Source organism: Dryas octopetala, chromosome 1 (assembly GCF_963921425.1).
Source record: "Dryas octopetala chromosome 1, drDryOcto1.1, whole genome shotgun sequence".
NCBI lineage: Eukaryota > Viridiplantae > Streptophyta > Magnoliopsida > Rosales > Rosaceae > Dryas > Dryas octopetala.
In genome coordinates this window covers 33,060,970-33,133,058 of record NC_141366.1, presented here as the reverse complement: position 1 = coordinate 33,133,058, position 72,089 = coordinate 33,060,970, and the positions used below count along the sequence as shown (strand labels likewise).

The 72,089-nt window shown below is 34.5% G+C and overlaps 2 protein-coding genes and 1 pseudogene across 2 annotated transcripts; all 3 read left to right on the top strand.

The window, feature by feature from the left end:
- Positions 1-6,071: 6,071 nt before the first annotated feature.
- On the top strand, positions 6,072-8,739 carry LOC147299918 (uncharacterized; annotated as a pseudogene).
- Positions 8,740-25,725: 16,986 nt separating this feature from the next.
- On the top strand, positions 25,726-33,990 carry LOC147299917 (uncharacterized). Its single transcript, XM_086249237.1, has 5 exons — positions 25,726-26,253; positions 31,709-31,821; positions 31,895-32,263; positions 32,443-33,196; positions 33,369-33,990. The coding sequence occupies exons 1-5, from the start codon at positions 26,016-26,018 to the stop codon at positions 33,437-33,439; spliced, it is 1,545 nt and encodes a 514-aa protein (XP_086105363.1). The 5' UTR covers positions 25,726-26,015; the 3' UTR covers positions 33,440-33,990.
- Positions 33,991-58,187: 24,197 nt separating this feature from the next.
- On the top strand, positions 58,188-69,880 carry DPE2 (disproportionating enzyme 2). Its single transcript, XM_086243022.1, has 23 exons — positions 58,188-58,368; positions 58,481-58,877; positions 59,638-59,755; positions 59,863-59,918; positions 60,025-60,156; positions 60,295-60,417; positions 60,551-60,747; positions 61,762-61,840; positions 61,988-62,026; positions 65,498-65,617; positions 65,794-65,895; positions 66,056-66,139; positions 66,237-66,479; positions 66,605-66,730; positions 66,867-66,941; positions 67,111-67,182; positions 67,337-67,456; positions 67,578-67,675; positions 67,921-68,080; positions 68,222-68,320; positions 68,760-68,957; positions 69,193-69,286; positions 69,437-69,880. Exons 2-23 carry the CDS (start codon positions 58,524-58,526, stop codon positions 69,646-69,648), a joined length of 2,901 nt encoding a protein of 966 aa, XP_086099148.1. The 5' UTR covers positions 58,188-58,368; positions 58,481-58,523; the 3' UTR covers positions 69,649-69,880.
- Positions 69,881-72,089: the final 2,209 nt, after the last annotated feature.

Genomic DNA, 72,089 nt, shown 5'->3' with positions numbered 1-72,089 from the left:
AGCAATTGTGACTGAGCTCCATAATTATGCCTAAATTACACTACTATTAATGCCTAAATTTATTATTAGAAGCTGTGACTGAACTCCAAAATTACAGAATAATAACTCTAATGCAGAAACCATAATAATAGAACAATAACATACATAACAAGAAATAGTAATCAAATCAAATACATAAGGGAAAACAGAGCCAAGCCTAAAGTCCAAAATTAAACAATATACAAAACTTGAAAAAACTCAAAAGTTACACAAAGATAACAAAAATCACAACTCAAACCCTAGGAAAAATAATAGCACAAATTCAGAAGAAACATAATCCAGACAAATAATTCATTGTAAGTTTCATCATATACTCAGATTTTGAAGAAAAAACATAGTTCAAACTCACAATGAAGATCACAAATTCTAAACAATCAATGAAAAACCCTAAATTACATGCGAAATCAAAACCTACAATAAACTTCAACATTGACACAGCATCAATTCACAAAATCGCACAACCAAACGAGCAAAAAGAAACGAAGAAAAACAGAGAGCGATCACATACCTTTACAATCAAGCGAGCTCACCAAACTCACATCAAAATCTCCAGAAATTGCACGAAAAAATGCAGAGAATATTTGCGTGAGAGAGACGATCACAAACGAAAACAGAAAAAAAAAAAGAAGCGGCCAAACGACCCAATTTAAAAGAGTCATATTTTAATGACGATCACAACATAACTATTTTAACGAACTTCAAGTTCCGTCAGATATGGGCCAAAGGGCAAATCCGTCAATAATAAAGCCCAATAGAAACTGGTTGTTAGTTTGTGACCTATTCTGAAAATTAACTCCATAAATTAGTAGCCCAACCAAAAAATTATATGGTCTTACTGGTTTTCTAAAACATTATTGGGATTAGGTATTTAACCCAAATTTTCTAAAAATATTTCAATATTACATAATAATTAATGTGGATTTTTTTTTAGTGCCGCTATTTGCACACTTTTTTCTGTTTTCTTTTTGCACACTTTTTTCTTCTATTTTAGTGAATTACAATTCTAACCTAACATAAAATGACCATAAAGGACAACCACACAAACCCAGCCACCCCAAGTCCCAACCCCCAGCCGCCATTGTTGCCGGTGGTTCATCCCGCTGGCCTCCCTTTCTCTCTCTTTTTCCGTCTGACTCTTTCCCTCTCTCTATCCTCACCCCGACTCCAAAAAAGACTTTATAGATCTAAGACATCAAAACAATCCCAATCCCTTCAACCCCCACATAAATTCTTTGAGATAATTTGAAAAGCAAAGCAATTTGAAGAAGCAGATTGCAGAAAAGCAATTCCCAAAACTAAAATGGTTGAGATTGCACAAGAAAAGTAATCTTTAAACTGCAAAAAAGCAAGTCCATGAAGCAGAAAATTTGGAGCACCTCTAATTTATAATAAAAATGTGAGATTTCTTATCACCCAGAACACAAAAAAAAAAAAAAAAGAATTGTTTATAACATAAAATTGAAACATGTTATTAGATCCTCTGCATCAAACAAGAAAAAAGAATGAAAAGGGGGGAAGACCGAAAAGAGGGGGACAGAGGAGAGCACAGAGAGAGGGAAAGAGAGAAAGGGAGGTCGGTAGCCAACTCGCCGGCGGCGAAAGGACTGAGTGGTCGGAGGACTGGGTGGCTGGGTTTTGGGTTTTGATTTTTGATTTTTTTGATAATGAGGGTATTTTAATAAAATTAAGGGTGTGTAATGAGAAATTTAATGAATTGAAAAGAAAAATAGGTGTGAAATAAAAAAATGTGTGTAAAAAGAAAAAAAAGGTGTGCAAAAAGAAAAAAAAAGGTGTGCAAATAGCAGCACTCTTTTCTTTTCCCATAAAGGTGGTTTTGATTTAGTTATTAAGTCTCAATCCACTTGTTGATATCACGTATTTTGGTGCATTAGAATATACCAATTTACCCATTCTATTTTTGTATTAATTACTTAGAGGTGTAAAATTACGGCGTTGTTCTTGATTTGATTAAGGTATAGAAATGAGGTTTAGGGTTTATGAATAGAGTTTATGGTTTAGATTAAGGTTCTGAAGCTTCTGGAGCTTATGGCTTAAGGTTTAAGTCTAGAGTTTTGGGCTCGAAGCTAAACCCTAAGTCGTGTTGCTGCATAGCAATCAAATACAAACAAACCTAATACAAATCTAAATCTGCGTAGTATTGTATGTTTATTGATTTATTGTAATTTATTTTTTCATTTTAGTCAATAGTGACTAAAATGAAATTGTGGAAAAGTGTTGATGAATTTGGTAATTTATTATCGGTGTCGAGACATTAGGAGAAAATCATGGGTGACAGTAAATGGTTCACTGAACGTGACCAATTGAATGAGTACCTGTTATGGAGTATTAATCACCCGTCAACAGGAATTCATTAAGTCTTGATAACACAATTGGTCCCTAAACTACGTCACAGTTGTCATGTGCGCTCGATCACTATGTTTTAATTGTATTACCATGTTATGCTCCTTGAGTTTAGTTAAAGGTACAGATTAGACATGGTTACTAACATATGAGGACATGTATGTGTTCAATAGAAGATTTGTCACTCTTGGTAATAAGAGAGATGTTCCTAGAGGCAACAAATGTTTAGTTTCAGGAATCTCTAGCTAGATTACTAGATCATAGAACAAACTTATTTGATTGAATGGAATCTACACTTAAGTGTTAGACCTCAAGGATCATGTTAGGGTTGATGAAATTTCATACCCGACCATATTTCTAAACATAGAATTATAGAGAGACTTTATTGTGTTGCAATCAAGACTGAATAGGTTCTTCTCCATTCTGATTAATCTGATAGCAATGACATGCTACTGGGTGTCAATCAGGGCTTGTGGAGACATAAGAGTAAAATGATAATTTTACTTGAATTAGGTTAATTTAGGAAAGTGTCCTAAAACTATTGTAGGATTTAATTGGAACCTTTGATGTCACACGCCAATAGGTTTAGGGTGGTATTAGAAATGGGCGTAAACAAGAATTAATTAATTAGTTAATTAATTGGGCCTGAATGGAATGAAATAGAATGATGAGCTTATTAATTAATTAATTAAATGTTAATTACCTAGTCAAATGAATAACCACTTAGCCTATAAGACTAGGATGGCTGGCCCACCTTTAGTGGGAAATGGTTTTCCACTCAAGTCTATAAAAGATAGCCTAAGTCATTAAGTGAGTACATGAGAAGCCCTAGAAAAGATCATTCTACGTTCTTTTTATTTTCTCTACAGGCTAACTTGTGAAAAGAGAGCTAGCACTCTTATTCTCCAACAAGTTCATCCATCCATCTCCTCCTAGCGTGGACTCATTAGAGATTAGACATTTGTGTGACTAGAACCAATTGGTGGAGAGCATTTGGATTCGCACCTTGATCATCTTCCAATCAAGAGAACAAGGTATGAATCCTCCATGGTTAATCATATTTTATTGCATCATATATCAATCTGAAGCATGATCATATGAAATTTAAATTTCGCTGCGTTTATATGATCAATTTCCAACAATTGTTCATTTAAGTATTTGATCATCAGGTAAGATATGAACTTTGGTACCCATAATGTTTTGCGAAAAATTACATGCTCATATTGAAAGATTGTGAATTTCAACTATCATTATTAATCGATGCTGGTTTTTGTGATGAATTTTTCAAACTGTTTTTCTCACTGGTTTTATATATAGTAAATATTTTAAATTATTATTTTCAAACTTAGCCAGGGTTTCATGAGGGGAAACTATGAACGTATGTGATGTTTACTTTTTACATTGCTCTGTTGTAGATATTCTTAAAGTGGACGATCAAAATTGATCTGTTAGGCTTGACACTCGCATCTCTGCATCCGCAGGTCCTAGATCCTAGTCTTTTTCTATTTATTTTGGTCATTATATGTCATGTTTGTCCTATCTTTTGTCGGGTTGTAAGATATATCGAACATCTTTTGCATTTTGGTTGGTTTTTTTATTTGTAAAATATTTCTTAAACATGATATTTAAATGCATCATATTTATTATGATTATTTTGTAAACTCATCACCAAAACAGGTTCGCTTTTATGTAAAATATTTTGAAGTATGCTTATATTAGATTATGTGAGTAAGTTTACTCTGATCCAACCCCTATTTGATCAAACAAAAGGGCTTAACTCATTTTAAGGAAACTTTTAGAGTATAATGCTTGGAGTATGGGTATTGTATTTTTGGGAATCCTTAAGATAACTACTGATGTGGTGCTCCCAGATTGAGACGTCACAAAAAGGTTTCCAAGCAAAGGATTAGCCTAAGGATGGGGGTATGACCAACATATATAAAAGGCTTTGGCTTGAATTTTTGACTCCAAGTCTCCCTCCTTGATTTGAGGGATTCGATTATCCCTTGTTTCTTGATTTTGGTTTATCGGTTTATTTATATCCCTAAAATCATTTCATTATTCATTTATTATTATTTAATTAATTTGATAATATTGTATTATTAGTTAATTAAATATTTGGGTTGTTTTATTTTTGGAAATTTAGATAATAATGTTATTTGGATATTTGAGTGTAATACATGATTCTTAGGCTTTGCTTTTTGTTGTCCTTGTTGGTTTTGTTTCAATGTGTATGTGTGTGTGTGTGTGGAACTATATGTGCTTCTTTGTAATTGATATGTTTATAAATTCACATTCTTTTATATTACTCTTACTTAATTTTTGTGAGTTCATTTGATTAAAAGCTTTAAATTTCATTTAGTTTTGTGTTTTTGACTTCCGAGCAATAAAATGAGAAATTGTACTATTTATTCTCCTTAATATACTTTGACATGAATTCAATTGGAGATGGAAGCTAACACCTTGAAGTTATTCCAAGTTAAATTTCGTGACATTTGAAGACTTCTAAGGTGTTCATTTTGAATTTCAAAGTCAGCCCACAACTGCACCCGAGGAGAACTGAGTCAGCTACATTGTATGAGGCATAACTTTTTTGTCCGAGATTGGATTGAGGCATATGATATATGGTTAGAAAGAACACATTCAAAGCTTTAATTTGATGTATTAAATGCAATTTTCTGAGTTGTTTGGGCACTCAAATCGCATTGCAAAGTCAGCTAAAAAATTCTGGCGCAAGAAAACAAAAAGTTCAAAAAGCATATTTTCCATTTTGGGAAGATGTTTCACATGTGTTTCTACCCTCCTCTTTGCTTGCTCATTTCTATGAAAAACTGAATTCAATATGGTCAAAGCTACAAATAAGGTAATTTGGGCATCCATCTATCTCCACAACCCTCAAGGATAATCCAAAGAGAGATAAGATGGAATATTCTCATTTTTTAACTCACCAAACCTTATCACTTCATTTCCTCTCATCCTAGCCACACATCACACTCATCACCATACATCACATGCATATTCATTCTCTCTCTCAAATTTCGAGCTCCTCTCTCCATCATCTCTAATTTCACTAATTTCATCATCTATTTCATCATCTCATCTCAAAAACACACATTTCATTTTCCATCTTCTAAAACCTTAGCCTCTTCTCATCTCTCTCCATCATTTCTTTCTTCATCTACCCTCCATCAACTCTTCTTCTCCAAAAAGCCAAAGATCATCACAACAGTCATCTACCATATTCATTACTATTCTTGCAAGGGAACTTGGAGGCACTTAGGACAAGAAACTATTTTGGGCATCCTTGGAGGAGTAACACCCCTTGGGAGCTTGGCTTCAACATCTATGACATGTTTACTAATCCGTAATCAGAATTAAAATAGGGAGTTGGATTTCGATTACGGGCTACTCATGTGTTTACTAACTATATGGGAATAAAAACACAAGTAGGGCCCACATGATATCAAGAATTCAACTCCTTATATTGGAGGAATTAGATTCTTGTGTGGGGGGAGGTATTCTGATTCCTGGAGAAACAACCCATCAAGACTCCAACTTTTTTTCCTATGATACCCTGACATTATTTCTATAATTCCAAGTTTGCCCATTCACTTTTTTTTGACCACTAACCTACAGACGTTCTAAAAAACTGGTTCCTACACCTACTCACACAAACCCCTCTCAAACTGCCGTTGCGCCTCCTTGCTTCTCTTCTGCTCTCAGCTGCGCCTCTTGCTCCTCAAGAATTCTAAAGCAATTAAGAACAACAAATACAACAACTTGCTCCTCAAGAATTCTGAGGTTAGATTTCTTGCTCACAAGTTGTTGTATTTGTTGTTCTTAATTGCTTCATTTTCTCAATTTTTTTGTCTTTTTTCTTCCTCATTATTTGTTTTCCTTTTTGTTATTATTTTTCTTTCTTCTTACTCATTTTTCTGGTAGTGTACTCATTTTGTTTTTGTATTTTGGATGCTTTCGTCTGGTTCTGTTTGTATTTTTCATGATTGTGTATTTTTCATGTTTGTATTTTTCATGGTTGTGTTTGTATTTGCTGGGTGCTTTTATTTGAACTTAGCAGAAAATAGACATGATGAATACTCTTTGGACATGGATCCTTTATGGATACCCATGATATGCAAGAGAAAATATGTTTTAATTGATACCCATAATATTTATGAGTTTTAATTAGATGAAAATTTCTTCTAAGCATGAGGAAAATTAGATGAATTTCTTAATTATATTGTTCTTATGTTCAAATGGTTATCTATGGATGTTCATTAATTCGGGTCACAGGAAAGGTGTCATTTTGGGTATTTGGTATGTGGCCCAGTCTTTAAAATTTGGGACACAAGATGGTCATCAATTTCTTAATAATTGTGCATATTTGGTATGTGTTTTGTGGCCCAGTCTTAAAATCCAGCTAAACGAGTTTTTTACATGCTAACATCTTCTCTCTCTTGTTTAGTATCTGCACTAGCATCTTATCTCTCTTGTTAAGCATCTGCACTAATATCTTTTTTCTCTTATTTAGTATCTGCACTAACATCTTCCATTTTGATACTCGTTTAGCTTAAATTTTAAAGACTCTTTAACTTCTCACTTCTTTACTTTTTAGGCACTAAAACTGCTACAACATTTTCTCTACTACTCTTATTGCAGCCATGTGACTCCTATCTACTTAAAAATAGGCAGGCTAGGGGCAACTGTTAGTCTCCCTAATTGATTTAAAAAGCACATCTTTATAGGGATTGAGAAGCTGAATTGTGTCACATTAAATTACCCATTTGAGTATGACTAGTTTTCTAGTCTTAAAACAAACTTCAATTTGTGGCCTAGTCTTATAATTTGATTTAGTTTGTTGAATTTTTTTTTAACGATTTCTTCATTTACTTGGTAATTGATGCCCTCCATGACATTTTTTATTTACTTTTGTTATGTCATATAGATAAATGGCTCATCTAAGTTTATTTACTTTTGTTATGTCATGTTTTTGTTATTGAAAAACTACAAAGTATCCTACTTATGTCTTTATTTCTTATATTTTTTCTTCAGTTGTCTAGTTCCTTGTACTCTCAAGTCTCTAACATATTGATCCATATGTACATAACATATTTGCAATAGCATGTGGTGAGAACTTTTTAATAGAATTCTCTCTCTTTGTATGAACTTTTTTTTAATTAAGGTTGCTTCTTTTTTTGCATCTTTATAGTGATGTTTTCATAATTTTAGAATGGAGTGTGGTTCAACTTTGAAACGAGAAAGGGGCCAGCATAAACATTATTGGACAACCACTGAGGATTCAGCATTGGTGGAGTCATTGCAGGAATTACGACATCATGACATCAAGTGGCGAGTTGACACTGGTTTCAAGAATGGTTACTTGAGCAAGTTAGAAGGTATGATGGAAGCCAAAATTCTAGGTTGTGGAATAAAGGCGTCTCCTCACATTGAATCACGAGTCAAGACATTGAAGGCAAAATATTTTTCCTTAACTGAGATGTTAACACAAAGTGAATTTGGATGGAATGAAGAGAAAATGATGTTGGTGTGTGAGAAAAAGTGTATATAATGAGTGGGTGAAGGTATGTATATACATATCTTATTTTACATTTTATATACTTTTATATTGATGCTGCTGTGTGTGTGATTTGGTGAGCGCAGGGCCTATTTTACAATATATTTTATGTTTGTATTTTTTTTAGACTAAAAAGGATGCAAGTGGATTGTATGATAAGTTATTTCCACACTACTATGTCTTGAGAGAGATATATGGAAAAGATCGTGCTGTAGGTGCTAATGCTGGTAACGCTGATGATGATGAAGAAGAAGTTAGACTTGAAGATGCAGCCATGAATCACAATATTCAAGGTGAGAATGATGATTTGGTTGAAAATCTGAACATGAATGCTGATTCGAGGTCACCGTTTGAAGGGCTTAGTGATTTTGATGTTTCTTTTACACAACCAAATACCTAACAACAAAGACCTACACAAAGTATATCAAGTGTTTCTAATAACGGTCGCAAGAGGCCAAAAGTTATGGACGATATGGCTAAGCAGTTTTCTTCTATGCCACAAGCTATAGCAGGAGTGAGACCTAAGCTTGATGGTCTAGTCCATGTTCTCTCAACAGACATAAATTTGACTGAATTGCAAGAGAAACTTGATGGTGATCGAGTTGAGCAAAATAGAATTTCTGACTCCCTTGGAATTGTTTAAAGTCACAAACTTTTTAGCCAAAGAACATAACTTGCTAAGGGTGTTTTTCACCATGTCTGATGAAAGGAAAAGAGTATATGTATCTACATTGTTGCAAACTTGGCTACAACATGACATCTAAGAGATGAAGTATGAAGATTGGTTTTGTTGGAGAATGAAGATTGTTTTTGCAGATGAATCTTTTGCTAGGTGTTATACTTTTTTGGGAAGATTGTGACCATTTTCTTGAGTTAATGACTCTTTTGATGATATTATGACACTTTTGCACTAAATATGATTATTTTGTTGAGATTATGACTCTTTTGTTGAGAACTGGAGACCATGATGTTGTTATGAAGATTATGATATTGTATTGACCGACAGGTTTACACATGATGTACTTTGATGTATTTCTAATGAGATGTAAAAGAATTGCATATTGTGCTTGGGAATTTTTTTTTTTTGGTAAGTAAATTAATATATTGAACCAAAATAGGACAGAGCCGAGATACAACCAAAGCCAAAGTCCAGATGAATGATTTTTTTTTTTTTTTTTGTATATACATTGAAACATCTTTTAATAATATTTATTAATTCATTAATTATAGATGTGACTAGATAATTAAAATTCTAAAAAAGTAATTTTTATTATATATTGTAGTGTGTTTATTATTCATAAAAAAAAAACGTTTGAATTTTTTACTATTAACTAGCATATAAAATAATTAATTTAAAACAAGGGCATTTTAGTAATCAAATTGGTTTCAATTCCGATTCCGGTGAATTAGTAAACAACTTATATGGAATTGGTACCATTCCTACTTTGATTCCAGATAATTTAGTAAACAGCTTCAATGAGAATCCAGATTTTGACTCCTCCTCAATCTAATTTTTTCTCAATCAAATTCCTCCTAATCCGATTACGGATTAGTAAACATGCCACTATAGTTTTCTTTTTTCCCTCTTATTTCCATTTAGAGCATGTTTACCAAAAAGGAATGGGAATGATTCTCATTCCTGTGTTTTCTAACATTTGAGAATTATTTTCATTCTCATTCCTGTGTTTACTTAACAGTTGGGAATGAGAATTTCTCATTCCCTTGTTTACTAAACTTGGAGGGAAAAGAGAATGCATGTGGGGCCCACCAAAATCAGGAATGAGATTCCTTGGGGGGGTCCGGAATGAAGGAGGGGGAATGGATTTGAAATTTTCATGTCTAAAATGCCCTCACATTTTTTATGAAAAACAGAAAATATCCTTTATTTTATTATTTAAAATGAATATTTATTATTTAAAAAACTGTGATTAATAAATATAATGGATTAAAAAAATGATAGAAATATAATGGATTAAAAAAAATTGTGAATATTAAATAGTTGATAGAATAAATTGCAAAATGTATTAAAATTGTAAATATAAATAGTTAGCAAATGGATTAATAAATAAAAATATTAAAATTGTGAATATTAACAAATACAAATTTTAAAATTGTGAATATTAATAAATACAAAATTTAAAATTGTGATTAATAAATAGTTGATAGAAATATAAATAGTAGTAAAATGAATATTTATCATTTAAAAAATTGTGATTAATAAATAGCATCTAAAAAATATAATGGATGTTGTATAAGGGCATTTTAGTAATCAAACTCATTTTTATTATGATTCCTACTATTAGTAAACATGTTTATGGAAATCAACTTTATTTTCATGCTCATTCCAAACAGTTAGTAAACACGTTAATGAGAATGACTGATTCTGATTCCTGTTGATTTCGATTCATATTCATTCTGATTTTTTCTCATTCCGATTCATACTGATTCTTTTCATTTTGATTCATGCTCATTCTGATTCATGTTTATTCAGATTCATGTTCATTTCGATTCCTGCTCATTTCGATTCTTGCTCATTTCGATTCTAGTTTAGTAAACATGCACTTATATTTTCAATTTGTGATGTTGTTTGTAACTTTTATGGCTAGTGAGTAGTTTCTTGATTTGGGGCTAGAGATTTAGCCCTAGCCCAACTATGTAATGACTTTGTGATTTGTGAAATAATGCATATTTGGATATATATATGCTCTTATGCTAGTTTAATGATCATGACTTGTATGCATGGACTCATCACTTGTGCATATGAGAAATGTTGTCATGTAGAAATTGGAGATTGATAAACATTAGTTTCTAAAGCATGTTGCATAAGAGTGTAGTAATTTAAAAACACCTTGGTTGGATTGTTTAATTGCTTGGATTTCTCATCCTTATAACTTTATGCACCTAGAGTTTGTTATGACATTAATCTTGGGTAGTTAGCTATCACCTTAGATGAGGTAGTTGATAACATGAAAGAGGATATGCCCTAATTCACCTTGGCCGAGGATTATGAGAGAATCTAATATATCCAATTTGACATAATCACTAATTATATTGTTTGTTACATGGAAAGGTTAGTGTGAACCTCAAAACCCCAAATCTCATATCATCATCAATTTAAACTTGTACTTGAATTTGTTTGCTTTCCATTTAAATTTGTTTGTCTTTAATTTTTTAGTGTCACTTGTCATCAATCAACCAAACAATAACTCAACACTACACATTTGCACATACCATTATGCTTAGTCTTGATTTTGCATAGTACATAGTAGGTTATTTGTTAGTTTTATAACCCTAAAATCAACCTAGCTTGTGGTTGAAGTCCCAATCTAATCTCTTGGGTATGACACCCCTTACTTCCCAATCCATACTAAAACTTGACAACTTTGTACTTGAGGTAGAATAATCAACAAGTTTTTTGCGCCGTTGCCGGGGATTGGAGTTCTAGGACTTTGATCCCAAAATTGGGTTGCCTTTAGGGTTAATTTTATTTAGTATAAAAGAAAAGAAAAAAAATTTCAAATTTCAAATTTTTAGTTTTAAATTTGTTTTTACTTTGTTAGAAAACGTAGTATTTCTTTCTGGATTAAACTGATTTGTTTGGTTGTTATTCTACGAATCTGGTTCGCGAAAGGTTCTTTATTTTTTCGTCTTGAATCCAATTATATAAAGAACGTCAAAATCGGATAAGCGGTTTACAAGTTATAAGCTAAAAATTGAGCATAGGTCATAAAGTAGTTTTCTGTTGCGTTTTAGTTTAATTGCTTCACTTTTTGTGTATTACTTTGTGTACATTTGTTAGTTACCATTTTCTTTTATTGACATTGAATGCTATTTTGAGTTTCTTTCTCTTATCCTTGTGACTTATAGTATACTTGCTCTCTTGATAGGTGTATGAGTGGAAACTCAACCACGTGCACTTCAAGTTCATACAATATTTTGAGAAATGGGAAGGAATTAATAGAGTTTACAAGGGGTAGATCAAGAGAAAGAGGTACAAGGAAGACAAGGGAAAGATCACCTCCAAAGGAAGCAAGGATGAGGGATATGAATCTACCTCCACCACCACTAGAGGAAGAAAGACTATTGAGAGATTTTACACTACCTTTTTTGGCTACTCATCCTAGTTGCATTGTGATTCCACCTTGTGCAAATGCATTTAAGATCATGCCGGGTACATTGCAATTATTACCTAGCTTTCATGCAAATGACAAGTAGTGATCCATACTTGCACATCACCGAATTTTGTGAAATTTGCTCAACCGTACAATTAAATGGAATTAATGAAGACAATTTGAGGCTAAGGCTTTTTTCATTCTAATTGAAAAACAAAACCAAGCAATGGTTATACAAGTTGCCGGCCGTAAGCATCCACACATGGGAGGAAATGCAAAAGAGCTTTCTCCAAAAGTTCTTTCCACCATCAAAGACCAATGCTCTTAGGCAACTCTTAATACATTTTAGGAAATAACCTAATGAGCTATTTCATGAAGCATGAAAGAGATTCAAAGATATGGAAAATGGTTGCCCTAATCATAGTCTCACCAAGTGGATGATTCTCAACTTCTTCTACAATGGATTGACTCAAGAGACAAGAAGAGTGGACTATGCATGTAGAGGAAGCTTTATGGACAAAATCGAAAGAAAGGCCATGGAGGAGCTTGATAATTTGAGTGAGACTTCACAACTTTAGGACAATGTCAATGATAGGTTGCCAATGAAGGATGTGAACTTATCTATGAAAGAGCAACAAAGAAGAAACGTATTTGAGATGGACACCCTTCAAATTAATGTGCAATAAGAGTTGAAGAAAATAGAGGCCACAATGAACAAGAAGCTTGATTTGCTTCTCAATGCTCAACAAGGAAATTCTAGTTGTGCATCATCTTCATCTATGGCAAGTAAGGAAGTTGAGCATAGTTGTATGATATGTGAGAGCTTGCAACATATATGAGACAATGCAATGCCCTTAAGGAGGTTCATTTCCGGAATTTATGGAGTAATGTAACCAACTTGGTTATCAACAAAGACCAATGAATGACCCCTATAGCAACACTTACAATCTGGGGTGAAGAAATAATTCAAACTTTAGATGGAGTGACCAACCACAAGCATCTCAAGTACCATCATATCCTAGTCGTGAGCAAGATTAAGAGTTTCAAAGGCCTAATAATGGCTATTAAGGTGCTAGTAGCTCTTCATTCAACAACCAAGAAGCCATCAATTCATATCAAGCTCCTAGGATACCCTACAAAGCTTCTTCACAACAACAACAAATGCATCAAGAGGTAATCAAAAAACCCTCTATTGAAGATTTGCTAACTAGTTTCATCATAGAGAGCAAAGAAAATCAAGACAAGCAAAATGAAAAGATCAACATTCTAAGCAATGGTTTGAATAAACTTGAGATGCAAATGGGGCAATTGGCTAATGAGGTTAGAGAAAGGAAGCAAGGTATGTTTCCAAGTATGGTTGAGAACAATCCAAAATATAAGCAAGCTAAACTTATCACTACCTTGAGAAGTGGCAAGAAGTACAACAATCAAGTAACATTGGCAAGCTTTGAAGAAAAGGTACAAGAACAACCTATGGAGCACACCAAGGCACAACAAGGAAAGCCACTTGCACCACCCAGATTTGAGAAGCAAGAGAAGAATAAAGGGAAGGTCATGGAATTGGGTAATAGTGAAGTGAATTTGAGGTATAATGATGGTTATTATAATTAAGGCTTTGAAGGACAATCTTAATACCAAGGCCGAGAGTAGCATCAAAGAGAAGCAAGAGCAAGAGCAATCCGAGAGACCATTCAAGAGAGGTATCACATTCAACCTTCCTTTGAATATAGTACAAGATTTTGAGCCACCACTTCCATATCCTCAAGTTCAAAAGAAGCAAGAAGTCAAGGCAAAGAAAGAGAAAGAGAAGAATGAACTTCTTGAGTTGTTCAAGAAAGTGGACATCAACATTCCACTCCTCAATGCCATCAAGACCATTCCTTCCTATTCCAAGTTCTTGAAGGATCTATGTACAAACAAGAGGTGCAAGACACAATTTGAGAATAATGACAATGTAGTACTAAGTGAGCAAGTGAGTACCGTTTTACAAAGGAAGCTTCCACCAAAGTTGAAGGATCTGAGCTCCTTTACCGTCCCTTGCACCATTGGAAACCAACCTTTTAAAAGAACCTTGATGGATTTAGGGGCGAGCATCAATCTTATGCCGTATCATGTGTATGAAACACTAGGTCTTAGAGACATCTCTCCCATTACTATTTCTTTTCAATTGGCAGATAGGAGCTGTTGATGCAAATTTTCGTAAGACAGATGCAACAACTTAGAAATGGTGACTTGGCTGATCAAAAGTCTTGCTGGATGATGACGTGTGATCTTCCTGTATAAAAACAAGATCAAAGGAGATGGACCGGTGTGGTATCAACTAAACACGCTCCGATGATGAAGTCAGTGATGTCTGTTTGATGGTGTTTGAATATAAGTGAGGAAGAACAAAAGGATGAACTTGGGAGAACAGGAAGAACAAGGTAAATGTTCTGGGTTTATTCTCAGCAAGTTGGGTATGTTCTTGGGCGAGTGGAGATTTTAGTGTAAGTTTTTCTGGTGAAGGATTGATAGTTAGCTCCCTGATTTTGTGCATATGATTTGGTATATATAGGCAAAGGAGATTGTGATGAGTAAGTTACCTGCATGTGGTTGGCTGGTTAAGAAAGATCCAAGCGTTCGGTTGTGAACAGTGGCATGCACAGCTACTCACTTCCTTTACATTCAATGCTGCATTAAATGTAAGTATGGAAGGTTCAGGTGAACTGCCTCAATAGTCATGAATGTGAACTGGGAAGTCTCATTTGTCAGAAGATCCTGTCAGGTGCATTTAAGTATGGCGGTTCATCCCAATGTGATCTTCCTTGGAATGGTGGCGGGAAGCTGAGCCGACCCGAACACATGTCCTTATGTGCGCACATGAAGTCCACGTGTGATCGAGTCGGACATGGTCTTTCGAACCGAGCCGATCCAATAGGTGGTGATCCTTCCGAGCCAAAACTGGTTGTGATTAGGGTCCGAAAAGATGTTCCCTCAGCGCCAAGCTGAGCCGAACCAGGATGACCAAGGAAAGATGAACACTCAATCCTCTGGAAGATCCTCGATTCGGGTCGGACTGGTCACGAAGGGCTCGCCATGATGATCCGATCTGAGCTGACAGAGGAAGTGCCGAGCTGTGTGATGGCGTGGAGGTCAAAATTTGACCACTGAGAAGTCAAATACCGAAGTTGGATTTGATCGGCCACGTGTCTAGCCATGATTGGCTGTTAGATCGGTGTGGATTTATCCACAAACAGGAGCATTGTGTATCCAAGAGGAGTGGTGGAGGATGTTCTTGTGAAGATTGATGAGCTCATTATACTGGCGGATTTTATTATTCTTGATATGGATGAGGTACAAACAGATGGAAATGACTTGTCTATCATCTTTGGCCGTGCATTCATGACTTGCCAAAATTGATGTTAAGCAAGGGCTTATGACCATGACCGTTCATGACACTACCATTGCCTTTAGGGTCTTTAATGCATTGAAGAAACTATCACAAACTTATGATTGTTACCGGATTGAAGTGATGGATTGCATTGACAAATTTGTGAAGAATACATTCATTGAGACATCAACAAATGATCCTTTGGAAGCTTGTATCATGCACAATGACATGGATTTCATGAACGATGAGACACTTGAGGTCCTACACACCACACTTGGCTCCCAAGTTTAAGGTAGGTCCTTCTAACCCTACTCCTTTACTCCCATCAAGTGCATGCCCCCTAATCTTGAGCTTAAATCTCTTCCTACACATTTAAAGTATGCTTTTATTGGTGAAAACCCCATGTTGCCCGTAATTGTGTCTTCTTGTTTGAGTGATTTGCATGAAAGTAAGCTTATGAGAGTGCTTAGAGAACACAAATGAGCATTTAGATGGATCATAGCCGATATCAAGGAATTAAGCCCTAGTTTATGCATGCATAAAATTCATCTTGAAGATGATATCAAGCTAACAATGAACGCTCAAAGAAGACTCAACCCTCCTATAAAAGAAGTTGTTAGAGGGGAGATCATGAAGCTACTTGATATGAAAGTGATATATCTAATCTCGGATTCAAAGTGGGTGTCACAGGTTCAAGTTGTGCCCAAGAAAGGTAGAGTGACCGTGGTAGCAAATGAGAAGGGAGAGCTTGTGCCACAAAGACTCCCCACGGGTTGGAGAGTGTGTATTGACTATAGAAAGATCAACAATACCACAAGGAAGGATCATTTCTCATTGCCATTCATTGATCAAATGTTGGAGAGATTGGCGGGTCATTCCTACTATTAATTGCTTCCTTGATGAGTATAGTGGCTACAATTAAATCCTTATAGCACCAGAAGATCAAGAGAAGACCACTTTCACTTATCCATATGACACTTTTGCATATAGAAGGATGTCATTTGATTTATGCAATGCTCTAGCCACCTTTCAAAGATGCATGATATCAATCTTTAGTGACATGGTGGAGCGCTCCATTGAGGTATTGATGGACGATTTTAGTGTTTTTGGCTCTTCCTTTAACGATTGTCTTCACCACTTGGATCTTGTACTACAAAGATGTGAAGAAACCAACCTTGTGCTCAATTGAGAAAAGTGTCATTTCATGGTTCAAGAGGGCATAGTTTTGGAGCATGTTGTTTCTCCAAGAGTGATTGAGGTTGATAAAGCAAAAGTAGAGCTCATTAAGAAGTTGCCGCCACCTACAAGTGTGAGAGCCGTGAGAACCTTAATTGGCCATGTCGATTTTTATAGAAAATTTATTATAGACTTCTCCAAAGTATCAAAGCCTTGAGGTAGACTAATTATTAACTAAACCAGGCCTCAATGGGATTGGCCAGCCAATTAAAAGGCCTCTTGAGAGAAACAAAATATGACAAGCCAGCCTAGAGACCTTTTCCCATGCAAAGAAGGAAAACTGAAGGTTGTGACTCTTTGTTTTCCCTCCAATGACCATAACCTCCACTTTATAAAACCAAACCATTTACATTCAGACAAACTCTTCTCACATTCAATTTCGTTTCAACTAGAAGAAGAGAGAAAGAAAGAGAGAAAGAAAAAAAGAGATAGAGAAAAGGAAGAACTTGAAGGAGTTCAAGAACAACCAAAAATTCAAGATGATCAAAAGAAAAAGGAGTGCAACCACACTGCCTTCGAGAGGAATCCTGGTAAGAAAACCTCCAAACCAATCTTCCAAGTTCTTTAATGTCAAATCTTAGGATTAGAAAGATGTTGGAATGGCTTAAACAAGTTGCATTTCGAAAATCAATAGGTTGTCATGTTTTAAATTCTTGTTTGGCTGATTTTCTACTCACTGACCCCACTGCCATATTTTCGATGCCTATTTTAATTCTTTTGAAATTTGACAAAACTGTTTTAGTGTGAGAAACTAGACATCCTAATCTTCCTTTATAAACAAGAACCACTCAAATCCAACTTGTTATCCAACTTTGTATAGATTTGAAATGGATTTTACAAGTTGCTACACTTTCAGCATGTTTTTAAAGAGAGAAGCCTTAGATTTGTATGCACGAAGTTTGATACACTGAGAATTTTTATTTGAAATTGTTATAGTATCTTTTAAATGTGATTTCAAACATTTTCCCATTAGTTTCACTCGATTGGTTCAGTATACACAAAAATAAGATTTTTGACCAAATGAATAGTGATTATGCAAATTTCAGTTTTCTGGTGTGAACTTTGGCTCATTGAAAACCCCACTTGCACAACTCCAAATACTTTGGAAATTGTTTTTCATGAGTGTTAGTGTGTCTTCTAACTGCTTATGAAAAATCTCGTTCAAATTATTTTTGTAGAGTTTTATAAAAATCACTGAGCAGATATTGCTTTGTTGGACTTTTCAAGAAACCAAGTATGCACTAAACTACCATATTTTTTTTTAATGCTATTTGACCTAAACCTTCAGTTTACACAAGTCATAAATCAACCTTAGGACTTTTCTAGAACCATGACGGAGTCCAATTACTCTTGGATCAAGTTTTGGGTTGTCAAAATCTCATGTTTTTTAATTGAAACCTAGCTCCAACATACCTATTTACTTGTCATAGTTTTTGTAATGTCTTTAAACCTTCATTTATGCTTAAATACATGATTTAGAACTTGTGAAGGGTCAGATTTCAATTGTTTTTTATTTTTAAATCTCGGATGCAACTTAGTTTGTCCATTAAGCCTCTAAAAACCTAGAAAACCCTAGTTTTGGTGAGAGAATGTCATTTTTGATTTTGGTTGTGTTTTTAAACTAGGGAAACAATTTGTTGAACAGTAGTAAGGACAATGACTCATTCTAGGTAAAGGGAGCTGGTTCACTTAATAGCCCTATGCTTTTGTTTATACTATATACCTATATACATATGTGTATATATGCTTGTGTTTGTACTTTTGGTATTGAATGCTTGGATGTGCATTATGTTTGAAATGCTTAAAAATATGTTTGAAAATAATTACTGAGTTACTAAGCTATTTTATCCATTTAATCTGCCTTAATTTCATAATCCCTATTTATATTGTTTCTTAGTTGTTCACTTCAAGTAAGAAAAAAACTAACATGTGTAAGTATGTAAATGAATTCAATTTGTGGCACTATATTGAGGAAGAGACCTGATCGAATTTGATAATCAACTTAGATTGATCAAACTTATGCAATTTGCCTTGTTGATCGAATAACTTACTTAGTGTTTTAAATTAAATCAATATATCCAAGCATGTTGATAACTCCAACCTGTTTTAGAAAGGATTCATAACCTGAATTAGTATTGCTCTCAGCTAGGATACACTTAGGATTGGATTAAATGTGACTCACAACTCTCTATGTGCATAAGCTCAAGACTAGCAATCTAATTTTATTGCCTAAGTGAATAATAGACATCTTACATAATTGAAAGTCAGTACACACTACAAGAAATGTGAGCAAAGCCCACCCTCATTGGTTGTACAAAAAAGGGAGGCAATTGGGAACTTTAGTCCCTATTGCCCAATTGCCACCCAGTTTTGTTAGAATCGAGGCACTTTAGTCCCTATTGCCTAATTGTCACTCATTCCTGTGCAACCAATAAGGGTGAGCTTTGCTCACATTTCTTGTAGTGAGTATTTGAAACAAATTAGTATGATTTAGGAATCTAATTTCATTCCTTTGTTTTAGTCTTGCTTGTCTCTAGGAGTATGAACTAATTAGACTAAAAGTTAGTAATGGAAAATGAAAGGATATATATAAGTATTTTATTTCCTTTGTTTGTTGAGATACAAGCATCTACGTTTGCTTTCTTTGGTTAGTGTAAGTTGCTGGATTTTTAAATTCCTTACTTAAAAGTATGCTTGTATGACTTATCTAACGAACTATACATGCATATAATTGCCAGTACATGCATATAAGTAGGGTTGGAAGGCCCACTAAACTACCGATTCCGACCGGCTTGTCGATGTGACTGATCGTTGGTTAACCGACCATTGTCGGGACGGTAACGGTCGCCGTTTTACCATCTCGAAGGGGGTTGGATCGGTGGTCAATTGATAGATGTTGGTTTGGTTACCGACCTGATTCCACCTCTAGCAGAGTCTAAAGAAAAGTTGATAAACAACCTTCGCCAAAATTCCACGTAACCTTCAAGTGTACCTGTGCACAACAAAACACTAACCACCAACATCAACGATCAACACTCCCATAGCCGTTCCACTTTGGCCAAATATCACCCTACTTGGGTCAAATGTAAAAACTGAACTGATAGTGAGGATAACCAATTCTGATTGTATAACTTGGGCTACCTACCACATACAATCAACCCTAGTACCTCAGTCTACTTGGCCCAATATTTATATTTGGCCCAACTGGCTCACCAACTATATTCTCAAGATACATAATAATCCCAACAATCAATCGGGCAAATCTCAGCCTAATCATCAACCAATAACCTCAACAACAATTTAGATGCCTAGCTAACTAAATATCTCAAACCGGTAATCTCAGGCAATAAAAATAAACCAATTAATCACATAAGATCAAAATCATCCTCAATTCAAACATAAAATTATCAATTCTAGCATACAAGTAAAACAGTTGTAAACAAAACTAACAAACAAAACAAAGTTCTACCCACAATAACAAAAACAACAAGACCAAAACAGGGAATCACCCACCTGGATTCTAGCATACAAGTAAAACAGTTGTAAACAAAACTAACAAACAAAACAAAGTTCTACCCACAATAACAAAAACAACAAGACCAAAACAGGGAATCACCCACCTGGATTCAGAGCAACCTTAGTCAACTTGTACAACACCACCACCACACGAGATCCACGTTGCCGGTATTGGTTTGCCGAACGATGAAGGAAACAAACAGAAGAAACTCTTGGCAGGAGAAAGAACAGAGAGAAAAGAAAAAGAAAGTTACAGTTGAGTGAAAAGAAGCAGAAAATGAGAGAACTTGATGACTATATATATAACCACCACCGAGCACTTGCCAGAGCTGTCGAGCTCTTGATGGTTCCACCGAGCCTTCGGTGGTTGGTTCTATATACTTTTACCGAAATCTCCAACTTTCTCCAAACTTCACCATTCTTCCCCCTCACGCCAGCTGCCCACCCAGCTGGCAGCCTCTCAATCGTTGGATCAAAGTGAATCTAATGGTTGTGATCACACCACATCAACAAAAACCAACTTTCTACAAATTTTCAACTTGAACAACTTGCCAAAAACACACCCGGACTCCGAAAAAGATACTAAAAAATGCTACAAACTCGTAATGAAGAATACTATTTTCCTATTAGCTCTAGACCAACCTTTGAAAATAGAATAACCCGAAAATAGAACACGAAAAATTTTCGGGGTCTCACAGCCGGGCCCCCTTTAGTGGGATAATGGTTCCCACTCAAGTCTATATATATGGGCTTTTAGTCAAGTTGTGTATAAAAAAAAGTGAAACTCCAAAGAAATCACTTTATGCTCTTTCTATCAAAATGCCATTTTTGAGAAAGAGAGCTAGCACTCTCATTCTCCAGAGAGTTCAATCCCTCCATTTCCTCCTAGTGTGGACTAATTAGAGGTCATAGATCTATATATGACTAGAAGGACCAACTGACGGAGAGCTTGTGGATTTGCACCTTGGTAAGCTTCCAATAAAAAGAACAAGGTATGAATCCTATTTTGTAAATCATAGAAAATATTGTATCATATCTCAATCCGAAGCATGATCGTATAAAATTTTATTTCCCGCTGTGTTTATATGATCAATTTCTAACACCTTACCCCTTAAAATGCAAATCCATACATGAAAGAAAAAAAACAACAATAAAACAATAAATAAAGATGCAATGCAAACACAAAACACAACCTATTTAAATTGTGACCTGTATATTAATAGAAAGGAGAAAAATAAAATAATGGGCTGGAGATGGGTGGGCTGTGTATTATATATGTGGGTGGGCTAAAAAACATTCAAACCCAAAATTACATAGTCAAAGTGGAAAATCAGTTGGGCATCATGTTCGGGCTACAACCCAGGCTAGCCAACCAATGGCTCTGTCCCTGTGTAAAATGGTATAGACATCGGTTTTGAAAAAATAAAAATAAAAACGATATTAAAACATTTACCATATCGGTTGCATATTGGTTGCGTTTACAACTGATATTTATGTAGTAGTGGTTTGACATAAAAAATTAAAAGTGCTTTTGAATTATAAAAATGCTTGTAAGTGGTTTTTTGAGAAGAATCTGTTAGCTGCTTCCTTAGAAAGTACTTCTAAGGGTTTTGGCAGGAAGCACTTCAAAGTGCTTTTACAAGAAACAATTTCAAGTGCTTTTGCATGAAGCAATTCCAAGTGCTTTTGCAGGAAGCAATTCCAAGTGCTTTTGCAAAAAGCATTTAGTATTTTTATAAAAATTTGTATGTTGTCACACCCCGAATCCCGAGTATGCAACAGATGCACCTATCTTGAATGTCCTAAAAAATTAATGCCACTAATCAAGCATTAATTCTCCAAGATACCCAAGATAGGTTGAGCATTTTTAATTAATGGGACTGGGTTGAATTAGAGATAATAAGTAGCGGAAAACATGTGAAGTAAAAATAAAACTTCTTTATAAAACTAACCTCGAAGGTTACGGTAGTTCATTGCAACATTAAAGAATTACATAAATTCGAAATACATAGCAAACATAGAATAAATGTTTCAAAACTACGCAAACGTATAAACAAAGTAAATAATTTAAAACCATCTACAAACAATGGAAGTAAAATCATTCAAGACATATTCGAAAACGAGAAAACAATCAAATGACATCACCAAATAAATCTAGATAGTTGACAAGTCACAAAATGTTGCTCTGCTCGACCATCGTCCAAGTTCGTCTCTTTACCATGCTCGTACCTATAAAAACATTCAATAAACAAGGAACACAAAAAGTATGTAGGGAGTAAGCATCTCATAAGATCATAGATTCCCTTAGGAGACCCTGCTAGGTTTGAAGACCACAAAACCTTTCCCAGTAAAAAACATAGTGAAATTTTTTTTTTCCATTGGATTCTTAAATCATTCAAAACAAGTTCTTCAAACATTTCCTTTGAAATCCTTTACAAAACATTTATGACTCGATTGTACAACAATATGACAAACATGCATAAAAATCCATAAATAACAATAATACGGATGGTTGATACACATTAGGTACGACTATGGCTAGCTATTAAAAGAAATAACATCCATAGCGAGAGTGCCCTGGTAATCAAAGATAAGAACTCGCAATTGAAAAATCGTATCAATTGCCACAGGATCAGTTAGGAGCCCTGGCTTCGCACAAGCACATGCCACATGTGATAACATGGCTAAGCACCCTATAACGTAGTGATCAATTCTTCTAAAAGGTTTAGAGATTTAAACCCAAGGTCATCAACGAGGATATCCTTACTCTCAGACCAAACACAATAAACATAATAGCATGTTATAGTAGTTTAAAAACTACACATACACACACAAAGTCCATAGTTAGGAATGTATAATAAATCCCCTTACCTGGAATCCAATGCTCTTCACGTATTTTCTTACAAAGCCTATGCATCCTCATCTGTCTCGAATCCATCGCCTTCTTGTTATGTCACAAAGAAATCATTCAGTAACTGGTGTTCCTAGTGTTTGACAATATGACAACTTAGTCAAAATTTACTTCAACACGATCTCATTATGACTCATCCTTTTAGGTCACACGTCTCTAAAGACTTTAGTTCTAAGTGGACTAAACTCTATTCTTTAGGGTTTCTAAGTTTCAAGTTAATTTTAAAGTCAAACTACTTGAATTGCCTTGGTTTAAAGCAATTCTACAAATTAATTTAGGTTAGAACAAATCAAATCTAAGTATCATCCTAATATTTAATTAATTAGTATTTCTCCAAAATATTTCACTAATTAATCAAGCTTGAATAATAGTTTAAATTCAATTAATCTCTACAAGTTAATAACCTTTAAATAAATTTTCAAATTAAAGTTACAACTAATCATGCTTAATTAACCAAATAAATTAAACAAATAAATTTCCAAAACAAATCTAGGCATGCTTAATTAATAAATAAATCATACTTAATTAATTTAAACATGCAACCTAATATTAAAGTCTAAGAAAAATAAATAAAAGACTTACCCAGTTGTAGACCTCCAAAGCTAGACTCCACTCCCAAGGGCTCCTCCTCTTTGGCAAGCTTTTCAAAAGAAAACGTTTAAACTATGGAAGATTTCTTCCCTTTTGGTATGTCTTTCTTAGAGAGACTCCCAAAGAATCAAGGAGTGAGTATCTCAAACTTCACTTGGTGGTGCAAGTGAAAATGAGGTACAATGATTTCTATTTATAGGTACAAGAAGGTGAAAAGTTTCTCTAATTCTTCAATGTGGGATAAGATGCTCAAAAGCGTCAAAAACAAAGGAAAAACACACAAAAAGTTGAACTTAGTCACAAATAACCCGGCTGGTCTCCCAATTACAGACACAAAACGGGCCGGGTCGCCCGACTATAATGCACGCGGGTCAAAGGGGAGGGCACTGGGCTTGACCAGTTTTTAAAAGGGATGGGCGGCTGTGATTCGCTGGGCTTTAATGAAGCTCAACGGTTGAGATTAGATCGTGGGCGATCCTTCAATGTAAAGCGGCGTATAGATCCTTCAATCTCACCTCAGCTAGACGCCTTGTTAGCGCGCTGTCAGTTCTTTCGTCCAACTGCGTCGCGCCACGTGGACGTTGTCAGCCTAGTCAACGTCCGCGCCAACATTTTCACTTTATTTAATTTCCTATTTTGTTTCTAATTTCTCTAATTTCAGAAATTCACCAAAAATAACTTGGGACTCCAAATAATTCCCCGAAAAATCCTACAAACTCGTAACGATGAATACTAATTTCCTATAGCCTCAAAATAGTCAAATTACTTCCAGAAAATTATGAAAAATCCTCCTCTCATAATTTAATTTTGAAAACTGAAAACAAAAAAATAATCACCAAACTCTTGAATTTCCTTTATCCAAAAATTCACTTTCACACAACTAAACTCGAAAATCACGACTAAAGGTCCAATTAGTTGAAACAAAGTTAAAGAAAACTTTACTTCCTTTAAACAAATCTTAAGAACAAGGTTAAATAGCTTAAGTAACAAAATTAATATAAGCAAAAAATTCAGGGTGTTACATATGTGCTTCTAACAAAATTGCTTCTAACAGAAGTGTTGATGAGGAAAAGCATTTCCTATATAGATAGTGCTAAACAAGCTCTAAATGAATTCTAACAGAGTGACCAATGAGCCTAAGTTGGCTAAATGGATGATCTAATGAGGGAATGAATGAGCCTAAACTAGTTGAATGAAAGAACTCAAACTCATAAAAGAATTATTGACTATTGACCATGGGTTTGATGAATGAACCCAAACTTTTGAAAATTATATTAAATATTGACCATGAGTTCAATGAATGAACTTGAAGTGATTCCTTGCATGAAGAGCAAAAAATCAAAGCAGCAAGAAATAAGAGCCACTTAGGTAGTGGCATAGTGGAGCTTGAACCCCAAAAAAACTAGCTTGAATTCCATGAAAACCATCATTTTGAAGGTTTCCATGGTGAAAAGTACATAATTTTTATTTGACTATAACTACTGAAAATTTGAAGTAGAAATATAATTTGAGCATTGGAGTGCCTTTTACAGGTACATCATTTGAGCATATTGGAGTGCCTTTTACAGGTACATGATACATCCTTTCGCTCTCATTTTTGATCGAAGACGATGTCCTACTTCTCAAGATCAACCAAAGAAGATTACTTATTGGAGGAATTTCCCCGTGCAATTTTATGTTCCAACACTCATTATCTTGCTTAGTTTGGTTTATCTTGTTAACAGCTAGTTTGAGTGGAAGACGCAGCACTTCGGTTGGCCTCTTACCGCTAAGAGCCTAAGATGATGTAAAATGTAAATGCTTTTATGAAGTAGAAATGTAGAATGAATAATGTGGAAAATTCGCCTATCTATCAAAAAATAGAAAAACAAAATTTACATCATCTCCTATATTTTCTAGTGCAGCGGTTTAAATAAATCCGTCCAACCCCCGCTGACCGCTGTACTTTCCCCTTCACTTCCTCTATTTAAAACTTTTTAAAATATTAAAAATAAAAACAGATAAAGCAACACCATCTCAAAAAAGACTGTACTTGTCATTTCTAGCAGAAGTTACTTCTCCAGTCCTCACTTTGAAACCCTAAACTTATTATTCATTTTCCGCAAGAGGAAATTCAAAAAGAGAAAAAGACTCAAACACATCCGCATCCGCATCCACATCCACAATCTCTTTTGTCTCTAAAATTTGTGTAAGTGGTTGTTTGAGTTTCTCATTCTAGGATCCAGAATGGGTGAAACCAACCAAGACCCAGTTGCGCAAACCGGGCATGGATACTGACCCACTTCACCATTTGCATTGTTCTCTATGGGAAAGGCTGAAGAAGACCAGGCTTTGCCTTCCAGTGTGGGCTCTGAGGCCTCAGAGCAAAATGCAGAGCGTCACTGTGCTTGTTGGTATGCTGGGATTCAAAGGCTCATTAGCCTCAGATGCATCTTGGTTCTCTTACTGTCTCTTGCTTTGTTCCTCTCTGCTATGTTTTGGTTGCCTCCATTTCTTCAGTTTGCGGATCACAGTGATTTGGATCTTGATTCAAAGTTCAAAGGTGGGTTGATGAATTTCTGCAATTGGGCTTTGATTTGTTTCTAGTGTTTCTGTACATCAACATTGTGTTACAAGCCTTTGCATCTTGAATTTTCGATTTTTTAGGAATTTTGGCTTTTATGTTTCATTTTATTTATTAGCTTTTTTTGGGGGTTTATGAGATATATGATTTCTGGTTTTTTTGTTGGTTGGTGGCCGTGGGGTGCTTGGTTTGGTTGTTGAGAAAATTAGGGAAACAAAATTATCATTCTGGTATCTTTTAATGTTGATTTGTTTTGAAATTGGGGGGGGGGGGGGGGGGGGGGTTTGGAATTTATTTTCGGTTGTTGGTGTTGGTTGGTCTTTGTTAGTTGGTTGCTGAGAAAATGTAGGACAACAAAAGATCGAGCAATTTTGAGTCTATTGCCTATGTTATTTTCTTTGTTTATTATTATTTTTTTCCTTTTTATTCTGCTTATCTTATTTTGCTTTATTAGAAACGAGAAACTTAACTAAGCTGTGGTGTCCCTAGTATTAAAATATCTTTGGTTCAAGATTAATTTCTCATTTGTTCCCCCTATATTATTCGGAACTAATAGGAGCAGAATATAACTGAAAAAAGAAAAAATAAATTGTAGCTAGACTTGTTGACTTATATGTTTGGTTCTTATTTCAGTTGTTCATTTCTCTTTAAAGTAAGCCATGCAGAATTTTAAGTTTAAGAACCTACATTTTAAGGAAGTGTATTCAGATGCTAAATATGGATATGTTAGTCAGAATGATATGTTTCCTTTTAAGCAGAATTGCTTACTTGAGGTACACAAAAAGCACAAATGTGAGTTGCTATGAGGATCCAACAGTTTGTATATTAATGACCCAGCTGATTTGTTAGTTAGCCACACCACTTGAATTGAATTTCAGCCACCAAACTAATGAAACGCTCACAGGAGCTCTTTCCTTGTCGCTAATGCGAATAATACTCTCCTTTTAAGCAGAATTGCTTACTTGAGATACAAAAAAAGCACAAATGTGAGTTGCTATGAGGATCCAATGGTTTGTATATAAATGACCCAGCTGATTTTTTAGTTAGCCACACCACTTGAATTGAATTACAGTCACTAAACTAATGAAACGCTCGCAGGAGCTCTTTCTTTGTCGCTCATGTGAATAATACTCTCCTTTTAAGTTCCCATATGTTATTTATGTAATAAACTTGTTGTCATTGATCAGAAAATTTAAATTAATTTGATAGCATATAATATATATGAATTAATTCATTCTCTCTTTTTCTTTTTCTTTTTTTTTTTGGGGGGGGGGGGGGTTGAATTAATGTATTCTATGTCCATAGAAACATGTTCTCATTTGGATTAGTGCATGAGGAAAAAGAATTCCAGTTTAAGTCAATGTGCTTTCACCTATGATCTGTAAAATGCTTGATGCTTCTTTGAAGTATTTGGTATGTCAAATACTAGATAACATGATGGTCATGTTCAACACTTGTTTCAATGGTTTTGAATGGAAAACACATTTACTTAATTAGAGGGGAAGCCGTTCCTCTAAAAAAAATAAAAAATAAATAAATAAATGAAGGGAAAGTCTTTAGACTATCATGGTGGTGTACGTCTTTGGCAAGAAAATTACAGGTGGTATATACCTTCATGATTATTTCACCATTATGTTTTTTTTAATATTTTGTACTTAGAAAATTCAAATTGGAGAATAACATATTTGCAAAAATGTACTGCACAGCCACGTTGTCAGGTATTATTTGGGTATTTTCATGTTCAACACACAAGTTTCGTGTTTACAAATAATAGGTTTTTATCAATAATATGGTATGTAACAGCATCCCTGATCTCTCTATTTTAGCTGTTATAATGGGCGTTTGTGTTATCAATTTTGAACTTGCATGTGCTAGAGTTTGATTTCCCTAGGAGTTATTATTGATTATAAGCTTCCTCATAGCCTTGCTGTGGGTTCTAAATTATTGTTTTAGTCTGAGGGTTATAAATTAATTATCAATCCTCAAGGTCTATTGTTCAATGAGGTCGAGCAGAGAGGAGTAGTTCCTGTCCTTCTGGATAATAGAAAAAAATGTAGAAATAGAATACATGCTATGAGTCTTGATCCAACCGTTGGATAAAAATCTTATACTTAACGATCAAACCCGGTCCAAATCCTGATTAAGTATTGTACTTTTTGGAATTAAAGTCAGGAATTAGATTTTGATCTAATGACATGTTTACGTGCTTGGAATGGAAATGATGAGGAATTAGAATGAGGAAGAATCAAAATGAGAAGGAATAAGATGAGACATTCCCATTAAAGTGTGTACTATACTTGGCATGTTTATTAACTCTAAGGAATCGGAATCTACAGTTTTATTTTTTATTTTTTTTTTTACTTTTTTTTCTTGTGGAAGGGGGGTTGTATAGTTGTGCCCTATTTTTTTTCCTTTTTTTTTTTTTTAAATTGTGAATTCTATTTACTGGTTCATCCTTTAGTCCTTGCATCTAGAAGATTTGCAAAATTAAATCACAGCCAAAGCAGGAAATAAGGAAACCACTTTATTATCCAGAATGATTTGCTTATAAGGCTGCTGAAGTTTGATGGGTTATCAAATAGATAACATTTTCATTTTCATGTGTTCTTATCCCATAATTGTTCCATGTTAACCAAGATTAGGTTTTGGAATGTAGGCTTAAATTATCCGTATCAAACTGCCTTTCTTTCTTTGGAAGCTGGAAATGAACGCTTTTTGTTTGTTGGCATATATTATTTTCGAATAATATCAAAGTACCTTTCTTTTTTGTTGATGCTATTTGATTATTCTTTTATAACCATGTAATCATCTCTAAGTATATTTGTTCCCCTGGCATATTGAGGCATGAAGCATGATATGTATAGCTGGAATCAGATAACTGACTCAATTTATTGGTTTAGCTAACTTTAGCAACACTTTTAAAAATTTCATTGACAATATTGGATGCAGTGATGACGATGGATGGCTGCCGAGCCACCTTTTTTGGGACTTTGGACTGGTTGTTAAGTGTTTAATCTGAGTCACTACTGTTGTTCTAGAGTTCATATGACTCAGTTGATGCGTTACTCTAATTTTCACCGAGTTTGGAACCTGGTTACAAGCTTATGTCTTTTATGATTAGTCATGCTTCGCTTGCAATTAGTTTCCAATTGTCTCATGTTTGAGAGTGAGTGAGCGAGTGAGAGACAGAGAGGGGGAGAGAGAGATAGATAGAGAGAGAGTACGGTTCTTTGGTGTTGTTAGGGGATTATGTTCTTTGTCCTTGTGGGCAAGCACAATCTGCTGAAGCAGGCTTTTTCCATTTTCCTTCCTTTTTCTTTTTCATGTTAAGTTTTATGTGTTTGATTTCTTTATTTCTTTTAATGTTCTTTCGTTTGATCTTTAGTCTTCCCAACAAATATTATTTTATGTGCCCAAGATCCATCAGAATGTTGTGCTAATATTTGGGACTTACATGTTGAGCACTAGTCTCACATTGGTTGCGCTAAGTGTTTAATAAATCTATATATAAACCTTTTGGGTCTCTCAACTTTAATAGTTTTATTTCTTGGATTGGATACCATAGGTCACCCCTAATAGGGACTAGATAAGAATTCCTGATCACTCAAAAGAGGGATCACTTGTCCATGTGTATGTCCACCCAAAAAAATGGGTTTTATGTGTGCTTAAGTGTCTAGTAAAGCTATATATATAGGGATTTTCTCTAGAGAGGATGTTCGTATTTTTTAAAATTTGCGGACGCCGATATAGTGCTGACATGGGTAAATAGTGTGTCGACATAGATGATGTGTTGCAACAAGTTTTAGAATTTCGTGTCGACACACTGTCTACCCCATGTCGGCACTGAGTCGGCATCCGCAAATTTTGAAAAATGCGGACATCTTCTCTAGAGGACTATATATATATAGAGACTGTTTCCCTTAAGGGATACCTTAAATAAGCATATTTAAGGGTTCTCTTGTAGGGTCCACTCCACATTATATTTTGATGATTAGAACCGTTTATTTTTTGGTCTACTTTAAAGGATCGTCCTTGCATAAATTTAGGTTAATCGGAAAACATTTAACCGTTGATTAATCGGTCACCATTTCAAGTGTTTATCAAAAATATTATGTTCGTCTATTTATTTGATCAAATTTTGATAGCTTAATGGTTTTCAGTTTGTCTAATTTTTTGCAAGGATGATCTTTAAATATAGACTTAAAAAATAGACCGTTCGGATTGTTGAAATACTATATGGAATGAGCCTCATAAAGGATCCCTTAAATAAAATTATTTGAGGGATCTCTCAATGGAAGGGGCCTAATTTTATTTGAGGGATCTCTCAATGGAAGGGGCCTATCTATATGCTTCCTCCGCCTAGTTTTGAGGGTAAACCTCTATCTTTTCACCCCATCCCCTTCTAGGGTATAAAATGGGCTTGGTGTCTGCCCAAAATTCCAGAGCTAAATTCTAACATGAACGCTGACAAACTAGCGCCGAGCGCTTTGTAGCTGCAAAATTTTGCACTACCGAGTGCTTGGCATCAGGTGCGAACGTTCTCACCTGAATGAGCATATATATATATATATATATCATTGGGTCTCTCCACCTAATAGCATAAGCTTTTTGGATGGATAATCTATATTAAGAGCATTTGCAATAGTGGTGTACTTGCAATTTTATTGCATGAAATTGAACTAATAGATTAAAATTCACTTGCAGTGGTGTAGTTTAGTTCATTGCAATTAATGCAATTGCAATAGAGAGTGCAAGAAATAACACCCTGGTATGAATTGCAATAACACTAGACAAGGGCCCCACATGTCACATGGGGTTGCAGAAGAGAGAGAAACATAAAAGAGAAGACCAATGAGTCGGGTGACATTTAAAAAGATATAGCTATTGATGTGAAGCTATTGAATTATACCATTGCAAGTAAAACTGCAGTTCAATTCAATAGATGCCAAAATAGTTCAAAAAATTGCACTATTGCATTGAACTATTGAACAACCTTTGTGAATGCTCTAAGGTGCATTTTGGAAGACATGACATGCATTTTTCTGTTTTTTTGCTAGAATGGCCTGAATTACTCAGTCTTATGGCTGGTGTTATATCTTTGGATGCTAATTTAGATCACCAACAATGCATAAGGCATGCGATACTTAGTGGGTTTGGGACAATGTAAAAAGTAATTGTGCATGTTAGTCTTGACCATGCGATGCTAGCACTCGATTTCGAGTGTTGTGCTAAGTCTTGTACTCTTGTTACATAAGTAATGCATATTATTCTACTTCCTTTTCTTTCTTACCTTTTTTCTTTTCTATAATCCTTGTAAATCACCTCATAGCTGTTATTATTTTTTTGTATTTTTATGTTGTGAACACAATTTTTCTTTGTGATGACATTAGTTAGTATATCTATACTTTCTGATGGGCAACATTTGTTTATCCAGATCATTATATAGTAGCAAGTTTCAACCTTTTGAAACCAGTTTCCTTCCTGGAGGGAAATATCTTGCAGCTTGAAGATGACATTTTTGACGAGATAGTTGCTCCCTCAACGAAGGTATCTTTGCTCTTCTTTTCTGAGTAGAGTCTCCATCTTTTCTGTATTTGATCTAATTTACTATTTGAACCAGGTGGTAATCTTATCTCTGGAACCCATTGCTGGATCAAACATAACAAGAGTTGTGTTTGGGGTTGATCCGGACCCAAAATCATCAAAGTTATTACCAACTTCTCAAAGTTTGATCAGGGCATCTTTTGAATATCTGGTTACACACCAATCACTCCGCCTGAATACATCTTTTTTTGGGCGCACATTATTTTTTGAGGTGCTAAAATTTCCCGGTGGAATTACTATAATTCCTCCACAGAATGCATTTCTTCTGCAGAAAGTGCAAATCCTTTTTAATTTTACCTTAAACTTTTCTATCTATCAAATACAAGAAAATTTCAATGAACTGAAAAGCCAGCTGAAGTCGGGATTACATCTAGCACCTTATGAGGTTAGTCTATCCTTTTGCTGTCTCCTCCGTACCTACTATTTGCCTATCTTTTCCTGAAGCAGAGCTGTGCTGTAGTGTGGTTGTCTTTTGCATCTATCAATTTATTGTAAGAGTTTGATGATTTGATAACCTTGGGTGCATTTTGCAGATTCTGATTGATTTTATTTTGTTGGATGCAGAACTTGTATGTTAGCTTGTCAAACTCAAAAGGTTCAACTGTAGCAGCCCCCACTACTGTTCAGTCATCTGTTCTACTGACAATTGGTAATACTCCTTCAACGCAGAGATTAAAACAACTGGCCCAAACCATCACACGTTCTCATTCAAGAAACCTGGGCCTGAATAATACTGTATTTGGTAGAGTCAAGCAAGTTCGTCTCTCATCTATCTTGCAGCACTCCCTCAATGGTGGCGATGGCACTGCATGGTCACCTTCTCCTGCTCCACTGCCTCAGCCCCACCACCACCACCACCACCACCACCACCACCATCACCATCACCATCATCACCACCACCACCACAACCCCCATCTAGCTCCTGCAGTTTCACCTGCACCTGCAATTGATATTTCTCCACCTGTAACTCAAAAAGGCGGACCTGCACCTGAGGATGGTTCACCTGATCCGCATAAAACTTTGCCTGCACCTGAGAAAAGTTATGAAGCAAAGCCTCCCAGTTTCCACTTTGGATCTAGGGGGAAGACTGGAAAGCAGTCTCATTTAGCACCTGCTGTTGCACCAAATACTTTCCCACCTGTCTTTGGTCCATCACCACAAAAACAAGTACACCCATCAGCACCCGTCTCCCATTCAGTTCCAGCATCCAGTCCCTTGCCACATGTAGTTTTTGCTCATGTTCAGCCACCATCAAAGAGTGATTCAGATACGAGACATTCTGACACAATGTCATCAGCTGAACCATCGCCATCCACATGTATGTCAACTGATTTTATTATGTTTTTCACTACATGGTTGCTTATGGTATAATTATTGTTAGGTTGGTGAATTTGATGTAGTTTAGCTCTCAACATTTAAGAGATTGAAAGTAGTTTAACTTTAAATCTGAATCCTTCTTCTAGTTACTAACACACTTAGTGTTATTGCAGCTTGTGCAGATCTTCTCCCTTGTGTTCAATGGGCATTTTGGCTGTTCCTAGCTATTGTGTTAGGTTTATAACAACGGAGGATAAACATTCTATTTCCAGTTAAACCGCTTCCCTAGTATTCAAGGAAGGACCCAACAACTGTATCATTCCAAGTCCAACAGGTGAGCTGTGCTGGGAGGAGTTGTGTAATGGTGAGCTACGCAAAGAGCGTAGTCCACATCTGAGTGGATATATATATATATATATATGTCGTTTCTATATATGCGTGTAAATATTTTATTAAAAATCCAGCTGGCAGATGCATATTCAGGTCAAAGTCACAGAGGTGGCAGGCCTTTGATTACATGCATTGCCACTGTTTTGTGTATTCTCTTCCGCAGAAATGTAAGAGGGAAAGAAAAAAACAACCAGCAACTGTATCACACTACTTTTTTGTTTTTTGTTTTTTTCCCTCTCAATCCTTCTGGGTCAATCAGGTATGCCCTTTAAGTTTATTAATTTATTTCCTTATGGCTTTCTGTTTTATATTTTCCTTTTCATTTTGGAAGTTGGACTGACAATTTCCATGTGACTAAAGAAATGGAGAATTTTTCATTGATAGTAATATGACACATTTTCACTATGTTACGGGCATCGGGGCATGGGAAAAAGGGGGAAGAATGACGTACGTCTGTACATGGCTTTGTTTGGTACATTGTACAAGGCACCACATTGTATTAAAGGTCAAAGTTCACTATTGATACCAGTAATTTGGGTCAAGTTCTACTTTAATTCTTATATGTTCAATTGTCCACAAAGTCTAGATGATCTAGATCTTGTCCCTTGATTTGAATCACTCTCAACCTTTGATTCATCTTTTTAATATATTCAAGAGATAATTAGACTTGGTTTTTTTAGAAAAATAGTTTTTAGATAAAGACCGGAAATGTTTTAAAATTTATAAAAAAATTATTTTAATTTATAATAAAATCCTTTAATTTATAAAATTTTTTTTTTAATTCATAATAAAGCCTTTTTAATTTATAAGAAAATTTATTTAATTTATAATAATGTTCTCTCTTGATTTGAAGGGTATTCTTTTTGATTTGAAGGGTATTTTTCCTTCTAGGGTATAGAGTGAGTTTTGTAGGGATTGCATGTTAAGTTTTAACTCTGGTATTTTAGGCGAAGCCCAAAATTCTGGAATTAAAACCTAACATAAAGGCGTCAAAAAAGAAAAATAAAAGGATTAGATTAAAAACTATAAATCACTACTAGTTTTAGTCTAAGAAAAACTCATAAAATAGATTGGATTATAAGTTTCTCTATATTTAATCTTCATAATTCATTTTGCCTTGGTTTCATGATTTACATGTGATAAAGCATCTTTTGTACTTTTAACCTTTTTCATCTTTTTCCCTTTATCATATTTGCATATGTGACCCCATCTCTTTGACAAAATCAAAGATTCCCAATAATGTGCCAAGTGGATTTGATTAGCCATTCATAAATCTCATTTACACTAATCAAGTGATTAATTAATCACCTGAGGTCTAAAGTAGTGGTTAATTTTCTCTATAATTAACCATGATTAATTATTACAATAATAAATCGTCCTTCTATGGTAACTTTGGTCAAAAGCCTTGACCCAAAGTAACTAATCAACAATTAACTGTCATGTTCAATGTTTTCAACACATGTGTGATCCTTTAGGTTTTATTTCAATTTGGCAATTGAATAATCAAATTTCCGTTTGATTTTTCCACAAGAATAATTGTGTACATAAATACGAATATATACATATATATAGGCCTTGAGTCTATTAGGGGTGGGTTCGGTATGGTAACTGTACCGAAACACCCATACCGAATTTCGACCGATATGGGTCGGTAACTGATTGCTTCGGTATCGGTCAGAGAGTGGCAATGCCGACTACAACACCAAATTAAAAAAATCACAAAGAAAGGGGGAGAGATAAGAGGGAGAGAGGGAGAGAGGGAGAGAGGGAGAGAGGGAGGGGGGTGCGACAGAGAAGGAGAAAGGGACAGAGACAGAGAGAAAAGGTGGGGAGGGAGGGTGGTGAGTTGCGCTGGGTTGGGCGGGGTGGGGAGGGGGTGCGACAGAGAGGGAGAAAGAGACAGAGAAGGAGGAAAGGTATTTTGGGGAGAGGGAAATAGATGATAGTGGTGGACCGGTGGTGGTGGTGGTGGTGATTGTTGGGGATGATGAATTGATTGTGGTGGTTGGGGTTGTGGTCGCACGCAGAAAGAAAAAGAAGGGGAAAAGAAGAGAAGAGAAAAGAAGAAAAAAGACACAGGTGGGAGGAGAGAGAAGAAGAAAAAGAAACGAAAGAAAGAAGAAAGGGGGAGGGGGCGGGGGGAGGGCACGTGGGTTAGGGGGAAAGGGAAAAAAAAATTATAAAAATAAAGTTTTATTTTGTATATGAATAAATAAGGTATTTTGGGGTTTAGAGTTTAGGGTATTTTGGGGTTTCAAATTTCAATTGGGGTTTGGAGTTTTTTATTTTTATTACATATGTTCTTTTTTTTATAATTTATAGTATATAGTCAATAACTTAATAGTTTACATGTTTTTTAATTTATATCATCTTCTAAACCTTAGAGTATATGGTATAGGTCATATACCTAATAGGGCCGTTAGGCTAAATGGCTAATATCATATACTAATACAATATATTATACCATATTATACATTTATGATTGAGGTAATTACATAAATCATAAATAGTCCATAACTCTATAGTCCATATTGATATTAATATATTATACCATATTATACCATATTTTACTATATTATATCATATTATACAATATACTAAATTACTAATATTATCATATTATACTATACTATACCATATTATACCATATTATATTACTATACTATATACTATATACTATATACTATATACTATATACCAAACTCTAAGTTACCAACTATGAATCTATAAATTATAAATTTATAGTATTAGACTATTAGGGTATAGAAATTAGTAATTTAGTATGAGATATCATATACATATACTATATAGGGTTTATAATTTAGTATAATATTAGGGTTTAGGGCTAAACCTTAGGGTATATGGTATATGTCATATACCTAATAGGGCCGTTAGGCTAAATGGCTAATACCATATACTACTAATAATATATTATATCATATTATACATTTATGATTGAGATAATTACATAAATCATAAATAGTCCATAACTCCATAGTTCATATTGATATTAATATATTATACCATATTATATCGTATTTTACTATATTATATCATATTATACAATATACTAAATTACTAATATTATATCATATTGTATAAATTATAGAAAATTAGAAATGTATTATATAAAATTATAAATTATATAGAAAGGTAATACTAAGTATTTTAGGGTATACCAATATAGTATAGAAATGTATAAAAATGAATTATTTTAATTATACTTTTTCAATATACCGTCGGTATCGGTATACCGTCGGTACCGGGTTTTGTAAACCAGTACCGTTACCGAATTCATCGGTATTTTCGGTATCGATACGGTATCGGTATTTTTCGATATTTCGGTATTTCTACCCAGCCCTAAGTCTTATAGTGTCCTGATCACAAAATGTATTGAAACATACCTCATAGCTATGTTTCAAGCTCATCCAAATTAAATAGATTACAAAATCTATTCAATTGTAGGTGCAATTCGATACGGTCCATCTATCTTAGTCTTATAGTGTCCTGATCACAGTTATGAGGTATGAAGTATTTTGGTCAAAACCTCTAACGTGATTTTATGAGCAAATATCTTTTTAATTATGAGTCAGTCGAGATATAATTAAAAAAACTCTATTCCAATTATCATCTCACCCACATGCTTTGACTGAAGTCTTTGACTTACATTAAATTAATCATAGAGGACACATTTTCCTTCCTCTTATGGTAAGGAGATAGATTTCTTGTTGACTACTCATATGATTTCTTACCTTTTTCACTATACCCAGCAATGCACACATTATACCTTGGCACATGTGTATTATACCACCAAAGTATAATGACAAGAAGTACAAAAAAGTTCTGGTATCTTAGGTCAAAGGACTAATTTAAATATGCTACAACTTTATAAGATCTTGATTGACTATTGTTTCACTCTATACAAGAATCACATATACTCAGATCAGTTCAGTGAACTTATGCTTCTACAGGCACCTATGCTTTTGCTCTGGCATCCCTCACACGCATAGTTCGAAAATGACTATCTCCTTAAGCGAGTAGGCTAAAAAGCTATTTTGATATATCTTGGATGCACTATTACTTATATAGTGATCCTTTTGATCAGGAACAATTTAGACTTATCAATAGAGATGCTTGGCTGTTGGAATATGTCCTAACATCAATTGTTTTGATAAATGTATTGTTTGTTTTCGTATATGTTTAACATTAAGGGCAAACTTGTCTTTTATGTAACATCCTAAATATGCATTTTATATTTATGTGTATGCATAAAAGAGGTCTATTTTAAGGTGAAAGAATAACAACCTAAAGAAGTTAGGACCGTGAGACTTATATAACTCAATACTTAAAACCTAAATTGTTCATGGTCGTAGGATTGATATCTTGACAATATCAAATCTGGTAAGACCAACATGATCTGTCTCTGCTTAACATTTAGGATAATCAGTGTAGAGACACTAGAAGAAGATCATGGGTGCCAATATATGGTTCACTGAACATGATGAATAGAATGAATACCTATTATGAAGTATTACTCACCCGTCAACATGAATCCATTAATCTTGGTAATACAACTGGTCCCTAGACTTGAAACGCTAAGGTTTTCATGTGCGCCCAGTCACTATGCTTTAACTATATTACAAGGATAGATTCTTAGAGTTTAGTTCAAGGTATAGATTAGTCATAGTCACTGACGTATGAGGATATGTGTGTGTTCAAAGAATCTGTCATTCCTTCTAATAGGAGAGATGTTTCAAAGACAACATATATTTAAATTTAGGAATCTCTAGCCAAAGTACTTGGTCATGGAACAAGCTCCCTTGATCAAATGAAATATATACATAAGAGTTGAACTGCAAGGATCATGTTTAGGTTGACGAAATTTCATACCCGACCATGATTTAGAACATAAAATAATAGAGAGACTGTATGGTGATGCAATCAAGACTGAATAGGTTCTTTTACCTTTTCGGTTAATTTGGGTAGCATGACATGTTGCTAGGTATCAATCATGCCTTGTGGAGACCTAAGGGTAAAATGGTACTTCTACTAGGGTTAGTTTAATTTATGAAAGTGTCCTTAAGTCGCTACCGGATTTAATTGGAACATAAAAGGTCACACGCGAATAAGTGTGAGGTGATATTAGAAATGGACTTGAAAATAATTAATTAAAAGTTAATTAATTGGGTCTAAGAGTAAATTAATAGAAGGAAATAGAATGATGGATTTATTAATTAATTAAGGTATTAATTAATTTAATTAAATGTTAATTACCTAATCAAATGGACTAACCACTTAGCCCGTGAGACTAAGAGGATCGGCCCTCGTTTAGTGGAAAATAGTTTTCCACTCAAGTTTATAAAAAAAGGCCCAAGTCATGAAGTCAAAACAAGTTAAGTCTTAGTAAGTTCATTCTACGTTTTTTTCTATTTTCTCAACAATTGAATTTGAGAGAAGAGAGCTAGCATTCTCATTCTCCAGTAAGTACATCCCTCCACCTCCTCCTAGTGGAGAGCGTTAGACATTTATGTGACTAAAAGAACCAATCGGCAAAGAGCGTTTGGATTCACACCTTATTCGACTTTCAATCAAGAGAACAACGTATGGATCCTCCATGGTTCTTCATGTTTTATTGTATCACTAGCCTCTCTATTGCGAGTGCGAATAGTCTTTTCCAATTGCGCGAACACCAATATATTGGCAAGTGTAAATATAGGGATATTTTGATACACGAGAGTGTGGAGAGAACCCGAGTAATCTAAGTAAATATCCCTATATTTACACATTAAGAATAGCCTATTGGTGTATGCTGAATATATGAATGAAAAACCGTACTCCCCCTGTTCATTTCCTCTTTCCCCCTTTCTCCATATGATGTAACTACAAAACCACCAAGTCTTGCAACTGCTTAAAAGAATGAGAAGACTTGACCATGACTATGAGTAGGGATGAATTTGCATAGCAGACCCATTAGCAAAACATCGGAGAAAGCTTTACGCAATGATTTCACCTTGGTATAAGTCTATCCTTTTGTTTTTTTTTTGTCCATCCAGTTTCATAAAAACATAAGATGTAACATGTTAATATATTGTTGGGTAGCAAGGGAAGCTATCTACTAATTTTGGTATTGTTAAATGATTAAATCGGTTGTAGTCATTTTAGCAACACGTTTGTTTTTTTCTTAAAAAATATAGCAATAGTTTTCAAGTCTTCAAATGTGAAGATTGGTATTCATTAATATATTATTGCATGGCCTAGATATACACAAGGAGTAAAATTTCGAAAATTTCGCCAAAATTTTTATTTATTTATTTTTGTATGGAAATTTTAACACCAAACCAACAAGATTTCGTCAAAATTTCCATAATTTTGCATAAACTTTCGGCTTTGGGGGTGGGGATTTTTTGGGAAGTTTTTGAGTTTTGGGAGATTGAGGGAGAAAGAGAAGGACTAAGTTTTGGGAGGAACTGAGGCCGTGAGGGAGGAAGAGAGGAGGGAGAAGGAGATGAGGGTGAAGGTGGGTTGGTTATGGAGATGCCGAGAGAGAGAGAGAGAGAGAGAGAGAGAGGCATGGGGGCGGAGTCTGTGGAGAAAAATGAGAAGAAGAAAAAAAAAAGAAGAAAGAGGAATGGGAATGGGGGAACAATTTTGACTTTTGGAGGAAAAAAATGAAAAAGATGAGAAAGAGAAGTGAGAAATGACTATTGACTAATGAGAGCAAGACTGGAGAGTCACGGGGGAAAGAAAAGGAAGGAAAGAAAAAAGGAGTAAAAAAAAAAAAAAGGTTTAGGGTTTGGGGTCTTTGGGCAATTGGAAAGAAGAAAAAAAGTTTGGAGTTTTGTTTGGCCGTTTTAGGGTTTCGTTTAATTGTTTTTAAACCCTAAACCAATAAATCCTAATACATTTTTATCCCTTAAAAAGAGGTTTTTATGTAATTGTTAATTAGTAAACCATTTTTATTTAACAGTATTTGCCTCAAACACGCATTATATTCATCTTATTGAATAATTATTTAATTCATGATTTAATATTGTAATATAAATAAATTTGAGGTGTTATTTATATAATTATTAATTAGTGATCCATTTTTTTAACAGTATTTGCCTACAGCGTGCATGATATTCATCTTATATCACATGAAACCTACTATATAATTTGGTTTCTTCAATGTTTTTTTATCAATGTAGTAGATAATATGTTAAATAAACATATGATTAAGTTGCATTCAAAATTTCCGTCGTTTTTGTCTAATTTTTTCGAAACCGAAATTTTACTCCTTGCCACTAAGATAATAGTATTATACAAGGAGGAAAATTTCATTTTTTGGGGAGGGGGAGATTTTATCACCATACCAAGATATTTTTCTCAAGATTTCAGAAATTTCGGTGAAAATATCGGAGGCAGAGATCAAAGGGAGAGAGGGGAGGAAGAGGCAGATCGAGCAGCCCATTGCCGGAGGAAGAGAGGGAGAGGAGGAAGAGAGGGAGATCGGGGAGGGATGAGGGAGTGAGGGACTGGGAGAGTCGGAGAAAGAAAGAGAAGGTGAGAGGGAAGACTGGATCACTGGACAAGTGGACAAGTGGAGAGGTCATGGGGGAAAAGGAAGGAAAAAAAAAAAAAAAAAAAAAGAAAAGAAAGGGAAAGAAAAAAAAAAAATTTTAGGGTTGATTGTGGTTTGGAGCCTTTAGGCAATTAGAAAGAAAAAAAAAAAGGGTTTGGAGTTTTGTTTGGCCGTTTTGGTGTTTCGTTTAGTTGTTTGTAAATCCTAATACATTTCTATATAAAAAATAATTAAAAACACCCTAAAAGGCCTAAACATTAATATCCTATACTATATCCTAAACAATATAGAGTATATAGGCCGAGTTTAGTATATAGATTATAGAGTATAAAGAGTATTAAAATGTATAGAGTATATAGTCTATAGATTATAGAGTATAAAGAATATACTAATTTCATTTATTCATTATACTAATTTTATTTAACAGTATTTATCTCCAGTGCGCATTATATTCACCTTATATCACATGAAACCTACTATATAATTTGGTTTATTCAATGTTTTTTTTATCAATGTAGTAGATAATATGTTAAATAAACATATGGTCAAGTTTCATTCAAAATTTCCGTCATTTTTGTCTAATTTTATCGAAATTGAAGACCTACATGTTTATATAACTAAATTTACTTCTTGGTATTATATAAGCATATATAACTACATTTCGGTAATTGTTTCAGTTTTTCGGTATATATTTCAATTTTTTCGGTAATAATTAATTCGGTTTTTTTAGTAATAATTTTCGGTAATTAGTCGGTTTACCAACTTTTTTTTTTATTTTTTCAGTTTCGGATTTCAATTTTCAAATTGTGAAAATCCGTTTACCAAATCAAAAAATTTCGGTCGGTAGTCTGTCGATTCGGTAAAAACTAAACCAAAGGGTAGCCCTACCAACAGTGGTATCAGAGCCAACTTCGATAAATTGTTATATGTACAATTTATAAATATTAGCTTAATTATTTGATTTTTGCGGCACCTCCATGTTTTTGTATGATTTTTCTAAGTTTTTCATTGTTATATTTGTGTTATTAGATGACTAACATGGTAGTTATAATTGGAACAAAATTAATCATGCAAAGAAAGTGAAAATTGGCAATTTCAGACCTTTATGTGCTAGTTGAATTTTCCAGAAATTTTTGTTGATGTTCATATTTATTTTTCTGCATATTTTGATAGTCAACATGATGTAGAAAATGTACGAATTTTATGACAATTTTCTGGAATTTTTATGGTACTGTAATATGAGCCAAAACATGAAAATGATGTGCGAAAAGGTGTAGAAAGGTGGACAGAACTGGCCAGCCGGTGGGGCTGCAACCTCCACCGTGTGTGGAGGAGCTATGGGGCTGCAAGGAGGCCCTAGGACGTGCTGGTCAGGTGGGGGTTGCTGGGGTTGTTGACTCTTAGTCATCCTACTTGATTTTGAGGGATCTATTATCCATAATCCCTTATATTTTGGATTTGGTTTATCATATTCTTTATTTTATGCTTTTATTCTTCATATAAATTTAATAATAATATATTATTAGTTATTTAAATGTTTGGGCTAAGAACTCTCTATGGTTTTTAACTATTATGTACATATTGACCGTCTATACCTACAAGAATGATAGGTCAAGTCTAACAAAGTCAATGAACTTTTAACTATTATGCGGAGCCCATATGAACTTAGAGGCAATTAAGATTGGTAATATGTGAATGAATAAGAGTTGCTCTCATAACTTTTGCAAGCGCCTTTAACTATTATGTAGGACAACTTTTGGAGTAGTGAGCCTCTAATTCCCACTAGGAGTTCTTGAGACTCTAGAATGTCCACTGAGAGGTTTGGAGTTCCAAAAATTTAATGGGATGTACCATCAGATATTTTCTAGGCATTAATTTTTTATTCATTTTCTGTAGTGAGTAACATGTCTAACCCACTCTCCAAGATATTGGGCAAGAACATTTTGACTGAGAATAATATTCTGGATTTGGAATGACAAAATTGTTTTGGCATGCGACATTGAGGTTATTCTAAGGCTAAATGTTAGTAAAGAGAGATGGGCGAAGGTTTTGACTTGAAGCCCAAGGGCAAGATTCAGAAAAGAATGAGCCTAAAGGAAAATGTTTCCAATAAGACAAAGACAGTCATTGGAATGGGAACTGTACGGAGTATCTTGCATCTCTTTAGAAGGACGAAGCTTAAGAAGATATGTTTGAAACTCTAATCATAAAGTCTATTGAAACTGTTTATTCAGTTTCTGATTCAGTCATAGATTATGTTTGCTAGTTGACACATGTGTAATACCATGTAAAGACTAAAAATCTCTAGCAATATGAACTTTTCTTAAACTAGCACAAAATATTAAAATAACTCATTTTTAAGCATACCTATTAACACTCAAATTCTATTGACATATTAACATAACATATTAAGAAAGACCAAGACAAAATCACCAAACAAACACCCTAGGAGGTGCCAACAACCATCATGAGTTGGTGAGGCTCCTCCATGGCCGGTTCTACATAGTGCACCCTATGTGTGATTTTTCATGCTTGTTGTGTCAAAAATTCAATCTTCAATGTCTAATCACAACTAGTGTGACATTCCCTGAATTTTCAGTTTATAATAATTGTGTTACTTAATTTTTTGGCATAAATTCAATTTAGACACATAATTATATAAGCTATTTCAACGGGGTCCATAAACTTTAAAATATTTCAAATATACACCTGATCTATTATCTAAATTGAAAAATGAATTTCTGTTTATTGATTCGTTGAGAGATCAGTTAAAGAACAGCTTGGCTTTTGCTGATCGAGATTACTTGACGACGTGCCGCTATCTCAGCAAACATTTCTCGCAAAATGAGCGACACAGGCCCACAATTTAATAATAATAGAGAGAGTGAGAGTTTGTGGGCCCATGCTAGGGGTTAGGTGGACCCGTGTCGCTCATTTTCTGCCAAATGAGCGACACATGTCCACCTAACCCCTGACATGGGTCCACAAAGTCATCATCTCTTTCTCGCTTGTTGAACACATGTAAGAGATTTATATTCAAATTTGGGGAAAACGTGATGTTTTTTGGAGACTAAATGGTCGGGAGAGCGTTCGACGAGCGGGAAAGAGGTGATGGGTGTGTGGGCCCGTGTCAAGTGGACATGTGTTGCTCATTTGGCGGGAAATGTATGCTGAGTTGGTGTCACGTCTCCAATTAATCCCCGTTAGCAAAAGCCAAACTGACATTTAACTGATCTCTCAATAAATTGATGGACGAAATTTCATTTTTCAATTTACATAATAAATCAGGTGTATATTTGAAATATTTGAAAGTTCGTGGACCCCGTTGAAATAGCATATATAGTTATGTGTCTAAATTGAATTTATGCCTAAGTTTTTTAATCTTGTTCTTAAGGTTTGTTTAAGGGAATTAAAGATTTCTTTAACTTTTTTCTAACTAACCAAGACCTTTCATTGTGGTTCTAGAGTTTAGTTATGTGTAAGTGAATTTTGGAAAACGAAATTCAAGAGTTTGGTGATGATTAAGTTTATTTTCATTTTTTCATAATTAAATTATGAGAGGAGGATTTTTCATAATTTTTCTGGAAGAGATTTGACTATTTTGAGGTCATAGAAAATTAGTACTCAGTGAGACAAGTTTGTAGGATTTTTCGGAGAATTATTTGGAGTCCCGAGCTATTTTTGGTGAATTTCCGAAGTTTGAAAAAATTAGAAAAATAGGAAAAAGGGGGAAAAAAAAAGGAATTGTTGATTGGGCCGACAACACGACACGTGGCGAGTTGTCATTGGCCTAGAAACGCTGACGCGTAGCCCAGTGGCATTTACACAGTGAGCGCACGGGGGCATGATGTGCTGCGTCACACCAGATCTCCTTCTCTCCTTCTAATCCTGACTGTTTGGCCTCATTTAAGCCAAAATGATCTTAGTCGTTCATCTGTTGAAGCAACCCAGTGCCGCTAGGTGGGTTTTTCTGACCCGCGCGTCGACCCACGTGACTCACCCATCTCTCTAGCCTATTTCACCCATTTTGTCTCACAAAATACCCTTTTTTCGACCCATGGATCTCCACGGTTTGGTTCTACATTCTTGTTAGTGCATTTTTAGGTGTTTTTGTCTCACATTGAAAACTTACAACTTCTTCCCACTCTCTTGTGCCTATAAATAAAGATTTTTGTACCCCATTTTCACTTGCACCACCAAATAGAGTTTGAGAACTTCTCACTCTAACTTTGGTTTCTCTTTCTCTCTCTAGAAAGATTATTATTATTTCTATATTGGAGCAAGCTCATATTTTTTAGAAGCTCCCTCCTAGAATAATATTTTGAAGTTTTCTCTTCGAGGAGAAGTCTCAAGTTGGAGAGCTTAGTTGAAGTCTAGCTAAGAAGGTCTACAACCGAGTAAGTGGTCTAACTTTTCTTATTTATTTTCTTAGGCTTTTAATTTTAAGTTTGCATGCTTAGATTAAGTAAGTAGGAATTATTTATTAATTAAGCATACCTAACTTTGTCTTAAGGATTTAATTTCTTAATTAAACGTCAAGAGCATGTTAGTTTTAGCAAGTTTCTATTGTAAAGATTAAGGGCCAGTTTGGTATTACTGTGAGAAAAAACAGCTGTGAAGTAAAACAACTGTGAAGTAAAGTCAGCTGTAAAGTAAAGCAGTTGAGTGTTTGGTAAACTATGTTTTCAAAGGTGTTGTGAGTACAAAAAACAATATCAAAGTGTTTGGTAAATGTTAATATAAAAATGTTGTAATTGTATATAATTACTAGAATGGATATGATGCTGAAAGTGCATTTCACTTATTTGTTTGGTAAAAATAAAATGTTTTTTTACTTGTTTTTAAAATTTTTTACAACAAATTTTTATTAGCATTAATTTTTCTAAGAACAACATTATTAAATAAGTATGTCTATTATGTTTTTAGGTATATTATAATTTTAATCGTATAAATAAAATATTATAATTAATTATCACAATATAAAATAAAGTTAATGATTATAAAGTCCATTTTTTGACACTTAATACTTTTAAGACCCATGTCCTTTTTTGATATTTGAAGGAGGCCCAGTTTATACCAAACCGGTCCTCTCTTCCGTCTCCGTCATTCTCTCTCCGTCTCCTTCTCTTCTCTCCGTCTATCTCTATCTCCCTCCCTCCGTCTGCAAGCTTTGCCGCTGCTCCCTTCTTTGGCGACTCACCATCGTTGCCGTCGTCGATCGGACTATCGTTGCCTCTGCTTGGATCGATCTTGGTGCCCTTCTTCGGCAAACCACCACGAAGAATCCTCCCTTCACTTTGAGAAAAAGGTAGCAGAAGCCGCAACTCCAGATCGACCTCCTTCCTCACTCCCCACCTCACAAGTATGTCTCTTCTTCCTATCTCTATATCTCTTTTCTCTCTCAGCTTAGCTTGGAACATGGCCTACGCTGCCATTGAATTAGGGTTTCAGATTTTGGGACTCCAATTTCAGGTGGCAAAGGTGATGGACATGCCACAATCCAAGTCCATGTCTGCAATTGCAGGTTCTTAATACAAACTTTCATTTGAAGAAAAAGTTTCATTGTAAATTTCCTTCGCTCTCCCCCTTGTAATTGAAACTTATGTTCTGTTGCCTTTATTCTACATCATATATTGCTAGCTAGAATCAGGTAATTAATGGTACTCGAAAATTCACATTCCCAATTAATTTTGTCTGTGGATGGGAAGTTCTCACTTTTGTTGATGAAGATCGATTGCACACCACTGAACGTTTGGATACATTATTTTGATTTTATGTTTCCAAGGTCATGCATGTTGGAGACTTATCTAAGATTCATTTTACAGGTAACAATTCCATCATTGGCCTCTGTATACAATGAGTATGCCTCTGTATTCATTTTACAGGTAACTTAATTTTGTGCAGTTTCTTTTTGCGTTTTTAGCTCTTTTGCTTTGCATAATTTTACAGTGTTTAATCTGATGAATAGAATAGGTGGGGCTTAATTAATTTTTTTTTTTTCCAATTTATTTCAAGGTTGTGGCCATGGTGATATGCAGCTTGATATATGATACAAGCATATACCTCCAGGCCATGGTGATATATTAAGATTGTTATGATTGATTTGTATGCTAAGCCAATTTAGTAATGGATTATTAAATGATGTTGAGGAATTGAGTTTCTAAAAGGTAGAACATGGCATTAGCTTCTGTACTTGCAGTTTGTGTAACTACTTATCTATAGTATTAGTTTGTGTAACTACTTGTATATTGGCATTTCGTTATCATTATTGAGTAATTCATTGTTTGTGTTTCAATGGCAGGGGAGGTTTGTTTCTCTTGACTTTTCCTTGATTGGAATTCTGTAGTCATGCCTATGTTTGTTTAGGTGGCAATGTATTGGTGGTAGGAATCAAAGATATATTATTGGAAATTTTATATATTGTTCAAATCATTTATAGTTATGTCATGCATCTTAGTTATGTTAGTAGAATATATCATATTCATTTTATAGTCAATATGTAAGTGGGGTTATGATTGTTACTACTTGTCAGTAGCAATATGTAAGTGGGGCTATGATTGTTACTGTTTGTCAATAACAATATGTAAGTGAGGCTAGAGTTGTTAATGCTTATTAGTAACAATATATAAGTGGGGTTATGATTGTTAATAGTGACAGTTGATAGTGACAATTGTTAAATAGCATTTTTTTTTACAGTGGCTATTTTTTTGACAGTGGCTATTGTTAAAAAGAAAAAAAAAAAAAAAAAAAGAAGACACACGGCAGCTTCAACAACAAAGAAAAAAAGAAGAAGACACATGACAACTTCATAAAAAAAAGAAAAAAGGAAGTACATGTCTGCTTCAGCAAATAGAAAAAAAGAAGAAGATAAAGATTTTTGTTTAAGTTTTTTTGTTTTTTATGTGTTTATGTTAGAAAAATACATAAGATTTGTGGGTTCTTTTTGGAACAATGAGAATAGTGATTGTTCGATAGTGGCAAGAAATAATAGTTGCCACTGTGACAGTAGCAATTAGGTGATTGTTACTGTGTGATAGTAGCAAATTAACAATCACTTGATTTGTTACTGTGTGACAGTAGCAATCAAGTGATTGTTACTGTGTGACAGTAGCAATCAGGTGATTGTTACTTTCTGAATTTTGTAATTTTCTATGGTTTGAATTTTGGTGATTGTTATTGTATGACGATAACAAAATATATTAGTTATCTTCAACAGATAATTGTTACTGTAAGACAGTATCAATAGGTAATTGTTACTACTAAATAATAACAATTTCTGATTGTCACTGCCAGACAGTAGCAATAAGTGATTGTTATTATCAAACAATGATAATACTTGATTGCCACTGCCCGGCAGTAGCAATAGATGATTATTACTATTCGATAGTAACAATTATATTTACTATTAAAACGTAAAAGATTATGGATGCTTTATCTTGATTTTTTGTATTTTATATTGGTTATTATTTAATATGTTTATGACATGAAAATACATAAATTATTATTGTTTTTTTTGGGTAGTTTATGTACCAATTGGTACTGAAATGGAAAAAAAAAAAAAAAAAAAAAAAGGGAAAAATGGCATTTTAAAAACACTGTAGCGCGCTACAGTAACGGCGTTACTGTAGCACCGGTTTTTTTAAAAGTGGGCCGCTACAGTATTTTACTGTAGCGCTTGGGCCAGATGAATAGTGAATTTTAAAAAATGGACTTTAAAAAAAAAACCCTATAAAATATAACTAATAATGAACATATTTTTTAATTTAAAATAAACAAATAAAAATTATAGAAATCAATGAGGGTATTATGGGTAAAATAAAATATTCATTGTTGCTGTGAGTCACTGCAGCTTTCAAAAGCACCTACAAACCTGCTTTCTATTTTTGCTGTGAGAAGTTGAGAATTGTGGGGAAAAACAATTTTTTATTTTTTTACCAAACACCAAAACTGCTGTATGTGATTGAGAATTGTCATCCACAGCAGCTTTTGGGTCCTCCACTGCAATCCCAAACGGAGCCTAAGTTGGATTTAAGTTATTATTCGAGCTTAATTAATTAGTGGTTTATTTTAGAGATCAAAATGCTAATTAATTAAGATACTTGGATAGTAATTCACTTTGATTTATTCTAACCTAAATTAAATTGTGGAAATTGCTTTTGTAATTTGGTATTAGGTGGCACAGCTGCCTAATAAACTCAGTTAAAACCACACTGAGTGATCGGACTCCAATTTTTGCTTAAGTGTTAACTTAGAGACTAATCAAAAAAACATAAATCTGAACCTCATATTGACTCTCGAAGCAAACTCACAAATCTTGGATCCAACATAAATCAAATACATACAAGGATCAAGTGACAACCTAAGCACTTAAAGGATCCATCAGTTTAGGCATCTCAGTGCTAGCAACAACTAAAGTGGTGTGTAATTGAAAAACCAAGTGACAACCTAAACACTCAGAGGATCCATCATTGTAGGCATCCTAGTGCTAGCAATATCTAAAGTGGTGTGTGATTGTTTTACAAGAAACAATTCAACATTCAAGTATTTAAGTTATCATGCTCATGTGAATAATGTGTGTTCTTTGTGTTTATATCACAGATTAAAATCAGCAACACACATAAGAGAGACACAATCTTGGTGCCTAGAAAAACCAAAAAGGGTTAAAAAACTTCGAGTCTTTTTCGGCTGACCGGACAATTCACTATTCAAGAATTTCAATACAAGGGAACCACATAAACAAGTTCAATCACTAAAATCCTAAATCTAAGTGGTAGCTTCTTACCAATGTGCAAACTTCTTGAGCCAAGTAGTCAGTCTATCATGACATTGGCAGCTCACACCTTGAGCTCTTCAATGCATAGCATCGACGGCAACACAGGCACAGCGGAAACAGAACAGCTGTTATGAAATGCAACTGAGGATTCTATAAGAATCATCTCCTTCAAGTAATCAAGACTTGAAGTAGTCGATTGAGAATCCAATACTAAAATTTATATGAGTGTTTCAAGATGATGATGGATATAAAACCAACTCAGATTTTAGAAAACACAAAAATCAGTTTAAAAGATCAATTTTCATCAAAAACCAATTTTCTCACTGGAACTTTCTCTTTAAAACAAAACAGAGACAAATTCAATGAATTCAAGAGTTACCCACAAAAGAGATGACACCTTCTGTTTTGTACAAACCATTCTCACATAATCAGGACACATGGAGGATTCCTACTCGTTTGAGCTAAGAACAAAATGACAGCAAAAAAGGAATGTCCAAGAGTGGAATCCTAGGTTGGTTTGTGATGAGAAGGATGATGTGGATTGATATAAGAGAGGAATGAAATATTTGCATAAAACAGAATATCCACATGCGAGTGAGTGTGAGCTGGGAGAGACAGTACAGAGCACGTGATCGAGTGTGTAGGAGATAATGAATAGTGCACGTGAGTGAGAAATCTGAGTAGAGGGATATTCACATGGTGTGTGCGTGAGTTTTGAGCTAAGGAATAAAAAATCATGTGCACAACACATGTTTCTTATTAAGGAAAGCCTATTTAAAACATTTAAAGAATTAATTCACTACACATGAAAAATGATGCATGAGATGCATTTTACCTTAGTCAACTTGCTTTGATTCTTCAATTCTTGATCTCCTCAACCCCAAACAAACTCTAATAAGCTAATTGTAAATTCTATCCTAAAATAAATACAATGGTTTTAGCAAGGAAAAACCATTTTATAAATTTCTAGAACTAACAACTTTGAATTAAAGCAATTAGTCAAGTGGTTTGACTTTAAAATAAAACTTGAAACCTATAAACTTCTAAAGAGTAGAGTTTGGTTCACTTAGGACTAGTGTCTCTTAAGGACGTGTGACCCAAGAGGAAGGGTCATCATGAAATTGTGTTAAACTTAACTTTTGACTAAGTTGTCGTATGTCGTACACTAGGAACACCAGTTACCAAATGATTTCTTGGTGACGTGACAAGAAAGCGAATTGATTCGAGATGGATGGAGATGCATAGGCAATAAGAGTATTGGATTCTAGGTAGGGGATTTATCCTACATTCTTGACTATGAACTTTGTGTGTGTGTGTGTGCGTGATTTTAAATTATTATAACATGCTATGATTATTATGTTTTTTGTGATGGGTTTTAGAGTAAGGATTGCATAACTTGTGACCTTGTGTTCAAATTCCTAAAACTTCTAAAAGTATTTTAAGTTAATAAGTGATAGCCAAAACATTACGTTATGACGTGTGCTTGTGCGAAGGTAGCAGGTGGTATGGTTATTCAATTGAGAATTCATACCTCTGTTGACCATGGCGCTCTCACTATGGTAATTAACTATTTCTTTTTATTATAGTTGGCCGTAGTAGTACCTAACGTGTATTAACCATCAGGTATGAATGATTTGTTATAGATTTTATGTTTATAATATGTCATGTACAGCCGAGTCATAAATGTTTTGAAATGATTTCAAAGGAAAGGTTTTGAAGAACTTATTTTGGATGATTTAAGGATCCATCAAAAAATGATTTCCACTATGTTTTACACTGAGAAACGTTTTGTGATTTTCAAACTTAGCAGGTTCCCTTGAGGGAAAACTATGATCATATGTGATACTTACCTCTACATTTGTTTTGTTCCTTGTTTATTGGATGTTTTTATAAGTACGAAACACGGTAAAGAGATGATCGTACTTGGACAAAGATCGAGCGAAACAGCATCTTGAGACTTGTCAACTTCCTGGATTTAATCGGTGATTTCATTTAATTGTTTTTTTGTGTTGAGTATGTTTTAAATGATTTTTCCTCGACTGTTTGGAGATGATTTTGAGCTATCTACTTTGATATTACGTGTTACGTAGTTTTGGAACCTTTACTTTATGTTTGTTATGTGTTTCGAATTTATTTAATTCTTCAAAGTTTCTATGAACTATCGTAACCTTGAGGGTTGATTTTATAAATAAGTTTTAGTTTTACTTTTCATATTTCTGCTATTTATTTAATATCTCTGATCCAACCCGTACTAAATCAAAAGGTTTAACTCTTCTTGGGTATCTTGGGAGATTAATACTTAATTTAGTGGTATTAATTTCTTGGAGCATTCAAGGTGAGTGGCTCTGTTGCATGCTCGGAGTATGGGGTGCGACATAATGGCTATGATACAACTTGAAAGAAATGGGTCCTATGATTTGATTAAACTATAAACTTTTACAAAACTTTTGGGAATTCATTTGAACTACCAAGATTTAGTTACTATAGACATGAAAGTATAAAATAAAAAAATTTAGCATAAATGGAGAAGATAGGAGCTCACCGTCGTAAACAATCCACTCTTGGAGTCGGGTTCAAGTTAGAAGCTTCACCAAGTCCTCCTCTAGGTTCATAAACACAAAGGGATAATGGCTCCAAAAATCTCACTTGAGATTTCTCCAAGGAAGCACACACTAGGGTTAGTTGGTGAATGGGTATAGAGCTTGAATTTTTCTAAAGAAACTCACAAACCCTAAAGATGAATAACCTAGGAAAAAGGGTTTGGATTCTCTTGGTTATTTCTCAATGTAGATCATTTTATCTATTATCTTCCACACAATGTAGCTCTAGATCTTGTCCCTTGATTGGAATCAATCCCTACATTTGATTCAAAGTTTGAATATTCTTTTTGATATATTCAATCTCCATCATCCATTTTTCCTCCATTTCATGAGTCACATGTTATCAAGTATGTTTTGTACTTTTCACATTTTCCCTTACTTTCTCATATTGGCATATGTGGCCCTATCTTTTTAAAAGTCATGGATTCTCCCAACAATGTAGCAAGTGGATTTAGTTAGCCCATTAATAAATCTTATTTACACTAATCAATTGATTAATTAATCATTCTTCATTAATTAATCACTTGGGGTCTTGAAAATAGTGGTTAATTCTCTCTATAATTAACCATGATATATTATTTATTACAATAATCAATTGTCCTTCTATATTAACTTTGACCCAAAGTAATATTTCAATAGTTAACTGTCTCATTCAATGTTTTCAACCCATTGACCTATATGTGTGTGACCTTTTAGGTTTTATTTCAGATTAACATAGAATTATCAAAATATATACGAATATATACATATATATATAGACCTATTATTCATCGGGCTTCCAAAGGCCTTGAGTGACACTTAACTATGTTTTAGGCTTACCCAAACTAAATATTACATAACCTAGCTATTCGGTTGTAGATGAAATTTGATACAGTCCCTCTATCATTTAATCTCACAGTGTCCCGATCACAGTTATGAGGCATGGAGTATTTTGGTCAAAGCCTTTAACGTGATTCTATGAACATATATCTTTCTAACTGTGAGCCAGTTGAGATATAATTAGAAAAACCTCGTTCTAGTTATCATATCACACATATTGAAGTCTTTAACTAACATTTAATCAATCGCATCACATTTTCCTTCCTCTTAGGGTAAGGTGATAGATCTCTTGTTGACCACTCATATGCCTTCATACCCTTTTCACTATACCCAGCAATACACACATTGTATTTTGGCACACATGCATTGTACTACCAAAGTATAATGATTAGAAATACATGACATTTGTGGTGTCACAAGTCAAAGGACTTATTCGAATATGCTACAACCTTATGATATCATAATTGATGATTGTTTCACTCCATACAATGATCTCATTTAGTTGAATCAGCTCAATGAACCTATACTTCGATAGGCACCCATGTTCTTGCCCTGGTGTCCCTCACATGCAAAGTCTGAGACTGACTGTCTCTTCCAGTGAACAGGTTAGAGAGTTATGTTGATCTATCTTGAATGCACAGTTACCCATACATTGATCTTTCTGATCAGGAACAGTTTAAGAACTATCAACAGAGATGTATTGGCCTTGTGGATAACGACTTTTACCCATTTATACTCTCATCCTAAATAGCTCTAAGGTGTCATTCATTGGTTTATAGGTTTAGTTGACGAATGATTGTCCGAAATATTGTCCTAAAGACTACTCTCAATTGGTCTTAGGGCACACATTTCCTACATTTCAAGTGATAAAATTTCAATGAAAATAATGTAAATTGAACTCACGTTATAGGAGAAGACACCTTTATTCTATGTTTTTTTATTCGTTATTTCTGCTTTAAATTGCTTGGTTATCATCACAACTAATCTTCTCAAATTACATTTACGTATAATACTTACCAATCATCACGTTGGGAACCATGTTCTTGGTTTGAATGTGAAAAGAACCATGTGTAATGTTGAAGACCATGTTCTTGGTTTGAACATAAAAAGTAACATGTGTACTTCAAACAAAAATGAATTGAAATGAAATCTTTTTTTGGCCATGAGAAATGAAATCTTTTATATATTATTAAAAAAAAATACATGAAAAACAGTTTGTTTTTCATTTTAAAGAAAAGTAAGGAAAAAAATTATAATTTATCTTTTTCTCATATATAATTCAAAGTTATATTCGAAATTAAGTCAGCCACTAATATCAGTATGTAACATGGTTTCAATTATATATATTCATTATAGTCTACCATTACTCATTAAGGGCATGTTAACTAACCAAGAACATGTGTCATTCCCATTTCTTCTTATTCATGTAATTACTAATAGGCTTAATTATTGATTTACCACCCAAAACTGTAACTCATTCCCATATTGCCACCTGAAAGTTTTTTTGTCTCAGATTACCACATGTAACTTACATCCGTGTCCCATTTTACCTTGTTCCGTCAACAATTCTGTTAAAAATGCTGACTTGGCTGTTATTGCTGACGTGGCGCGCTAGATGTGAGCCATGTGTCACATTTTTTCTTGTATTTTCTTATTTTCCTATTTTTATAAACTTTGAAAATTAATTAAAAATAGCTCCGAACTCAGAAAAATACACGAAAAATTCCTACGGACTTGTCTTGACTAGTACTAATTTACTATGGGGTCAAAATACCAATTTTTCCTCTAAAAATTTCAAGAAAATTTGGGAAGTCCAAATTTATTTCTTGAAAATTAAAATACTCTAGATTCTTTGGAAATTCATAGGATAATCTCCCGAATTCCAAAAAATATGAGGTCTACACCGTTAGTCTTCTAAAAACTAACAATACTTTTTTCGTGAACATTTGCTACCCAAAAGACTTCTCGGTCTTAGAGGAAAACAAATTTCCCTCTATAAAATAAATTCTAGAAAAATTTTAAAATTTTTGTAAAGTCTCCAAATAATTCTCTAAAACAGGCTTTTAGTAATTTCCAAAATATTTTGGAAAATTCGTTCGAGAGTTTATGAAAATTCTAGAATTTATTTAATAGAGGAAAATTTATTTTAATTTTTTAGAAATAAATTTGAACTTCCCAAATGTTTTGAAAATTTTTAGAGGAATTAGTATTTTGACCCCATAGTAAATTAGTACTAGTCAAGAAGAGTCTGTAAGAATTTTTTGTGTATTTTTCTGAGTTCGGAGCTATTTTAAATTAATTTTCAAAGTTTATAAAAATATAAAAATAAAAAAAATAAAAAAAAAAAATACAAGAAAAAATGTGACACGTGGCGCACATCCAGCGCGCCACGTCAGCAATAACGGCCAAGTCAGCATTTTTAACGGAATTGTTGACGGAACAAGGTAAAATGGAACACAAATGTAAGTTATAGGTGATAATCTGGGACAAAAAAATTTTCATGTGGCAATATGGGAATGAGTTACAGTTTTAGGTGGTAAATCGATAATTAAGCCTTACTAATACATAAAAGTTAATAGTGACGAGTTCCACATCAAATCTTAAAACTGTAAAAATAAATAAATCTATATAAACTTGATAAAATAAAACTAATAGATAAATATTTTAAAATAAGAAAACCTAGTTTTATTTTTTTTACACCGCATAAATATTTCACGAATACTAAAAATATAAAAAATAATTTAACAAAATATTGAGGTAGGCTGTATTTTCAGTAAAATAATGTTTGCCATTTGAAAAATTGTTGTTAGTAAATAGTTGACTGTAAATATAATTAATTTTATATGAGGGTATTTTAGTAATCAAATTAGTTTTCACCTCCAACTCTTAATAGTTAGTAAACACGTTTATGAGAATAAGTTTTATTTTCATTCAAATTCTTGACAATCAGTAAACACGTTAAAGGAGAATGCTAATTCTGACTCTTGTTCAGTTTGATTCCTTCTTGTTCACTTTAATTCTGACTTGCGTTTTGTAATAAAAATTTGGGAAATTCTATACATACCCAACATTCTTCTTATTTTACCCAACAAAATTTTTAATCATGAATGGACAATTATGTCCCATGTTAAAATGACCATTGAGGACAAATGCAACTTAAAAAAAAAAACTTTGTTTCTTTCTATACCCAATATCATATCTTCATCTTCAACTTCTTCCATAACCAAACTCCAATCCTATCCAAAGTTTTGACCTCATATTATCCAATCAAGTGTTTTCATTCGAATGAAGGGTCAAATCATTATTTTCGAGGCTCCAAATGAGGTATGTATGTCAATTTTTTGCAGTTTTTCGTGGGTACTGAAAGCTTGAGCAAATCTGCGTTCGCGCAGTGCTCAGTGGACCAGTACCGAACATTTGCATTATGTTCGACAAGTGCTTATTTATTCAACAGGCACCTGCTGAACATTTGCATTATATTTGACAGGTGCCTACCGAATAATGATAGGATGTTCGGCAGGTGCCTACCGAATGGTGCAAAAATGTCTAAAATTATCACACAACCATCGTTCGGTAGACACCTGCCGAACATTCTATCATTATTCGGTGGGCACCTGCTGAATAAAATGCAAATGTTCAGCAAGCACTTGCCGAACATAATACAAATGTTCGGCACTGGTCCACCGAATACTGTGTGAACCCAGATTCGTTCATGACGTTCAGAACACAAAAAAGTTTGCACACAACTCTCGTTTGAAGGCTCCCAAACGATGATTTGACTCTTTATTCATTAAAACAACTTTGATTGGATGATATAGGAACACAAATTAGTTTAGGATTTGAAGTTTAGTTATGAGAGTGAGGTTGAAGGTAAGTTTGAGAGGAAGGGCGGGAGGGAGGGAGGTTAATTGGGTATTATTAATAAGGGTATGATAGTAATTTGGGTTGGGTAAAATGAGAAAATATTAATTTCAAAAAAGTGATGGTTGGATAAATTGAAAAGTTGGGTAAAATAAGAAGATTTTTGGGTATGTATAGAATTTCCCTAAAATTTATGTCTTTTACACTTATGTATACTCACCTTATTTTACAAGAAAGTTTCTCCTATTTCATATAACATATGTCAAGTTTGAAAATAAGTAGTGAAATAAATGAAAAGTTCACTTTACAGTGCGAAGGCTAATTCTGTTGCTAAAATTTTGGCTAAAAAGGGTTTGTCGGTAGAGTGATTGGATTTGTTGTAGAATGTAGACTCTTTCTTTATTGGTAGAGTGCTTGGGGGATGTCGTGGTTAGTAAGTTTTCTTATATTTCTAAAAAATAAGATAAAACAATAAAAGAAATTGAACGGCTATAATAAAATTGTGATTTTTTCCTGTAATTTTTTGCTGCTAGAATTGCAAGATTCTTTTTGTTTGCAAGTTAATAAAGAAAATCTAGACACAAACTTGGATGGACGGGAGAGACTAATTTGCACGTGACATGGCTGCAGAGTTGTCAAGTGTCAGTGTGTCACTCTCTCGTGAAAACAGCATTGAATTTCATCTTCTTTGTCAAAACTCTAAAGGACAGGATCTCACTCCGAAAATATCATGCATCGATCGAAAGATACTACAATCATCTGAATAAATAAATAAATGAATACATTTCTCTTTCTTTGATCGTCACGTTCTTAGGCAGTGGCTTTTCCCCCAAAAAATCTGCTTGTTAGACAGTGATAGTCGTTCCTCTACTCTTTTCATTATTGTTGTTGGTCACTATTCTCTTACATAAACTCCCCCATTCCTCTGAGCAAGTAAGTGAAGCTGACACCGCTACTTTCATATCTCAATTGTTATTCTTGTTTTTTCTTTTAAGCCATATTTTCATCTGGGTCATCTTAAGACAATTTTCTTTCTGGGTTTTTGGTCAATAATGCTTCTTAATCACTTATCTCAACTCTTTACCCCACTCTTTGGCTGCTGCTGAAGTTTATGTTGTCAGAATAATTGGACCTCTTTTGTTTGCCTTGCCTTTCTTTTCTAATTACATGTTAGAACCTCAATCTGAATCCTCAGAATTAGGATATTCGTTTTCTTTTTGTTTTGTTGTTTTCGACTGTTTTCTTTATGTACACTAACAAATTACAATTGCGTTTGGCCAGACATTGAGAAATTTCATCTGAGTCTGATCAATTTTTCAAGAATATGGTGCAATTGGGATCGTTATCTGGAACCAAGTCTGCGAAGCCGGTGAGTGTGAGTTTCAGAATACCATATTATACCCACTGGGGTCAAAGTCTGCTGGTATGTGGCTCTGAAGCGGTGCTTGGTTCATGGAATGTGAAGAAGGGTCTGCTTTTGACCCCTCTTCATCACGGCGATGAGCTTATATGGTTTGGGACTATTTCCATTCCAAACGGGTTCGGATGCGAGTACAGTTACTATGTAGTGGATGATAATAGAAATGTTCTGAGATGGGAGATTGGAAAGAAGCGTAAACTATTATTGCCTGAGGGCATTCAACATGGAGAGGTGGTGGAGCTCCATGACTTTTGGCAGGTGCTGCTTTCTTTTGTTTTCTCTTTCTCTGCCTTTTGGTTAAGGATTCTTTTTGTTCTTATTGAGACAGTAGTCGCTTTTACTGGCATCATATTTATACTGTAAAGTTGTATACTACAGGTATCTGTTTACAAGCTTATAGTATGTTGGGATCTTGGGAATGTTATAGTAATGTTATAGTCATGCTATTCTACTTTTCTTATATGCTTCCTTTAGTTGCTGTGATGGAAGAAAGAAAAAGATAAAATTTTGGAATCTTACAACATTCCACCAGAAGTGTAGTTTCTCAATATTTGCGCCTTTTGTTTCTTTTTCTTCTTCTTGCCTTTCTTGTTCAATATTTTCTTCTAGCCTTTTAAACTCCGATTAAAAGATTAAAAGATTTCATATTAGTTACGAGTAGTGTCTTTTTATCTTTTCCATAATATTATCTTTTGTTTCTTTCATTTGTTTAATGAAAGTTTCAGTTTCTCATAAAAAAAAAATTTGGTTGATTCCCTCCAAACTTTATTGTTATTCATTTTAGGTCTTCTTTAGCTGATTATGATTGTTATGCTGCACTAAGCTCTGCTTTCTTAGTTATGCTATCTGGCTGGTTATTAGGTGTGGATAAACAATGACTTAGCTTAACTGTTACTACTCCTAATATTCAGAATATGTCAATGTTGATTAATTTGTTTGTTGCTAGAATGTACTCATAGTGGATTATATTAGTATTTTGAACAACTTGATCTAAAATTTCTGTTCTCATCATGTCCAGATTGGTGCTGATGCACTTCCTTTTAAAAGTGCCTTCAAAGATGTCATTTTTCGTAGAAGGTTGAGTTTGGACATTGAGAGACCTCTTGGAGTCATTCTGAATAAATTGGACCAGGATGGTAATTGTACTCAAACTGAAGTTTTTGGTTACTGCTAATGTGATCTTACATTTCAAAATGTCTTTCTTAGCTAAGTCATGTGCTATATGACTTCCGGTTGTGAACAGATTCTGTCCTTGTCCATTTCAAAATTTGCTGTCCAAATATAGAAGAAGATACATCAGTAAATGTCCCTTTTTCCTTAGTGAATTGTTCATATTATCTGCAATTATGCTTATTAATTAAGTGGCATTACGACTTGATAGTATTTACAAAGTTGATTTTCGCAGATTTACATTATTGGTAGCACCTCAAAGTTGGGGCAGTGGAACATTCAGGATGGGCTTAAACTAAGCTATTCTGGTGAATCAATTTGGGATGCAGACTGTTTGCTTCCAAAGGGCGATTTCCCGATAAAATATCCTTGTGGAGGCTTTAATCTTTAAAAATTTGATGTTCTCTTTGTTATTACCATCTAATCTGTGCTCTGGCTATTGTTAGTCCTTCACCCCCCCCCCCCCCTCTCTCTGACTCTCTGCCTTAACAGATGTTCCACATATAAGTACTGTAAATATGGCAAAGCAGGAAACTTTTCTCCAGAAACTGGTCCAAATCGTGACATTGCTCTTGACTCTTCAAATACTCAACCAAGATACATTTTCCTTTCAGATGGCATGTTGAGAGTAAGCTAGTGAACTTCTATTGACCATAAATTAATTAACTATTCTGTTGCATAATGGAGCAAATACATAAAAACAGTGTTGTGCTGCAAAGGTTTTCTCTCTGATGATCTAAGCTTTTGATTGCTTTTGTTAGGAAATTCCCTGGCGGGGTGCTGGCGTTGCAATCCCAATGTTTTCTGTTAGATCAGAAACTGATCTTGGAGTTGGAGAGTTTCTTGACCTGAAATTACTTGTTGACTGGGCTGCGGAGTCTGGCTTTCATTTAGTTCAGCTTTTACCCATTAATGATACGTCCGTGCATAAGATGTGGTGGGATTCATATCCATACAGGTATGCCAACAACACATCAAATATCAGATTACTGTAAAATCTTTTGTCATCTTTGATGCTGTTGGCTATTCATTAAAGCTCAATGAAAATTTGATGCATAAAACATGCTGGAAATTATGTATGGGCACATATATTTGGTTATTTGCCACTTTTGGCTGGATGATGTGTGCATTCTTAAGTTCATATTTGTTTTATTTTCATCCATAATTTAAACCTATACTAGAAAAGAGAAAAGCCTTCTTGTTGTTTCAAATATGTTCCTATGGAAAAGTACTTTCCAATTTCTGGTTTCATCTTGTCTGGCTGCCTTACTGAGACGCTAATACTTTCCATTTTGGGAAGGGAAATTATTTGGGAAGAGTAAAGGGAGGAAAGGATGAATTATCCCTCTTCTTGTTTGGTGGAAAGGAAGGAGAAGCGGAAATGAAAGGAAGAAAAGAGTAAAGATACAATTTTACAGATATATCTAATCGTAAGTGGTTGGTTGGAGAACAAGAAGGCTGAAAGAGTAATTTGAGATGAGTCTTTCACTTTGCAAGAGGCTTACTTTGCTTCTTCCCTCCCCATTTTTATCCTTTCCCCTCTACCTCCTATCAAACATAGTGTTGATGCCAATAAATCTGCAACAAACATTGAGACTATATTATTGCAATCACACAAGGAGACACACAAGATTTAGTGTTATTCACCCGGCTGATGTGATTGGGCTACGTCCGTGGGGGTAGTGTTTAGGGTTTTTCACTATGAATAATGTGAGTACAATATACAATGAGGATGAGAGCCATAAGGGAAAGACTGAACAGGACCCCTTTCTAAGAAGGCGTGGGCCCTATTTCTAATAGAGGGCACCATTACAATTTTCCCAATGTACCCCCAGGCCAAAAATGTGGCACCAACACATGGTATAACACTGCTTTGTTCTCTGCCACTTCTTGTTCACAGTGTAAAATGCACGTCAATATCTATGGTCCTTATTTATCTGAAAGTGTGATCTCATTTTTCTAAATCATGCAGCTCTCTTTCTGTATTTGCTTTGCATCCTTTGTACCTTAGAGTACAGGCACTTTCAGAAAATATGCCCGAGGATATCAAGGTGATCTTTATAAATCTTTCCTTTTCTTGTTTACTAAGAATAAAAATAATAATTATTGCTATTAAATTGTCTGTCTTGTGGAATTATATATCTTAATATTTCTTATCACTTTAATCTTTTTTTGAAACCTTTCTTTTCTTCTTACAGATGGAGATTCAGAAGGCAAAAAAACAATTGGATGGAAAGGTAGTTCCTTGAAAGATTATATATTTCTTTGATTTCATGACATAAGACATGAATAAGTTATACTGCTCAAGTCTGATTTATAATTGTAGGAAGTCCGCACACACTTTCTTCCTTGTTATAGTGGCACAATACTAAAGTCAACTTCACTGTTGGTTTACTTCTAAGGTCCAGTTTCATTTCCGATGAATGGCAGTTACATTTCTGTTTTAAACTTCAATTTCTGTATCCAATATATTTATAGTAACTAAGTTCTAGTTGGGCTGATCTTATCATTGAGAAAGTTCTTTGTCCATGAAGTTCAGAATAGAGATAAAAAGATCACGTTGGATTTTAGTGTACTATTACTAGTGTCTGGAAGATGGCTTTGTGTTACCTTTCAATGCTCATATTTTATTACTTATTCTTTAGGATATGACCAAGCTAAGATACACTTCACATATCCCGTTCCTCTTGGGATAAGACTGAAGGCAAAAGACATTTGTATTTATAGTTTTCCTCCCTATGAGTGTCTGTTTACTATTGGTGCACTAAAATCTTGTATATTAAGATAAGTCTATATTTAAGGACTTTTTGTGAACAAACTTTTTTTTTTTTTTCTTCCTCCTCTTTCTGATGCTTGTTAGTTTGACTGGAGTCCACACTCTACTAGATGATAGAGATGAGTCGATGTGGCACAATATATGAACCTTGTTTAGGATGCCAGACTGGATTGTATTATTAGAATGAAATTGGAAAATAATCCAATAAGGCCCATGTTTGGTAGCTTAAAAAATTGCTAGGCTACATATCTTGGATTACAAAATAGTCAAGAATTATATGGGATAATAATCCCATGTAGAATCTACTGGCTTTACATACATTTTTGGCCTATTTCCTAACAAGTTAAGTTTCCGGAGTCCAGTGGTTGTCTAATATGGTACCGGAGTAGGTGAAACATAGGGATGAGTCGGGCTCATTTCTCCGCCCTGCGTGTAGGGGACAACCGAGTGTCTCCAGGCTGGATATGAGGGAGAGTTTTAGTACAATCCCACATCTCCTGGGCACCTTGAGGACATGCAGTTTGTATACATATGCACACTTTTTCCTTGTGTTGAAAAAGAAACTTTAGAAAGGAGAAGAAGATCCTTTTATTGCATTTCAATTTCAAGTGAAGGGAGTACATTGATATATATTTATTGGATTTCAGGACTTAAATTGCTTTGGCAATCAGCCCTATAAATTAGACCTTAATTTAAGATAACAGTTTTAATTTTGGATGAATGCCTAACAATCGGCCATTAAGCTAAATCCTAATAATCAGCCATTAAGTTAAATGCTTAATAATCAGCCTGTACATCAATGACACTCTTCCTAAGCTGGAGAGTCGATATCAGCAACTCCCAGTTTATCGTAGATAGAATCAAAAGCATGTTATGAGCTTTTAGAAAAACTTGGACAACTTGGGAGGGCATTAGGGCCTCCAATTTTCTACTAGTCTTGAAGAAGAAGAAGATGGAATCCTTTCTGTGTGTTTTATCACCCATAGGGACCGAACTAAATCACGTCGAGAATTGAGATGAGATCTGAGGAAGACAACAAGAACTGAGAGGACATGTGAGAGAGAAGATTTAATGGAACTATGGCATAGTCAAAAGAAAAAGAAAAGTTCATTTTTTTCTTTGTTTACATTTTCTTTTTGTGGTCAAAGTAAGGTAAGGGTTCCAATGGATTTCGGTCTTTAGAGCATATTTATCTGATACCATGTTGAAAAAGAAACTTTAGAAGGAGAGAAGACCTTTATTGCATTTAATTTTCAAATGAAAGGAGTACACAGATTTATATAGGATTGACTCCAAGACATAAATTTCTCTGGTAATCAGCTCTACAAATTAGACCTTAATTTAAGCTAACAGTCCTAATTTAGGATAGATGCCTAATAATCGCTCATTAAGCTAAATGCCTAATAAGCAGCCTGTATCAATGACACTCCCCCTTAAGCTGGAGAGTCGATACGGGAAACTGGTGCATAGATAGAATCAAAAGCATGTTACAAGCTTTTAGAAAAACTTGGACAACCCAGGCCCATTGTTAGGACCTTCAATTTTCTACTAGTCATAAAGCAGAAGAAGATGGAATCCTTGCTGTGTGTTTTATCACCCATAGGGACCGAACTAAACCAAATCAAGAATTGAGATGAGATCTGAGTGAGAAGACGAGAACCGAGAGGACGCCTGAGCGAGAAGATTTACTGGAACCTATGGCATAGTAGCAAGCAATAGAGGAGTTGTCCATTTCTTTCTTTGTTTAGTTTTTTCCTTTTTTGATCAAAGTAGGGTAAGGATAGAATGGGTTTAGGATTCAAGAGCATATTGCTCTGATACCATGTTGAAAAAGAATCTTTAGAAAGGGAGAGAAGACCTTTATATTGCATTTCACATTCAAATGAGAGGGGTACACCGATTTATATAGGATTCCAACGCATAAATTGAACAGGTCATCACCTTAATAAATTAGACTTTAATTTAAGCTAACAACCTTAATTTACACCATATGCCTAATAATCAACCATTGAGCTAAATGTGTGATAACCAGTCTGTATAAACAACACCTTGTAAGCTAGTTTTAAAGGATGAGTTCCAGCAATGGTGTCAGAGCTCTGTTTTCAAGTTGTGTCATCAAAACATCAAAACATCCAAACCTCCAAACACCCCCCCCCCCCCCCCCCCCTCCCCCAATCCTCCAATTATTTGCTAATATGCAAGATGTAGTGTGGGGTTGTACTTATGTTTGCAGTTGTCTGCCTCTCTAGGTGCAGGATGGGCGTGTGGGAGAGTGATGACTTGATATACATTTTTGCCCCATTCCCAATTACCTTAAGCTTAGGTGGTCAGTTGTCTAACAGAAACATGGGATCAATTTATGTCAGTGCTGCTCATCTAAGGGACAAATTTTGAGAACTAGTGAGCAGTTATTGCACTCAACGCTTGGATTTAATACAGGAGTCAATGGTTTATTAATTTCAGCAGTTAAATATTCAATCCAACAATGATTATACATCGCCCCTCATGATTGCTTAAAATTTGTCCCTCATTTGAGGAAAAAATGTGGTTTGAGTCTTACAATTAAATTATAAGATCTTTCTGTGCTGACACAAAAATATCAGTTGTTATCTTTTCATTCTTTTTATTTATTTATTTATTTTTTGCATTTCTTCTTTTTCTCAATGTTATCTATTGATCTGAAGTGAAAACATGATGGTCTAGTGTAATGTAATGCAGTGTGAATATTTAGATATAATTGGCTTACTTCCGGAAAGTGCACATGCCTATAGAACACACTCTGTTTCCTGGTTTCACCCGAATTCTGGGACTCTCTGGTGATTCTTTTTGTGGTTAATAAAATAAAAATATTGTTAAACAAATTTCGTGGGCATAGTTACGATGGTGATTGTATTGGTCTTGAAATTAATATACTTGGTTTGGGTTGGCGTAGGATGTTGACTACGAGGCTACCTTGACTACCAAACTCTCAATTGCGAAGAAAGTTTTTGACCAAGAGAAGGATTCGATTCTTAACTCCAGTTCCTTCCAGAATTTTTTTTCTGAGAATCAGGTCTTACAGAGTTTCCCTCTTCCTCTGACTATTAAAATAATATTGCAATAATCCCAAAATTTTTTTTCCTTAAAATTTAACTGTCTTATTGTTCATTGATTTGCACTTTTATCAAAATTTTCAGCTTCTTCTTAACTTTATGTGCTACTCTGACTCCTGTTAATTTTTGGTTATAGGATTGGTTAAAACCATATGCAGCCTTTTGTTTTTTGCGGGACTTCTTTGAAACCTCAGATCACAGCCAATGGGGCCGGTTTTCCCATTTTTCAAAAGAAAAGGTGATCACCCTTTCAGTTCTTTCTGTTAGATTTGGACGTTTTTTATTAAACTGTATGTTACATCCTTTCATTTACCTTTCATATTCATGTCGGTTAAAAATATGAGTTCTAGTTGTATAGAGATTAAAACCTCCAACAACAACTTTTCTCTTTCTGGCAGCTAGAGAAACTCGTCTCAAAAGACAGCTTTCAGTATGGCATAGTCTGCTTCCATTATTATATCCAATTTCATTTGCATCTACAAGTAAGTAGTTCTTAGTCTTTGCTGTAAGTATCATCTGAACTTCATGTTGAACGGAGTCATTTATTATTGAATTCTTTGGTGATTCCATGAACTGCAGCTGTTGGAAGCTGCAGATTATGCAAGAAAGAAAGGAGTAATATTGAAAGGAGATCTACCTATTGGCGTTGACAGAAACAGCGTAGATACCTGGGTCTATCCAAATTTGTTTCGCATGAACACATCTACTGGAGCTCCACCAGATTACTTTGATAAAAATGGGCAGAATTGGGGTTTCCCTACCTACAATTGGGAGGAGATGTCGAAAGACAACTATGTGTGGTGGCGTTCTCGTTTGACACAGGTTTTTGCATCATAGATTTCCCTATAGTTCCATGTTTGTTGTACCTTTTTTTTGAATTGTATGATTTCATCCATCTTCCTGATATTAATGTAAGATAACATAATTTTTCTATGTTTATATGACAGATGGCAAAATACTTTACAGCTTACAGGATTGATCATATATTGGGGTTCTTTCGTATCTGGGAGCTTCCAGAGCATGCCATGACTGGTCTTGTTGGAAAATTTCGACCTTCCATCCCTCTAAGTCAGGTACACTTGTAACTTTATTAATGAAAATATCAGTTTGGCTAGATAAAAACAAGGGCTACAGCATTGTGACCGTTACCAAGAAGCAATATTTCTTGATTCTCTTAGTTGATTATCACAAGTAATGCTTCTGTTTTAGGAAGAACTTGAAAGAGAGGGCATATGGGACTTTGATCGCTTGACTCACCCATATATTCCACAGCAATCTTTACAGGTTACTGAGTTTACCTAGTCATCTATAATTTATTTTTCCTAATTAGTTTTCCTTTCCTTTGATTCTTTTTTGATTTTACCTTTTTTTCTTTTGTACACTACCTGCTGTGCATTTATTTTCCTTCTAAGTCTTTTTTTTTTCCTTTCTAATTTTTGCTTTCTTGTTTCAGGATAAATTTGGAGATTCATGGACTTTTATTGCCTTAAATTTTCTGAATGAATATCAGAAGAACCACTATGAGGTGAAATTTATTTTTTAATCTTGAAGTTTTTATTTGTTCTTCCATTGCTTCAGAATCAGTCGTATGTGTACTTTTGCTTCTAGTATTTTTCTGTCATAGTAGGCTAAGGAATCTTGCATTGAATTATTTTGCTTTTTCTATTCATGATTATCAGTTTAAGGAGGACTGTAACACTGAGAAAAAAATTGCTTCCAAGCTGAAGTCATTTGAAGAAAGGTCTTTGTTTCAGAATGAAGAAGACAAGATACGGCGTGAGCTCTTTGATCTTATGCAGGTAACATTTTTTATCAAAGAGTTTCACAATATGCTGGAAGCTTTTTTTGTGTCCTAAGCATTTTAAATGGATTGCCATTAATAATTCGTTCATAATTTTTTTTATTTAATTGTTGATGCAGAATATAGTTCTTATAAGAGATCCGGAAAATCCAAGGAACTTCTATCCTCGCTTCAATCTTGAGGACACTCCAAGTTTTAAGGATTTGGATGACCACAGGTATTTTAATTATTTAGGTATCAGGAAAATGATTTTTAGCTTAGTTTGTCGTGGTTCTCTTGATGGAGAAGAATAGTTGGTTATGAGGACTAAAATCTTTTTTCCTTGTAGTTACTTTTGAATAATTTGGTTTTCTGTTTGTTTCCATGTTTCCATACCTACACCCCCTCCCCCCATACCTTCTTTTTGGTTACTGCTGATTTACTTCCAACATAGAATCTCATTGCAGTTGTTGTGTGGTACAGCAAGAATGTTCTGAAAAGATTATACTATGATTACTACTTCCATCGGCAAGAAAATCTTTGGCGGCAAAATGCTTTGAAAACACTGCCTGCTCTGCTGAACTCATCAGATATGCTAGCCTGTGGGGAAGATCTGGGACTTATTCCTTCTTGTGTTCATCCTGTATGTTTGCTCAACCATTCCCAACCCTAATAAACACTATAAACCCCACCCTGATTCCAATGGTCTTTGGTCATCTTTATGCTTATTTATTTTTTATTTTGATTAAAGTTGGTGATTTTGTGATTGGTTATTTGGATGCAGGTGATGCTGGAATTAGGATTAATAGGTTTACGCATTCAACGAATGCCCAGCGAACCTGGTCTGGAGTTTGACATTCCTTCTCAATACAGCTATATGACAGTAAGATCATGTGTCAAATTTATTGCCTTCATAATGATGGTAATCATGTGTCATTTGTATTGGCTTGCACAAGGCTGTTCACAAAAATGGATAGTTGCGTCATTTTACTATTATGTGCTTTTTGTATAGCATCTCAAGGCATGATCTTCTCCTAGAAGGGTGCTATTGAGAAGAGCTAGAAATCCAAAAAAAGTGACAGTGGAAGATACTAACTTGACCTAGTAAAGCTCCAAAAGCAAAATGGACCCATACACTCTCTTGTGGTTTTTAACGATATAAAAATTGATATTTCTAATGCTGTATAGAGCATTAATTTATGAGATTTGCTATACTGTATTTTGGTCTTATGGTTCAAATGCATGTACTTCAACATTGAGGGATCTTTATCTCTGTCTTTGGAATGTGGTTAGATTGGTTTATGCACATGAATATATTTCAGGTGTGTGCTCCGTCATGCCATGACTGCTCAACCCTGCGTGCTTGGTGGGAAGAAGATGAAGAAAGAAGGCAGCGATATTTTAAGAGTGTGGTGGGGTCTGACATGTTGCCACCTAATCGCTGTGTTCCAGATATTGCGCATTTCATCATAAGGCAGCATGTTGAAGCTCCATCGATGTGGGCAATTTTCCCTCTTCAGGTATTGTATTGGACGTCTTAATCTGTTTCTGTATGTTCTCAATTGGAGACTGAACATCGGGGCGATTTGTAAACGATACACCTAGGAAAGTGCAACATAAAACATTTTGAGCTTTTGGATACTATTCAATTACATGTTATACTATATTTTGTACCGCATATGATGGTACAATATTTTGTTTTTTAGACTGGTACATTAGGGTATATTAATTCTACGTTTTTTTTCCAATGATTAGGATTTGTTAGTGTTGAAAGAAGAATACATGACACGACCTGCAAAAGAGGAGACAATCAATGACCCCACAAATCCGAAGCACTATTGGAGATACCGTATGTGAAGATTATGATTTTCAAGATTCAGTTGACTAAGTTGGCTTTGCTTTGCTTTTTCTTGTTTGTATGCGAGCTGTTCTCATGTTTCAAAGATGCCAAAAAATGCATTTTGAATTGATGATTTCATTTTGGTATGGCAAAACTCAGGCGTACATGTGACAGTGGAGGCTTTGAATAAGGATACTGAACTAATATCAACCATCAAAGATCTTGTACATGGGAGCGGAAGATCACATCCCGGAGGACAGGCTGAAGAGCAAGTGAGTGGGAAGTCAGCAGTTGCAACCACAGAGAAGCAGCAGATTGGCAGCAGCAACAAAAAGGTGAACCTGTCAACTCCGATAAATGGAGTTTCGTGAAAGGAGACCCTGGCTGTTCGCTGATGGTATGTACGTCATAGTTAATAAGTCATGCATATTGTGGCAAAATTAGGTAACTATTGGAACCTTTGTAATGCAACCAAGGCCTGGCAAGTAGCAAATAAGCCGACTGTCAACAAGAAACTGCATATCGGCTGCTTGTTGAAGTCTAATTCTCTTTCCACGACTATCCAAACATTAAAGATAAAAATATAAATAATGTGTTGAACCATCGTGCCCTATGAAAGAAGTTCCTTTCCTTTAGCTGAATTAGAGTTAAAATAGCAAAAGCTAACTACTTTTAAAAAGTGAGTACAACCAAAAAGACGATATTGGCACTCCTCAAAATCATTCTGCATTCCTCTTAATTTTTTTATTCTCTTAAATTTATTTTATCAATTTAATTCTCCAAGTTCCCCTTTCATTTTTAAGCTTCTAGACCCACAAGAAGACACTTCTTCCTAGAGCCCAAATTCTCAAAGCTACACTGCTTCTTCAAATAAGCCAAAGAAAGCGGTGGCTTCTCGACATGGTTGTAATATCAAGTGCTGAAGACGACAATCGTTGTAGATGAGTGGGTTCTTATGGATCCGTGTGGCATGGTAAATCCTGGTCAAAGGGTATTGAAAACGGCAACATCCATGAAGGCACGAGAACCTTCCATGCCGGAGCCAGTGAGACAACAATCTTATAAGTTTCTCAACACTCACACACATAGAAGCACTGCGTTCTCTTCCAATTTCACTTAGAAATTGATGTTCCTATAACCCATGATACCACAGCCATCTTTGATTTCCAAACGTAAAAGAACACCAAGAGTGTTTATCACTGCTTGGCTGCAGACAAAAGAAGAAAAACTTCAAAAAAAAAAAAAAATTTAGAAGCCTGCTAGTCTGCTACTTCAGGCACTTAGTTTGGTAGAACTTCCAAAATCTCTTATGTTTGGCACATTTTCTAGGACCCAAACAGATCCAAAGACTAAACATTAATATACATGGCAAGATGAAGTCGAAGTTTAAACAAATAACTAAAACAAACGCAACTTTGACAATTAATTTGATAAACTAAATTTAAAAGGATTTTTTTTTAGAAAAAAAAAAAAAAAAAAAAAGTGAGTGCAGATGATTTTTGGGAGCAATACCCTCTCCCTACAACAATGTTTCATGTTTTAGCTAGTTATAAGTGTTGTAATTATCTTTAATTATGTGATTATCTACAATCTTATTTATCTCTTGTATTTATCTAGAAGATAATTGTAAGACTTTGAACGCATAACTCTGAATATTCGAAATCCTATATATAGAGGCATGGTTATTCTAAAGCCTATATATAGAGGCATTATGCTAATAGAAAAATTAATCTATGAATTCTCTCATCTCTTCTCTCTTATTTCATAACATAAATACATAGCCACCAAAAACCTTCACGATGTCACTGATGCAATACCCTCTCCAGTCTCCTCCATGAAACACATACGCATGGTTTTTTATCTCCCACGTGGCCATACACTAAATTATGATTGATTGATTGCTAAATTATATTCATTTGACTGATGATTGGGTATAGCGTTTGAATTGAAAATACATATATGTTGTTGCCTATATGTATGTTATCAAATCCAAATTTGCATTTTAACTTGAAGACCTGTATGTTTTACATATTACTTTAATGGTTTGCATTTATAGATACATGATTATGTAAGCATCTATATAGTTCTTGGTATTATAAATTTATAATCATCTATATTAAGCTTTATTACACTTTATCTATATAAACTTTAAGTTCGATCTCACTTCACCGCCTAAAAAATAATTGTATTAATTTATCACCTAAATTATAAATTTGTTGCAATGTATCATCTTGGGCTCATTCCATCTAAACTTTTGTTGAAAATAAGGTATTTTAGTCTTTTTCAAGTCACTTTTTTATTGTGTCAAAAAAGGTAAGTGTAAAAAAACCATTTATTTTTTAAAAATAGGAACTTGAAAAACATCAAAACACCCTTATTTTAATAAAAATGTAGGAAAAATGAGTCATAGGTGGTACATTACAACAAATTTTAAATTCAGGTATTAAATTGACACAATTTTAATTTTAGGTGGTAAAGTGAGATTGAGCCAAAATTCAAGTGGGTAAAATATAAAAAAAAAACCTCTATATTAATTGAATCGCATATGTGGTTTGTATGCTTGTTTCTTATTCTCCCACTTGAGCCACAATATACAGACAGATAGCCTCTACAGGTGAGTAAGACATAACATGGCCATGAACTGAAACTACCAAATCAACTAGTAATGCAGACTTTATTACTCAGACAGGAATTCTCAATACATGAATCATGGCAGTTATGTCTGATGGATTAGCAAACATTCCCTTCCATGTATTACAATGTAAGATACATCCTAAAAGAGCATTTTACAATTCTACGAACAACTTAACAA

Coding starts and splice junctions, on each gene's coding strand:
- LOC147299917 (XM_086249237.1), top strand. CDS start 26,016: ATGGGAAAGGCTGAAGAAGACCAGGCTTTGCCTTCCAGTGTGGGCTCT. Junction 26,254..31,708: donor TCTTGATTCAAAGTTCAAAG/GTGGGTTGATGA, acceptor TTGTTTATCCAG/ATCATTATATAGTAGCAAGT. Junction 32,264..32,442: donor TACATCTAGCACCTTATGAG/GTTAGTCTATCC, acceptor TGTTGGATGCAG/AACTTGTATGTTAGCTTGTC.
- DPE2 (XM_086243022.1), top strand. CDS start 58,524: ATGGTGCAATTGGGATCGTTATCTGGAACCAAGTCTGCGAAGCCGGTG. Junction 58,878..59,637: donor AGCTCCATGACTTTTGGCAG/GTGCTGCTTTCT, acceptor CATCATGTCCAG/ATTGGTGCTGATGCACTTCC. Junction 59,756..59,862: donor GAATAAATTGGACCAGGATG/GTAATTGTACTC, acceptor GGTTGTGAACAG/ATTCTGTCCTTGTCCATTTC.